This window comes from Mustela nigripes, chromosome 2, assembly GCF_022355385.1.
Source record: "Mustela nigripes isolate SB6536 chromosome 2, MUSNIG.SB6536, whole genome shotgun sequence".
Taxonomy (NCBI): Eukaryota; Metazoa; Chordata; class Mammalia; order Carnivora; family Mustelidae; genus Mustela; species Mustela nigripes.
Window position 1 is genome coordinate 121,697,758 of NC_081558.1, and position 72,089 is coordinate 121,769,846.

The 72,089-nt window shown below is 36.6% G+C and overlaps 1 pseudogene; it reads right to left on the reverse strand.

The window, feature by feature from the left end:
- Positions 1 to 31,313: 31,313 nt before the first annotated feature.
- LOC132010079 (nucleosome assembly protein 1-like 1) lies at positions 31,314 to 32,799 on the reverse strand (annotated as a pseudogene).
- Positions 32,800 to 72,089: the final 39,290 nt, after the last annotated feature.

Below are 72,089 nucleotides of genomic sequence, written 5' to 3' on the forward strand. Positions count from 1 at the left end.
AGGCTTTAAAGGGTTGTAATATGTAGCCTGGAAAATTATGTCTTTAATTGGCGTGGCTTTCCCCATGCCGCGAAAGCCTGTAGGCAATGGGCGATAACATCTCTGGATTCCCCTCCCCCCATGCACTGAGGTGAAAATTATTCCAGAGCAGGTATCTACAGAGACATGAACATATTTTAACTTTCCAAATTATGAAACATGTGTGACATCCATATGCCATATATGATTAGGTAACAAACCCTTAGGATTAACCCCCAAGGTCGGTGCAGGTAATAAGATCACGCAATTTCTGCAGGAGACTACTGTGTCCCGTGCCAGTGCTTTTGTTATGTTAAATTTGAGGCGAAGAGTTAAAGCATTCACATGGAACAGCTTGTGATAATGTCTCGCCTGTTGCACCGGGTCCTCAATGGCAAAGACAAATTCTCCTCTTTCACTTCCTCCAATGCCTCTGCTCCCTCTTGTAGAGCTGATTCACATTTGGGTTTAGGCCCCACCAGGCATCCCCGGACTAAGGTCCATATTGCCAGGGTTCCGGGTAGCAAAGGCGTTTTATTGTCCTGTTTCTTCAAATCCTCCCCTAAGTGGTCCCATTGAGGTATGTTTAGAAAGCCTTCATCTGGAACCATGGAGCCGCCTTTTCCACTGTATTCAAAAAGGCCCGAGCAGTTTTTGCTTTTAGTGGAGTTCCATTGGCTTTCAGCAGGTCTTCTAAAGACCCTTCCAACCGCACTTTAGATACTTCAGATCCCATTATGAACACACAGACAACAGACGTGGACGTTAAAGACTCGCCGCTAAATTCCGGCTCTAAGGCCGCCCCGCTTCTTATTGCGGACTTGTACAAGATTCCCACCACTTTGATCGTGGTCCCTTCCCCGTTTACCTGTGGTTTCGATAAGAAAATCCCGGCTCTATGGCTGCCCCGCTTCTTGTTGCGGTCTTGTACAAGTTTCCCACCACCTTTGTCGTGGTTTTACCCCACATACCTGCGGACTTCTCCCTTGCAAGGTTTTTCTATTTTTACTCCCCGCTTTACCACGGAATTCCCACTTTTGAACATGGCTAATGTCCCCGCTTACCTGCGGACCTTTACTCCCCGCTTTCCTGCGGATTACCTTGCAAGATTCCTTTTTTTAGTTCCCGGGTGCCGGCGCCATTTATCGCCCTCGCCCCGCAAGGACGACAAGACGCCCTGGTTCGGATGCATCTTCTCTCTCTCTCTTTATTTCTGCAAGTCTACACACTTATATACGCTTACATGACCAATCAGCGAGCAGGGTACAAGAGGGAGCAAATCAGGCTGTGCACCTAAACGAACAACTTCGCTAGCAACCAATGCTGTTTACTTCCTCTTTGGGCATTCTGCTTAGTCTCACGAGGCAATCCTAACCTGGCAACTAGCCAGGCGCCATCTTTTAATGGCGGAGGCCGCCGTGGCCAGGGGCCTGCCTCTGACACTTCCTGAAGGACCATGCCCTGAACAATAAAGGACCTCTTCATTATATTGCCATTTGTCTCAAAAGCAGGGAAACATAATAGGCTTTACTAACACATAGAAGATAGAAACCTAGACAAAATGGCAAGATGGAAGGATTCACCCCAAAAGAAAGAGAAAGAAGTCATGGTCAGGGATCTAATCAAAACAGGTAGAGGGCGCCTGGGTGGCTCAGTGGGTTAAAGCCTCTGCCTTTGGCTCAGGTCATGATCCCAGGGTCCTGGGATTGAGCCCCACATTGGGCTCTCTGCTCAGCAGGGAGCCTGCTTCCCTTCCTCTATTTCTGCCTCTCTCTCTGCCTATTTGTGATCTCTGTATGTCAAATAAATGGATAAAATCTTAAAAAAAAAAACAGGTATAGGTAAAAATGCCTGAAATGGAATTTAAAACAACAATCATAAGGATACTAGCTGGGCTTGAGAAAAGCATAGAAAACATCAAGGAGTTCCTTACCACAGAGATAAAACACCTAAAACCAGTGAGACCAAAATAAAAAGTGCTAAAACTGAGATACAAAACTGAATGGATGTAATGATCACAAGAATTGAAAAAGCAGAGGAACAAATAAGTGATATGGAAGATAAAATTATGGAAAATAAGCTAAAAGAAGAGGAGAAGAAAAATACTGGATCATGAATGTAGACTTAGGAAACTCAGTGACCCCATAAAGTGTAATAACATTCATATCATAGAAGTCCCAGAAGGAGAAGAAAGATGAGAGGGAGCATAAGGTTTATTGAACAAATTATACATGAAAACTTTTCTAATCTGGGGAAGGAAATACACATCCAAATGTAGAAGACACAGAGAAATCCCACCAAAATCAATAAAAACAGGCCAACACCAAAACATAGTGTAGTAAAATTTGCAAAATAGATAAGAATCCTGAAAACAAAAGGGAAAAGAAATTCCTAACCTGCAAAGGAAGACAAATTAAGTAGCAGCAGATCTGTCCACAGAAACGTGCATGGCATGATATAATCAATGGGAAAAGTATGAATAGGAAAAGTATGCATCCACTAATTCTTTATCCAGCAAGGCTGTCATTCAAAATAGGAGAGATAAAGAGTTACCCAGACAAACAATAGCTAAAGGAGTTTGTTACCACTAAACCAGCCCTGCAAGAAATTATGAAGGGACTCTTTGAATGGGAAAGAAAGACCAAAAGCAACAAAGACTGAAAGAAACATAGAAAATCCCCAGAAATACCAACTTTACTGGTAACACAGTTGTACTAAATTCATATCAATTACCACTATGAACGAAAATGGACTAAAAGCTCCAACCAAAAGAAATAGGGTATCAGAATGGAAAAACAAGACGCATCTATACGCTCTTACAAGAGACTCATTTTAGACCTAAGGGCACCTGAAGTTGAAAGGGAGAGGGTGGAGAACCATTTTTCATGCTAATGGACATCAAAGGAAAGCCAGAGTAGCCATACTTTATTATTCATAGTAAAGAGGTCTATCTAACAAGAACATCTAAAAATTGTAAATATTTATGCTCCCAACTTGGGGCACCCAAATATATAAATCAATTAATAATAAACACAAAGAAATTCACTGATAACAATATAATAATAGTAGGGGACTGTAACACCCCAATTCAGCAATGGACAGATCATCTAAGCAACAAATCAACAAGGAAACAATGGCTTTAAATGACATACTGGATCAGATGGATTTAACAGATATGTTCAGAACATTTCACCTTAAAACACCAGAATACACGTTGTTTTTGAGTGCACATGGAACATTCTCCAGAATAGATCACATACTGTGTCACAAATCAAACTTCAACAAGTACAAAAAGATTGAGATCCTACTAAGCATATTTTCAGACCACAGTGTTATGAAACACCTGAAGTCAACCACAAGAAAAAAATGGAAAGATGACAAATATATGGAAGTTGAAGAACATCCTACTAAGGAATGAATGGGTTAACCAGGAAATTAAAGAAGAAATAAAAAATATATGGAAGCAAATGAAATGAAAACACAATAGTCCAAAACCTCTGGAATGCTGTAAAAGTGGCCATAAGAGGGAAGTATAGCAATACGAACTTACGTCAAGAAGCTGAAAAATTCTCAAATACACAACCTAATCTTACATCTAAAGGAGCTAGAAAAGCAATAGCAAAAAAAGCCTAAAGCCAGCTGAAGAAGAGAAATAATAAAGATTAGAACAGAAATAAGTGATTCAATAACAATAACAACAACAACAAAACAGTAGAACAGATCAATGAAACTAGGAGCTGGTTCTTTGAAAGAATTAATAAATTGATAAACACCTAGCCAGACTTATCAAAAGAAAAGCAAAGCACCCAAGTAAATAAAATCATGAATGAAAGAGGAGAGATCACAACCAACAGTAAAGAAATATGAACAATTGAAAAGAAATATTATGAAAAATCATATACCAATAAATTGGGCAATCTGGAAGAAAGGGAAAAATTCCTAGAAACATATAAACTATGAAAACTGACACAGGAAGAAACAGAAAATCAGAACAGCCCCATAATCTGCAAAGACTTTGAATCAATAATCAAAAATCTCCCAACAAAGCCCAGCACCAGATGGTTTCCTAAAGGAATTCTACTAGACATTTAAAGAAGAGTTAATACCTAGTCCTCTCAGAGTGTCCTAAAAAATATAAATGTAAGGAAAACTTCCAAATTCATTCCATCAGGCCAGAATTACCTTAATTGCGAAACCAGATAAAGACCCTACTAAAAAGGAGAACTACAGGCCAATATCCCTGATGAACATGGGTACAAAATTCTCAACATGATACTTACAAATTGAATCCAACAGTACATTAAAAGAATTACTCACAAAATCAAGTAGGACTTATTCCTGGGCTGTAGGGGTGGTTCAATATTCACAAATCAATATGATATACAACATTAATGATAAAAAGGGTAAGAACTGTAAGATCCTCTCAAAAGATGCTGAAAAAGCATTTGACAAAGTATAGGATTCATTTTTTTATAAAGACCTTCAACAAAGTAGGAGTAGTAGGAACATACCTCAACATCATAAAGGCTGTATATGAAAAAACCACTGCTAATCATCTACAATGGGGAAAACAGAGCTTTTCTCCAAAGGTCAGGAACATGACAGGGATGTTCACTCTCACCACTGCTGTTCAGCATAGTACTAGAAGTCCTAGACTCACTAATAAGACAACAAAAAGAAATAAAAGGCATCCAGACAACAAAAGGAAATAAAAGGCATCCAAACTGGCAAAGAAAAAGTCAAACTTTTACTCTTCATAGACCACATGATACTCTATGTAGAAAACCTGAAGGATCCACTAAAAATTTCTGAAATGACACAAATTCAGTAGTCACAGGATAAAAAAATCAACCCACAGAAATTTGTTGCATTTCTATACACCAACAATGAAGAGCTTATCAAACCCATACCCACAAAATAATCCAGTTAAGAAATGGGCAGAAGACACGAATATACATTTTTCCAAAGAAGACACCCAGATAGCTAATGGGCACATGAAAAATACTCAACATCACTTATCATCAGGGAAATACAAATCAAAACCAGGATAATCTATCACCTGTCAGAATGGCTAAAATTAACAACTCAGGAAAAATTATTTGTTGGTGAAGTTGTGAAGAAAGGGGAACCCTCTTACACTGTTGCTGGGAATGCAAACTAATGCAGCCATTCTGGAAAACAGTATGGAGATTCCTCAAAAATTTAAAAATAGAACTACCCTATGACCCAGCGATTGCACTATTAGGTATTTACCCAAAAGATACAAAAATAAAGATTCAAAGGGCTGCATTCACCCCAATGTTTATAGCAGCATTATCAACAATAGCCAAATTATGGAAAGAGCCCAAATGTCCATTAACTGATGAATGGATATAGAAAAGGTGGCATATATATATATATAAAATGGCATATTATTCAGCCACTGAAAAGAGTTGTTGCCATTTGCAATGACATGGATGGAGCTAGACTGTATTATGCTAAGCGAAATAAGTCTTCCAAAGACAAATACCGTAAGATTTCACTCCTAAGTGTTTTTTTTTTTAAGATTTATTTATTTATTTATTTGACAGACGAAGATCACAAGTAGGCAGAGAGACAGACAGAGAGAGAGGAGGAAGCAGGCTCCCCACCGAGCAGAGACTCTGATGTGGGGCTCGATCCCAGGACCCTGAGACCATGACCTGAGCCGAAGGCAGAGGCTTAACCCACTGAGCCACCAAGGTGCCCCTCCTAAGTGGAATTTAAGAAACAAAAGAGATAGGGCACCTGGGTGGCTCAATGGGTTAAGCCTCTCTGTTCAGCTTGAGTCATGATCCAGCCCCACATTGAGCTCCCTGCTTTCCCCGCTCTCTCTCAGCCTGCCTTTCTGCCTACTTGTGATCTCTCTCTCTCTCTCTGTGTCAAATAAATAAATAAAATTTTTAAAAAAGATGAATATTAGGGAATGGTTGAGGGGGGTGAGAGGGAAGCAAAGCATAAGAAACTCTTACCTATAGAGAACAAATGAGGGTTGTTGATGGGGTGGTGGGCAGGTAATATGCTAAAATGGTGAAAGGTAACTCTTTTGTTAAAGAGAAAAGTTGGGAAGTTGGGAAGGTTTTCACAACGATTACTCTTTCTCTTGCCCTGGCAATTTCATGTAGGTGCTCTCTTGGAATTCTTCCTGTGAAAACCTCGCAGGGCTCCTAAGGAAAACCCTGCAAGTGTGTGGGGTCTTCCTATGACAATAATTTTTGGAAGCCTTTCACTCTCCTGCTAGCATGCACTAATCCTCCAGCAATTTCTCAAAGATATGGTTGAAATGTTCTTACCAGCTTATGGACTACATTGGTTTCTACTCCAGCAAAACAAACCTTTGCTAATTTATCTTTCTGGATATATCTGACTATAGTTTACATGGTGGAATGAAAGTAATGGTGGATGAAGTAATACATGAAAAGTATTCTGAAGGTTTCCATAGAGGGAATGCTATATATTATAGCTATTTTGTATCAATAATATTAGTAGTACTGATATTACATTAGGTTGAATTATGGTTCCTAGATATTCATTTTCACATCTTTATAGGAAGACTGTATAGTCCTACAATTGCTACAATTACAGTTATGAGCTGTGGAGTGCCTCCATGGGAACAGTATACATCGCTACCCCATTCATGCTATGCTTGATCATGTGACATGTGATATGTGCCACATCCAAGCAGAAGCTTTGAGAACCATATGAAAACAGCTTATTCTAAATAGGCACTCAGACTCACATCCAACTCATAATGACCCACAGTTGACATGAAATCCAAGTGACTAGTAAACCTCTGTTGTTTGTTTTAAGCTATGGAAATTGTGGGATCATCTCTCACCCTAAGGCAAAGCTGAAAAATATGAATGTTCTGGAGCTCTAGAATGTATAGGGAAGGGTGAGGTAGAAATAGTGTAGAATAAGATAGTGAGTTGAGAAACAGTATAGAATATGAAGAGAAGAGCACCAAAGATCATGAATATGTAAGGAATGCAGAAAGATAATGAATACTGCAAACAAGACAGAGAATGAAAGGGCTAAAACATAGAAGGACAATCAGAATGTACACCAAAACACTTTTCATAGGAGCTAACTAGTCAGCCTCTTGTCACAATGACATAACCATCCTACAATAAGGGAGAGATTTGTTAGGAGGACTTTGGTGCATATAAAGCTATTCAAAGTGATAGAGTCAGAGAGCCTCCCACCTCAAGGAAGCAGGAAGTTTTCGCGGCTGCTTGGGTTGGAACTTCTGGAATTGCTGCTAATAACCACAGCTATCTACATGTTTGCAGAAGCCTTTTCATTTACCCACTGATTTCACAGGAAGAATCATTGATTTTTTTTTTAAGATTTTATTTATTTATCAGAGAGAGAAAGGGGGAGAGAGCGAGCACAGGCAGACAGAATGGCAGGCAGAGGCAGAGGGAGAAGCAGGCTCCCTGCTGAGCAAGGAGCCCGATGTGGGACTCGATCCCAGGACGCTGGGATCATGATCATGACCCGAGCCGAAGGCAGCCGCTTAACCAACTGAGCCACCCAGGCGTCCCAAGAATCATTGATTTTTGCTTCTTTTCTGTATTCCAAATCTTGAGCAAATTCTCTTTATCAGAATGTAAATTACTTCAGAACTCTGGTGGAAAGGGAATTTGGGAAACACAGGTCCTGGAGTTTCTGGTTGCAACACTAGAAGGAAAAGAATAAAAAGGAGAGGTGATGAATATTTGTTGAGAAAATCTGAAAACAACAAAATAAAGCAATTTCTAGCACAAAAACCAATGGATAACAGGCTTGAGGAAAAGAAAAGTGTCACTGTAGCCAAATAATCTGAAGAAATGAAATATGACATGAAATGGAAGGCAACCATTAGAATTAATGTCCTTCCTTGACAAACGAAGTAATTGAAATTTTTTCCAAAATAATTGTAATGAGAAGTTACACATAGAAATCTTATTTCAGTGACTCAATTATACTTTTTTAAAAAACTTTGGATAAGGCAGAAAAAAGGAGGTGGCAAGTTCTAGGTAATGCAGATCAAGAAAAAAATAATTTTAAGATGATAGAAACTCACTCATGTTTCAGGCATAAAGGAAGTAATAACCAAAGAAGGAAGAATTGAAGTTACCAGTGAGAGAGCAAAACTAATATAGCAAGTTTCAGAAGAAAATGTATGGGCATAGGAATCAGATCATAAGTAGTAAGTTAATGTGGAAGGGAAGGAGGGATGCCAACAACTTCTAAAGCTTAAGGGGAGGAGATAAAGGAAGGTATAATTATAGATAGTCTTAAAGCAAAGAAAAAGAGAGCTTACGGAATTTATGCACAACAGATGTCTCTTTTCTCAATAAAAAGGAGGATATGGTTATATGCCTATCAAGTGAACAAAGTTGAAAAATGGGTAATTCACAGTGCCGGTGAGAGCATTTAAAAACTGGAATCGTAACACATTATTGGTAGAGGAATGTAAATAATATATTTTCCCAGTAATAATATGGCAATTTGGATGAAGATCCTTATATAACTTGGCCTCTTTGTCAATCTCAGCTCTTACCCTGAATCTACACAAGAGGACCGTCAAGCAGTCTTCTTACAAAACTAAGAGAGTCAACAAACTAATTCTAAAAGCACTAATTTAAAAAAATGGGATGTACTAATGAAGACTGCATCACATTCACACTGAAAAAATCCTACCAAATTTTCTGTCTTGGGAAAGGCCAAGGGAGTTCTTAGACTCATCGTTTAATGCCACTTAGATTTATCACAAGTCTTGCAGATTTATAAATATAAAGGAAAGGAAAGTCACACAGTGTTGACTGCTACTTCTTACCATGCTGGAGTCCTCCATTGTCTCAAATTCAAGAGACGGTATTTCATTCTCAGATGTCCAAGACAACATCTTCTCTCTGTGTTAATAAGCAGATTGTCCATCGGCTATGGGCTCTAGAACTTGATGGGCAGCATAGCTTGTGGATGCAGATTGATTTGAGAATTTTCCTTTTATCATGGGACAAGTTCACAGCTCTATTTCAAGGGTTGTGTGGGACAGACTTTTAAAAAACAACAATCATAACACAGTGCTTACTCTGTCAGAAACTATCCCAAACACTTTACATGTGTTTAACTCAGGCATTTCTCAAAATAGCCCATTGGGATATTACTACTATGACATGCATTCTATAGATGAGGAAACTGCTCCACAGAAATGTTAAGTAAACTCCCCAAAATTGTACAGATAGGAAATGCTGGAGACTGACTTAAAAAGAAAATAAGAAAACTTTCATTATTGAAATTTTAAATAACATTAAAAAAAAATAGCATAGTGAACCCCTATGTACCATTCACTTTACTTCAAGAATTGCAAAATTTCGACTGCTCTTGTTCTATTTATCCTTACCATTAGCCTTCCCCTTCTCTCTCCTCTGTCTCCCTTCTGTCTCCCCCCTTCCCTTCCCTTCCCTTCTCTTCCCTTCCCTTCCTCTCTTTCCTTTACCTCCCTCCCTCTTTCGATCCCTCCTTCATCTTTTCCTTCCTTCTTTTTCTTTACCAGAGTATTGTAAAGCCAGTCTTAGATATCACATGTTTTCCCTATTGGACTTCCATACAGATACCTTCACTAGCTGGTGCACCCATCTTAGGTTCTGTGAGTGTTGGCTAATAACTTACAGCCTTTTCCCTTCACTGGAGAATTGCATTTGACAAAATGGGAGTTAATCTTTCCAAGGAAATTGTGCCTCCCATCATCACCCACCCTCTCTGCCCACCCACCACACACACACCCAAGTAAGGGAAAAACCTTGGCTGACCCAACAACTGCCTGGCACATGGGTTCAAAATGCTCACCAGAAGTACCTTGGGCATCAGGTGGAAGCTAGTCTCCAGATAAGACCACATTCTTACTTAGCTGTTTTACACTGGCCTCATTCTCCTGTAGGTACTCTTCCTTTTTTTGAAAAATCACTTGAACATAACCCACTCTTTTAGGCTCTGCTTCTAATTGGAACTAAAATAGTTAATACCAGGTGTTGTGCTGGGAAACAGACTCCAAGTCTGGGATCTAGGGTTGGCTCACTCACAGGTAGGTGGCAAAGAGGACCCAAAGATGGATGGGAGGTAGATTACTCTATAGCAATGCGATCACTAACACTTTCACCTATGGCTAACTGGGAGGTTGGAAGGAGATGCATTAGCTGTTATGCTGTCTTGGGAATTTTAGAGGTATGGGATAAATGGCAGCTCTAGACACTGTGGAATTGGTTGCTATTGCTAAATGCCATTGACATACTGAGAAAAGATAGATGTTGATGAATTGAAAAGGAAAGTGTCAAGTTCAGATCTATTAATCAACAACTTAAAACTAATTGTGAGAATCAAGGGGCCTTCTTGAAAGCATATAAAGAAACCACTCATCTGCAGCTAGACACAGACAAAGCTGAAAATCAAGTATAAGACTTAATTTTTAAAACTTCAGAAAAGCTGAATTCACAATATATGAGTCTCCTATGCCCAGGTAAGGGTTTTGATAGAGAAGTGGAACTCTGATACTTGTGACAGGAATGTCTGGCTAGATATGATCGAAAATTTTGAATGCTCAGATCCCTTAAACCTCTGTTTGCTGAATTGGCCCATTATCTCTCTTGGATGATAGAGACTCCCATTCCCAGCTTCAAATGAAGCAGAAGGAGACTGGTACCTTCTAAGACTACTTACCCTCAGCTGAGGATAATTGGCCAATGCTTAGCATAACCCAATTGGAGAAGTGCTGGACCTGCTCAGTTAGAAAGGAATTTTACACCGAAATAGTTGAGAGATGTGGCTAACATGTATAGACAAGTGTGGGGAAAATATGTCTGGATGTGGTTCCCAGGTTCCCAGGAATGATGAATGATTGGGAGTCAGGGGACAGAAGGTGGATGGGGTGGTGAGTAGCAGAATATAAAACTGAGCAAGTGAGATTTTGTTAATATTAAGGGACATCCCCATGTTGTAGGATCTAATATTCTGGTAAGATTCCCTATGAAGGTTCTAGTTCCCTGGTGGGACACCTTTTTCAAAGCTTGGAAAAATCAGAGTCACAAAAAATCTGAAGGCTTAAGAAGAGGACATGTTAGAGCATATCCACTATATAAAGCTAAAAATTATCTACCAGGTGACCATGTTCCTCAGGAGGGCCTGGGGGACACTGTGCATCAAGTAGAAAAAATAATACATGCATGAAGGGTCACTAGCAATACTAAGTAAGAGACATGGGGCTTTCTAGTAGCAATGGAAGTGGGGAAGGTGATAGGTATTGGATAGCTATCAAAAGCAAAGTAGATGTAATTATTTTAATGAACAGCAAAGTCAGAATATTATAATTTTAGCTAGTGGGTCTGATCTAAAGGACTTTATGAAAATGGTTCAGGAAACATGGTTCCTAAGGGCAATATTGATAGGCAGCCAATATAAAGTTACAGCTTAATATATATAATCAATATATAAATATATAATCAAAGAGATCAAGAAAGAATGAGCAAAAGGCCAAGATTAGCTGATCTGACAGAAAGTTCTAATTTCATTTCTAGTTTTCAGACTTTAGCCAGTTCTCAGACCCACAATTCACTTACCTAATAAGAGGCCTCTTACGAGGAATAACTCAACAATATTACCACAGATGTATGCAGTCATAATTCTTCAATCATTATCCAAAGTGACCCATGGCTATTTACTCACATAAACATACACTAGGAAAAGAGGAATGCCTATATGTTTTAGGGGCTTGTGGCTACAGGATCTGAATTTATGCTGGACCCTGAGCCCTATCCTGGCCCCCGATTAGAACAGAAGATCTGGTTAAGGTCCATCTTGTAGCTGATTCAAGAACCCAAATGGTGGTAATTCCCCTAATCCTAAAGATAAAATTAGATCAGTTGTACTCAGCAATTTGAAGATCCCACACATTGGTTCACTGAACTTAAACAAAAAGCTATTGTAATAAATTCTCATGATACCCTTGTTTAATTTACTGGGTTGCCTGCTGCAAAAACTGGATGGGTCATGGTGAATGGCAGTGAACTGCTTCAAATTTAGTCTGGTGGTAGTCCTAATTGCATTTGCTGCACCCACTGTGGTATCTTCCTAGGGTGGATTAACAGAGCCTCTAGCACATGGAATGAGTTCTCTATTCCCATCAGGAAGAAGAGTCACATGCAATATGCATTCATTGAATGGACAACAGTATACATTGGTGGTCTTGCTTCAAGCCCATGATAACTCACACGCCCCCTGTCATGTATAGTCAAGTGACCTGGATCTTGTGAACATATCACAAAACAAAACATCGGTACACTACATTTATGATGTCACAATGCTGGGGCATCTCTTCCAAAGTAAAGAGCAACTTATTGCACCCCCTACCAACAAGAAATAAGTATAGTGCTTGGTAAACTCATTTGTATTTTAGAAGCAGTATATTCCGCACCTGCAATATTATCCCAATTTATTGGATGACATGGAAGCCTACTAGCTTTGAAACGTAGACTCAGAACAACAAATGCCCTTAGAACATATTCTGGCTGTGGTGTAAGTAGATCTACTTGGACCAGATAACCCCACATATCCAAGGGTATTAGAGCAAACTCTGGCAGAAAAAGATGCTCTGTGGAACTTCTGGTAAGTATGAAAAGCAGAGTCAACATGTAGACCCCTACATTCTGGATAATGATCATATTATCTTGATTGTCAGTCTATCTACTCTCTGTTCGAAATTCATACATCTGCCTGCTCTGTTAAAATAGAGCTAAGGCCTTTAAATAAGTCCTTTAAATGAGTCTTTTGTTTTGGAAGCTGGCACTGAAGCCTTGTTAGTTGAGGGCACTGAAGGGACACTGTAAAGACAAAAGGAGTGCGCTCCCCATGTCCATCATCCCTGGTAGGCAGGCTCTCCGCAGTGCGCGTAGTGTCCCAGGGCTCTAGCAGCAGGCTCCTGCAACACTTTCAGCTTCTCCAGCTCCTGCCTCCTTCAATGCACACTTCCTATCATCACCCAGTGGCCAGCATCTTCCTCCAGTATCCCTCTTTGGGGATTGAGAGAGGGGGCTTGTGGTAAATTGCCTCCAATTAGGAATTTTCCCATTCTGTGCTTTGAGTAATGAAGTCCTATGTCTTCACTGCAGAATCTGGTGTTTTTCTCTAGTGTCTACAAATTTGTGACAGGCTAATCTCTCAGCCTGCAAGGAAAAAATATTAAAACTTTCTCAGTTCCTGACGTAAGGCCGGGATCTCATCTCTGGGGTGGAGTGGTGAGACTCCTCCCTAGGTTCTTGATCTCAGTCCCAGGCTATACTGGATACTCTCTACATTTGCTAAGTTTTCCTACTTTTTACTAACCAATTCCTCATTCTTCTAATCCTTATAGTTGATAATTCTTTGTATTAAACTTTTCCTGTTCCAGTTATGCAGTCATTTCTCTCTTTTAATGAGACTAAATAGATACACAATTTGCAAAAGAAAGCTATGTGATGCTTAAGAACATTTCCTGGCATACTACTGGACTCAGAACCTGAGCTTCTGACCCAAGGACATCAAATGACCATGTAGTAAGAATGATCTATCTTGAGTCAGACCCATCAGGTCATATCATTGGGCAAGCCTGACAGCAATCTGTGTAAGACGGAAGTGGTATATGGAGGTTTAGGCCCAAATTGGTCCAGAGAGTCCAAGTAATCTGCAGGCACAGATGGCTCAGCACCCCCCGCCCCATGCCAGCTGCAATGGTTGCATTAACAACTGTTTTTCAGCCTTGTGGGAGGGGTTCTCCATTGTCAGCTGTTGGAGGAAGAAAATGTAGACTTGATTCATGAATGGGTTGTCTTTGTATATGGTTGCAAGTTGAAAATAAACTTTTTAAGACTATCCCTTACTCAGGCATGGCTCTGAAAGACTGTAGTAAATGGATATCCTCTCAATGGGCAGAACCCCGGCAGTTCATCTGGTCATTCACTTTGTGTAGAGACAGAAGTGGTCCACGGTAAAGGTATACCTGGAACCTGAAGCAGTGGTGAGGGCTTCACCTGTTTGGTAAGAAGTCTGGAGGGAACATGTTTGGAAGACTGGAGTCTGGGAGGTTGGGAGCCTGGGAATGAGGCATGTGTTTAGGCCTCTGAGAGGGGGTGTGCGGTATGGTCACCTCTGTACTGCATGCTGACCACTCTCTCACCCTCTTTCATGCCATTTGTCATTAAAAGTACCAGATTATGTGACACTTCAGAATTTCTCACATTGTTCACTGGACTCATTATAGTGGGGTATTAATTGACATGATCCTCCACACCCATGTTTTTGCAGTAATCTGGCAATGGATCCAGACTTCATGAGATCAGCTTTGCTTTTCTCTTGCCCCTCTTTCCTTCATCAATATAAAACCACAGAGAGGTGACATGGTGTGTAATTCCTATTGCATCTCATCCAGACCATGATATAATTGTTCCACTTTTACTTAGCTTAAGACGGCTCGAATGTCATCCATCCATTTAAAAAAAGGCCCATAAATCCTAGAAAGCTATTCTTAAATAGCTTTGACATTTATTTTTTTATAAGTTACAAAATGATGATGTTCCAATTCTAATATTCTCCTGAATATATTGTTTTTTATTCTTCTTAAAGAACTTCCATCATTTTTTGGGGGGGGGGATATTCTTAAATAGAAAAGACAAAATAAATAAATGTTTGTTTTCTTCTTTTTTTGAGTTCCTGTCTTAGCAACCATCAAAGCTGCCAATGAATTTCTTTTTTAATATAATTATGAAGTTAGGGATTTATATGTATAAATAATATGTATAATAATATATAAATATATATACATCAGAGACATTTTTTGATCTAGTGCAGTCATTATCATTTTATTGCTGGTTTTGTTCCATCTTTTGTAAATGGTGCTGGGAAATAAATATTTTTTAAAAAATAAATAAAGCATAAGTTTATGGTTTATTATATAAATATATTTGATTTTATATCTATATCTCTTTTCTGCTGCTTTGAAAAGCCTTGTTTCTTAATGATATAAATATAATTACTCATTTGTTTTACTGTTATGTGTATATTATATACATAGGTTTTAAAATAATAATTCCGGTATGCCAAATATCAAAATAATGATACCAACATACTAACAAGAACACTAAAAACAATTTCAGTGTTTTTTTGTTTTGTTTTGTTTGTTTGTTTTCCTTAGGATATATCCAGTAGTGATGCAGAGACAAAATATTGTTTTAAAGTTATTTGGGGGGCACCTGGGTGACTCAGTCGGTTGAGTGTCTCCCTTCGGCTCAGGTCATGGTCTCGGGGTCCTGGGATTGAGCCCCGCCGGGGTCACACTCCCTTGTTGGTGGGGAGTCTGCTTCTTCTCCCTCTGCCTGCTGCTCCCCCTGCTTGTGTTCTCTTTCTCTCTGACAAATAAATAAATAAAATCTTAAAAAAAAATAAAATTATTTAGAATAATTCTTGTTCATAGTTATGGTATCTACCAGATATACACTTAGGTTGATTTGTTTCAATTTGTTTTTGAATGTCGGGCATGGATTTTCTGGCTAGATAAACACAACACCATGCAAAGTGGGTGCAAGGCAAGATTTATTAAAAACACTCCGGCGAAGTTTCAGGGCTCAGGAGAATGGGAGCCAAGAAAGTTGCGCCGGGAGGAGGTGGGCACCCTGGGGCGAGGTTCCGCGACTCTGGACAGCAGAGTGGTGGAAGTCGCGCCCAAGGCAGGGAGAAGGGGGCTTTTAAGGGGTCTCGAGGGGAGCTCAGGGGTCTTTTGGCAAGTTTCCCTTATTCAGATATCTCGCCTGCTCATCGGGGTCCCATTGGTCCACAGGAGCCCGGGGCGGGGGTCTCAGATTCCTGCTTGGGTCTTTGTTCTGCTGTCCGAATTCAGGTCTTGTGGCGGGAACTTTCGCCATCTTAAGTAGCCCTTTCCACCAGCCCAACAATTTGATTTATTATTTTTTCAAAAAATATGTATGACATTTACGTGATTCTGAATTTAAAACTAGCTTCTCTCCTAGGCAGTCTCTCTCCTGTTCTCTTTTTCCTTGTTTTGGGAAACTTTTAAATTTACTTTTGGCATTTCCTTGTTTTGGATTTTGGGTTTGAACCCAAGTAATCTGGTTCTTCAGTCCCTGATTTTAAACAAAATGCTAGATTGAAACTGCCCCATCAGAAATTATCAAATCCCTTTTTAATGGGGATGGGGGTGAGGAGTGGGTAGCCATGCAGTTGAAAATTACATGTTTGCAGCTAGTTCTTAAAATGTAAAGTTAGGGAATCTCATTCCTGGGCTCTCCATAAGCCCCACTCCCACCTGCACCTTCCAATTCAAAACGACCAGGCAGCTGCTAAAAGCCTCTTTTATGGTTTTTTGTGTTCTAGAAGCTTACAGCCTTAACCCAGATACCTACTTTATAGATTCATAGCATGCAAGCTTTGCAGATATTCTTTTGAAGTTTGCATTTACAAGCCTTTGTGTATCAGGCCCTGTAAATTTCCATGTGACCTGCCTGAACTTCTTGAAGACAGAGTGTGAACAAACATTACAAGCTTTTTGTGAAAGAGAATGTAGGCTCCATATAAAAAGATTTTTCCTAAATCCCATTATATCTTCTTTAACCATTCCTGTTCATTCTCACAAAGTTTCACTACTCTTGGTTACTCTCACATCTTTCTCTTCTACTTTTTCTTCACTCTTCCCTAGGTCTCCAAAACTCTGGGTTTCTCAAAAAGTCCATTCAAGTTCACCAAGCACACTCAGCATAATAAAAGGCTGCTAGCTGGTGGAATAGCTTTAGACAACAAAAGCCTCAAAGGCAGGGTTGTTAGCCACTTTCTTTGCTCTTTATGAATGGCCCTAGGGAGTCCTCAGTTTATCCTGTTACCCTTCAAATTATTTTAAGACCTTCATGACCTTTGGCATAGAAGCTCCTCTTCTGGGAATCAAGCCCAATGCAGTAATTCAGACTGATACAACGATGTTCATTGGAAAAATTATATAATAATTAAAGTTTATTACTATTTAAGTTTCCAACAATAGGTGGATGATTAAATGACGGCACTTATTTATACTAGGCAATTAAGGATTAGTCATATTATACTGTAAAGACAGACAACCTTAATAACATAAAAGCTCTTAAGATGTACTGTCAAATGATTAAGTATAAACAAAGTAATATCCGTAATAATCTGAAGAAAATACGACAAACTATTAACAATGTTTAAAAAACATTAACAATGATAAACAGAATTAATTTCTGTATCTTCCAAATTTTCACAAATGGGGATATAATACTTTTTTTAATAATTCACAAACACAGATATACAGACTAACCACAGGAGTGTAAGCCTGTGAGCTTATTGCTCAAGCTTTTTATGTTTATAAGAGAAAAGATGGGGCTTAGAGGGTGCTATAGTTCGAACATGTGAACTTCAAAGGAGGACAGTTTCCAGATGAAGTCAAACAAAGTCAAGATCTGGAAAACATAATGAGAGAATGCAACTGACATCTCCTGGCCTAATGGTAGCTGGGATATAAGAGAACGCACAGCACACAATGGAGAAAGTGACACTGAAATTGAAGTTTTCAATGGAAAATGAAGGTAGCACTTCTTAAACTGCAGTCATTTGGGATTTTTGCCATTTCTTACTTTCTATATAAACTATTGTTTTTTCAGTATTTTTATTTAAATCAACTTACCATCTCCTTTTTTTAAAATTAAAAGTCTTCCTTTAATTTTGACCTAAGTAATAACATGCATGCAAAGAAGACTCTGATATATATTTTTCTAATACAAAATTAAAAAGTATAATTACTATAACTGAAATATTTAAACAATAAACAGCCTGAAATCATCTTTGAGGCATTACTTTAGAGCAAGGAGATGAGGAGAGCTTTCTCTGAATAGACTGAATAAGTAGAAAAAAATAGTTGACAATGAAATAAGACTTCAGAGAGCAAAGTGAAAGGTTTTGGATGATAATCAACAATAAGAAAGTGGGAAAGAGGTTGGGATTGTTGGGTTCCCAATGTTGGGTCCCCCAATAAGGGGTCCATGGTCAAAGGAGCGAGACTGATACAAAGTGAAGTTCAAGCAAAGCTTTATTTTGCGCCAAGCATCAAGAATCAGACAGACCGTCAAACAAACCAGTCGGGGCCACCCCTTACAGAGAGGACCCCCTCCCTGCTTTCCAGGCTAACTTTTATAGAGCAAAGGCCATGTAGTTGGGCCTGGCCACACACAGGTGGCTAATTGAATTACAATTCACCCTATAGTAGCCATGGAAACTAGCCCATCATCTTGGTAGCTAGGAGACAGTATGCACCCCCACTGATTGAATGTCTCCACCTGGCCTGACCCGCCCTTGTATTTGGACTTTGTTACATGGGACTGGTTTCCGGGACTTGTTTTTAAGTAAGTTCCCCTGGTGGTGGGGGGGGGGGGCAAAGTCAATTTAAGTTTTTACAACAAAATGGCAATTCAAACGGGGTGGGGATGCTCTGGCTGAATAAGCCCTTATAGGATGGGCAGTGTAAATCCTCAGATGAGAGAACAGAGTAATACACCAGAAGAATCTACATTTTGAATGGGACTTGAGTATTAAGATGAGAAGCAAGAGTGACATTATCTGATCTATAAGCATTCACCTTTGGCTAAAATTTTTTAAAAAGATAGGGGGAGACATGGAAAGAAAGGAAAATATGATCTCGAACAATAGGACCAAATGGGGTACCAACAGTGGACCATTTATAAACAGAGAGTATGTTGGCCAACATAGGCAACACTAGGACCTGCAGAGTTGGTTGCCACACAGAGAGGTGACAAGCAGAGAAAGAGCTTACGAGCACTGAATCCAGAGTAACTTTGGGGGAGAAGACTTTTAGTTACAAAGAAAAGTGCCACTACTCAGATGCAAGATGGTGAAGAAAAACCTGATCCTACATGTGGGCAAAGTAAAAAAAAAAAAGTCCAGTCTCAGATATTTGGGTCTATTTATACAATTATTGAAATGAATATTAACTTCATTACATCTAGGAATCAAATAGATATAGCAACGAAATAATTATGATAATAGAAGCTTTATTAAACATTGACAGGCACTATTCTGTTTTTTCTTTCATTTCACTGCATGTGATTTTGTTAATTTCCATGAGATTAGAGAATTCTTATGTTTTGTTTCCTGCTATATTTTCAATGCCTAAAAAAGGAACTGACACAGAATACAGGCTCAATAAGTAAACATTTCTTATATGACAGACTGATGGAATAAAGGAAGGAAGGAATGAGAGACAAGTATTCCAAGGACTTGTCTTGAGCTTTGGTGGGGCAGGGGGAAGGTGGAGTAAAACAGAGATATCAGAAATGAGAGGAAAGTATTCAAGATTCATGATGGGACATATGAATCACAAAGATTCAGAATTCATGATAAAGACTCCTCAGGCAAATCTCTAATAACAGGGTTCATATTTTCCATATCTTCCAGGGATTTATTGGTGAGCAGAGGTAAAGGAGAAGCTTAATTAGTTCAGTGAACATGTTCAGCTTTCTCCTTTCTGAGTGTCTTTTGACATGCTGTTCTCTTGATTACAATGCTGTTCCTTTGCCCCACGTTATAAACATTGTGAACTACTCCCTGACTTTAGTCTTTGATTGAGGGAAATTCCTTGACTACCACCATCGTCATCTCTTCCTATACCCAGTCTGCTTCACACCATTATCAGCATTTGAAATTGTAGATTTATTTGTTTATTGGGTTATCATCTCTCTCCCACTAGATTTAAGATCCTTAAGGCAGTTTCTCTCCTTTTTGTTCCTTTCTCTTTTTAAAAAAATTTTTATTTTATCTTCAGTGTTCCAAAATTCATTGTTTATGCACCACACTCAGTGCTCCATGCAATATGTGCCCTCCATAATATCCACCATCAGGCTCACCCAACTCTCCACCCTTCTCCCCTCCAAAACCCTCAGTTTGTTTCTCAGAGTCCACAGTCTCTCATGGCTTGTCTCTACAGTGCTTAGCAAGGTGCCAGGTGCTCTGCAGATGTTCTGTAACTTTGTTGATGGTGGCAAAATGAGACACAATGAGTAGTTCTAGCTATTGCATTCACATGAGTTCATACTACATCTATCCATTTTTCTTAAATCAAGGGGAGAAAAGACTACTTTTGCAATTTATTCTAATACACTATCATCAAAGTTAAGAAAATAGACAAGTTACACAAGGAAGAATAGGGTGACAGATGGGATTTGGGAAGTTCTTCGTGAAACTGCAGTTGAGCAGATATAAAAGGCAATGTTTTCCCCACACAAAATATAATCATTGAGCTTTTATAGCTTTTGTAGGGATAGTGCCTAAGCTTAAAGAAAAATAAAGTTATAGTGAAATAGCTGAAAAGTTAATATAATTGTACAGAAAGAATTTTTTAAGAATTTTACTTTGTGTGAACTTGAGTATCTGGTAGAATGTCTAATGTAACAGTGTTTTCATATTTTAATACACATATACATTGGTATAATAATTGTTTCTCACTAATTTTTCCTTGATATTTTAATTGCAAAATGGGGATGAGGAGGCTGGTAGTAGATGAGGATAAAAGAAAAAAATTAGGCCACAGAGGGAAAATTTGCCAAGCTTTTGTGTTCTCAGCCTTTATAACTCTTAGAATACTTTGTGCTCTTGACTTTTATGAACAAATACAAAATCCCTAATATGAGGAAGTGGCGATGCAACATGGGGGCTTAAGTGGGTAGGAGAAGAATAAATGATTTTGCTAAACAAATCAACAGTTGATTATCTAGTGATAAGTAGACTTATCAGAGACAGTATTAATAGGTCCTAAATGTCCTCATATTTTTTTCCTTAATTTATCAAATTCCTGATAATTATAACATACAAGATATTGCCCAAAATTCCCAACTGAGATTGTTAGAGAACAAGAGAGAAAATATTCAACACATGGGTCATATTTAAAGAGAGGCTTCTTTTCCTTTTTGTATACTCTAGGGGGGAACAAAAGACTGAGGAGTAGCTGTAGTTCAGGTCACATCGGTAACAGCTCCTTATGACTCATATTGTACAGTGGCAACACTGTAGACATGGCCCTAAAAGGGTAGAGAGGTGAAGCACTCTGAGTTTGTGTTCAGATGTCAAAGATACATACCTCTGTCCTTTGCTGAACAATGTGAAATTTTCCTGAAAACTGTCATGCAAAAGTTCTTAAAGTAAACCAATTTTCCATTAGTTTAAATGGGCAGTTTTATGATGTGTTCTATTTCATTCCAAGGTCACCAGAGAATGTTCATAAATAGGAAACACTTCAATTAAACAACAAAACAAGCTGATGTAGAAGTAATAATAAAACACTGAAAGTAAATATAGTTAGTGTTTAAAACGTACCTATGGTTTATTTCAGCTGCTGATAAAGGGAGAGAAGAGTTGATAAAGGATGGTGAAGAGGAGAGTGAGAGGAAGGGGTATAAGGGAATCATTCTTTCGTAAGTGTATTGTGTTTTTTTTTATTCCACTTTAAACTTTTTTTTTTTTACTCCTTCTGAGGCTCATGGTTATTTTATATAAAATCCACTTAAATTATAGCTCAAACAATTTTAGGACAAAATAGAGCCAAAATGTTGAGTGCTATAAAACATGTAGTAATAACCCACATTCACAATAGAGTGAAAAAAATCAAAGAAGATTCTACCTCTTCATTCCTTTTGAGTATATGTAGACATAGTGCACAATTCAAATTTGTTCATATGATATTCTCAATAGAAAATATTGTGATAAATAAGTTGGTGTGTCTTTGCCTGAAACCATAGCATCAAGATTATCCTTTCATGTAGAAAATTTATTTAAAATAGTTTTGGATTTTTTAAAAAGGTGGTAATACTGAGAAAAAGTGGTTGTCTGAAAGCAGTATAAGTTTTCAAAAATCTTAATGATGGAAGTAGTTAACTGAATAGTCATCCTGTGTGGTTAAGGCTGTAGTTTTTTACTAAGCTCATTTCTGGATTCCCATCTGGAGATGAAAGAGAAAAAGACTTTCTGAAGCCATTCCCAGGGCTACTGAAGCTCCTCTGCTCAGATTCTTTGCATCTGGAAATGGATGCTTATACTATGAGACATCCTTTCATCCTGGCTGTTAAACAGAAATTCCGCAAAGAAAAAAAATCAACAAGCAAAAACAGAAACTGGATTTGAAAATGCCAAGGACATCTTATGCTCCCATTTAATTTAATAGGAGACTTTGCCACATTTGATACCGACCTGTAATTTAGATAGTCTCATTCTACCCACATTTATTGTTTGTGTTAGATGTCTACGTAATGTTGACTTTCATAGTAAGAATTTCCCTAGACATAAACAGGACAATGTTTTCATGAAAAAAAAAAATCTCTGGTTCTGCACAAGATACCTAACTTCTCAGTATCTAAATTTCCTCATCTGTAAAATGAATATGATAATTTGTATTTCCCTCATAACAGGGATAAACTAAGGGAATACATCAAAGTTTTAGACCTGTGCCTTGAACTGATTATTGTCACACAACTACCACTATTAAGAACAATTTCATTTTATCTATTTATCCATGGCAAACTTGTCTCCTTTTCTTAGCAGTTGGATCATTTAAATACCCAAGTTAGACTGAGTTTAGTCTCTATAAAAGCATGATTTTGGGTGGTAGGAAAGACACACAGCAAGAGATAAAAATGATTGGGATTATTGCAAATACTCCCTTTAGGACACAGCTCAGGTACTAGACAAGCCAACATAATTAGGGCTACTGAAGAAACTAAGCTTTGAAATCAGAATTTATGAGTAAGAAAGTCTCCGCTAAGCCCATCATTATGGAATATTTGTGAAACTAGAAGATAGTAGTGGTCAGCCAGGGAGAACTACTGGGCCTTCACCAAGCAGAAAGTGGTTGCTCTATAAATTATACCAATGGTTCTCAACTTCTATCCAGTGAGTCCTTTTTCAAATAAATATTTTGTTAATACTTTCTTTATCATACAAAAGTTAAATTACAGTTAATATAACCTATCTATACAATAATAAAAATCAATATATTTAATGTAATATAAAGGAGGAATGAAAGGAATTCCCTAACTAGTATGTACTTCAATATGTAAATGTCCCATCACTTTAATTACTAGAATAGATAATAAAGTATACAAATATTTTCACCTGTGTGTATCAGTGTGAATGCTGTAACTATAAATATGGACTGATGAAACACGTTTTAATACCAAATCAAGGGTTATACCTAGTAATATCATTGTGAATTTCTGCAATAGTTCACACTCTTAGCAAGGTCTTCCTTCAATGTAATTGCTTTGTTGGAAAATTCAGTGTTTGTTAAACTTGCAAGAAGTATATTTTTCAAATATATAAAATGAAGTCTGGTTTCAGGTTAGATTGTTATAAAGAGATTTTCTATCTATGGAAACATTTGGTAGGATATTATAGAGTCTAATGGAATGTGGGACGTTTTGTTTTGCAGAACATCTAACAGCCCTTTTCCACGCTATGAATACCAGTATCATCTACTGATCAATGTTGCAAACAACGCTGATTTTCTCCCTTCCCCACATATTTCCAAAACATCCCTTAGAGGGTTGTACTATCTTCATGGAAAACCACTGATTTTTTTTTCCTTTTTTTCTTATTATGTTCAATTAGCCAGCATATACTACATCATTAGGTTTTGATATAGTGTTCAACAATTCATTAGTTGCATATAATGCCCAGTGTTCATCACCAAAGTGCCTTCCTTAATACCCATCATCCTGTTACCCACTGATTTATATCCTGCAGATTTCAACCACAAATGTTGTTAGAAGAGTAGTAATCACAGACAAGAAATATTCTTAGAAAAAGAGATAGTGCCAAAATAACACAAGTACATTAAAGGGATTAAAGGAGCTCCATTTATCCTCACTGCCAAGAAGAAACAATAAGGGACTCCTTATTCTGTACCTAGGTGTCATCTTGGAGTGGTTTCTGGAATAGCAATAGGTATCTGAGAAACCAGGACTTTTTAGCTAAAGAAAATGAGGCCTAAGAATGTAGCTTAACTTACTACGTAAGGCTAAAAATTCTCCTCTATTTCCTATTAGGTGAGAACTTTGAAGTTCCAGACAGCTTAGTTCTACCCAAGAAATAATTATCAGTAATGTGAAATGCCTTAGAGGATAACACAAAGGCTAATTACTCACAATATCAAGAATTCTTGTGAACAGAGGAAGAACAATTTTCATGAAGTTATGTGTTGCCATAAGAGATATGCTTAGGAGATGAGGATATGAAGCCAAGAAAGACTAGAAAAAGGGGAAAATAGGTCTTTTCTCTTGTTGATCTTTTGTCAGTTTAAATAATTTACAGCCCCTAATACTGAACATAAGAGGGTAGAGAATAAGTATTTTTCTACTCTGACAATAGGTATACTAACTATAGGAAGCTAAGAAGCAAGAGGATTTTTTTGTTTGTTTGCTTGTTTTTGAAGATGGAAGAAATATAAACAGGTTTATATGCTGAAGGATAAGGGTCAATATAAAGGCAATTGTTGAGATAATGAAAAATGGAGCTGATTAATAAGGGTGCATTCCTTGGATATACAGCAGGATGAAATAGGAATCCATGGTAAAGGAATTTCTCTTGAATTACAGGAAGAAACTGCCATGGGAGTAGAACCAAAGTGTTTAGGGATTTGAAATCAACTGAAAGGAAAAGCTTGGGAATTCTTAAGTTTTACCTAAAATATGTAATAATTAAATTTGAATTGTATTCTGAATAGGTCTTCAGGAGGGTATAACTTATTAACTAGTTTCAATTAATTCTTTATACTTGAGTATTTTATTGAACTTTGAAATAAAGTTTAGCACATATTAATAAAATCATATGAATCATAAAATTGTAGCTCAAAAAATTATCACAAACTGAGTAAACCCCTATGACCACTCTCCAAGTCAAGAGACAAACTGTTACTGGCACCCCAGAAACTATCCCTTTTCCTTTTGCAGTCATAATTTTCCCCAAGGGTAACTGCTAATCCAACTTCTAAATCATAGATTAGTTTTGAATGTTTTTAAACTTAATAAAATATATAGACTCTTACAGTATAGACTTTTTAAAATCTGACTCCTCCTGCTAAATGTATTTTTGAGATTTGTTGTGTGTGGTTGTAGTTTTTTATTCTCATGGCTGTATAGTATTCCATCGTGTGTGTGTGTGTGTGTGTGTGTGTGTGTGTGTGTGTGTGTGTACACTCCCAGTGCATTTATCCATTCCACTCTTGATTGACGTTTGGGTAGTTTCTTGTTTGAAATGTTAATAATACCACTATGAACATTTGTGTTCTTATTTTTTGGTTTATACACTTACACATTTCTGTTGGTATATACTTAAGAATAGAAATCTAAAGTAAGTTGGGTATTTTTAACTGCCAAAATTTGTTGGTCCATTTTACTAGCATGGAGAAACAGTGACATCTGGTGCATGAAACAATGAATTTCAGGTCTTGGTGTCTATTTGGAATTTTTAAAGGACTCTGGTCTTATGAGTAGTATAAAGTCTTATAAGAATTCATATGTACTGTGAGCTTATAATTCTTGTTTCTAATATTAAAATTAATCTAAAATATATTTACTTTGAGCACTTAAAGAATTTGAGAGTAAAATTCTTAAACTCTTTTAAATAAGCAGTAAAACCAAGTAATTAAAACTTTTAAATAAATTTTAGAAGAAATGTTATTTTGACATATACTAATGACAGTATTTTTAAATGCAAATTACTTCCCTTAAAGTTGCCACACAGTGAAAGATTTTTATGGTTTGCAAAGTACAAAATTTCTTTTCTAATCTAAACCAGTGAAACCTGAAAAAAAAATCACACAGATAATATGTTTATAGGGTATTAAGAAAGAAAACTAATCTATATATTGGAATTCTTTAAAATTCAAATAAGGGATCTCGTTCCCCTTTTTTTTCTCTGCCAGAAAAGCTGTGGGTTTTTTTATTAATTACATTATGTGATTAAGAAACATACACATGCATACATTTTATTTTTAGTTTGTGATTTTGCTATCACACAAAATAGGTAAGGGGTTTGATATGTCATTTAAGGTATTATTTTGATTGATCTCTATAGTTCTAGAAGGATAGTACAGTTTTCTTTCTTGACACTGTAAAGCTCATGAGCAGTTTTATCACACTGAAACCTAATGCTTTTCAACACTTATTCCACAAATATTTATCACAGCCTTTTATATGCTAAGCATATTAGCTATTGGAGTCCTGGATGAAATTCTCTTTCTCCCTCTGCCCTTTTGAAGTCCTTCCTTTTCTTCTTTTCTTCCTTCCCTCCTTCTTTCCCCTATCTCTTTCTAATATGAGAGAAACCTGAGTAAATTTAAATTCTGACAAAATTCTTGATCATTGGAGGTACAGAAGATACAGGAGAGAGTTGGCATGATTAATGGAGCAGAGAAAGTACAAAGGCAAGGATGGAGGTCATAAACTCTAGTTAGGAGAAAGAATCACTTTCTAATTGTGTCAGGGAAGAAGGAAAAAAAGAAACGGGAGTATAAAATAAAAATGGAGCGGCAGGAAGTTGAGAAAGATCTGGCTGCTGTTTTTTATGAGGTAATCTTTATTGAGCCTATGTTCTAAAAATAGCATTAGAAGAGGTATTTTGGTAGTTGAAGAAAATGAAGAAAGGTTGTGGTAGTTATTGTTGACAACTGGAGGAAGTGGATGTAATTAGAGGAAATACACAGGACTCCTTAGGAACTCTGAAGGTTCCCCTAAGGAAATCTTGAATTTGTAATGGTGTCAGTGATCTGTAGTGTTCATCAAGGAAAACTTAGAGAGAAGGAGGATGGATGAATTGAACTGGGTTGAGTGTTTTGAAGAAAATATACAATAGAAGACAAATGGGCTAAAGAGATGGATTGGGAGGGAGACAAACCATAAGTGACTCTTAATCTCACAAAACAAACTGAGGGTTGCTGGGGGAAGGGGGTTTGGGAGAAGGGGGTGGGATTATGGACATTGGGGAGGGTATGTGCTTTGGTGAGTGCTGTGAAGTGTGTAAACCTGGTGATTCACAGACCTGTACCCCTGGGGATAAAAATATATGTTTATAAAAAATAAAAAATTAATTAAAAAAAAAGAGATGGGGTCTACAGGAGAATTATGGAAATACTTCATGGAGTTGATGCAGATCTGAAGATAAGGGGTATTTTATGGATAGATTACAGATAGATTTTGATGAACAGAAAAAATGTTGATGATCCCTAAGTACTTAGAAATTAGATGAAGACAATATTATGGTAATAATGAAGAAAGAAAGTTGAAAGGATGAGAGAGGCTAAGGTTAGAAAAAATTGTGAATTTATTACTTTATGAAGCATTTGCAATGATAAGTGAGTCAGGAGAGTATGGCAAATGTGAAGTGGGGATGGAAGTCATTGGAAGTAAGGAAGTTGATAAAATGAGAGACAAAGATATTAGATAGATATTGATAGATAAACCAGAATAATTGCAGAACTTAAGAAAGTTTGAGCAATTTTACGAAGCCTTTAATAAATGAGAGACAGAAAAAATGAGGGACAATGATTAGGATGTTAGTAGATTATGTGTAATAGAGGTACTAGTATTGGTAAGGATCAAAAATAACTGAAAGACATTAATAATTTTCAATAGAAGAAAACCAATTAATAAACCTATGAAATTAGCAGAGATTTACAAAATTATTTTCAAGGCTGTAATGGAATAGATAATTTAAAAATATGAGTGCAAACCGTTAAAAATATTAGAAATAATTTAGCAATATTTACTAAGTAGATATCAATAAATTTTAACTTAGTACTTCCATTTCTGGGAGATTATTATAAACAAACAGTGCAAAGTCATTACAGTGTTATTTAAAATAAACAAAATTGAAAGGCATCTGTGTATTTAACAAGGGAGGAAATGCTTTTTGTATAATGTTAGTGGAAAAATATCTTACAATGTTTTATACACAGTATGATTAAATTGTTTAAAACCAAAACCTGTGCATATGAAAAAAGATTGGAAGAAAATGTCCTAAGAAGAAAGAAAATGAATGCTTTATCCCTTCCTTTAAAAACATTTTCTTCTGTGTTTTTCAAAAATTCCCTAGTGTTTTATTCATTTATACTGGAAACATAAGACCATGTTCATTAATAGTAGAGTTAACCACGAATGGCACCACCAACAAGAATAATTCTTATGGGCTAAAAATATAAGAGAAAAATAAGATGAATGTAAAACACATAAATAAAATAAGGAAATAATTTATTTTTTTAATTTTTTTAAAAGATTTTATTTATTTATTTGACAGACAGAGGTTACAAGTAGGCAGAGAGGCAGGCAGAGAGAGGGAGGAGGAAGCAGGCTCCCCACAGAGCAGAGAGCCTGATGTGGGGCTCGATCCCAGAACCCTGGGATCATGACCCGAGCTGAAGGCAGAGGCTTTAACCCACTGAGCCACCCAGGCGCCCAGGAAATAATTTAAATTTACATTCTAATGGTATTTAAAGTAGAACTTGATAAGTTGATTCTCAAGTTATTTTTGAGGAGTAAATGAAACAGGAAAATATATATTGTAAAGTTTAATTTGGTAAAGTCTATTTTAAAAATTTTAAATGTTTAGGCCTTTTGACACAGGAATTCTACTTCTGACTCTTTAACCTACAAAATTGTTAGAACAAGTGCAAAAGATACATTTGTAAGTCTATTCATTGTAATATTATTTCTAATAGCAAACTCCGATAGTTACTTAATTGTCTTTCTATGAAGAATGGTTAAATAAATTGTGCTACATTTGTGTTATGGAATGCTAGCAGGCCCTAAAATGAATGAGATATGGTCTGGGACACTGATGAAAAAAGATCTCTAAGACATATTATAGGTAAAAAACAAAACTATTTGAGTCCTGGATTCTATTAACAAAGGAATATCAGACCCATTCTCTTGCTGATAATAATTATAAATCTGGGGAAAACATTTGAAATAACATTTTTCAAAGGCTACCAAAATCATAGAATCTGGAGGGGGTTTGAACCTTGGAGAAGGGGACTCAAGTAGATTGACAAATATTTCTCTGTGAAACTTTTTGTTTTGAAAATTCTAGCCGCATTGGTCTCCAATCTGTCTCCTCAATTCAGTAAGAATATTGTACCCTCTAGGGGTTTGCTTTCCCTGTGCCAAAATCTAGCAAGAACTTCCAGCCAGATAGCCAAAGCAACAATAGGACTCATTTGTTTTCCTTTTCTTATGAGTCATAGTCCTGTACTACCAATTGCCCACTATCTGAAAATACTTGTTTTCCATAATTTTTCCATTTTCTAGTTGACAGCAAGAGATAATCTGGACCATCATGGCTCTAAGTCGAAGTTTCACCTAGAATTTTAGATCCAGCAAAAATATCTTTTGAAAATGAAAGAAAAAATCATATACTTTCAGAGAAGTGGAGGCTGAGAGAACCTGTTGCCAGCAGAATATGCCATTGTACAAGAGATGTTAAAGGGATGTCTTCAGGCCAAGAAAATTGATACCCAAGAGGGATTCAGATATACGAGAAGGAGTAAGAAAGTTGGAAATATAATATACATAGGTGAATATAAAATACTTTCTCTTATTCATTTTCTTAAATTATTTAAGTCATAAACCACTTAAAACAAAAGTAAAAAAATACTTTGTGGAGTTTATAACACATGTAGAAGTAAATATAAGAAACAATATTGGAGAAGACAGGAGCAGTACATATTAAATTTTACCACTGTTTCTTACATAATCTTTGAAGTGACATAATAATAACTCAAGAAGATTTTGATCAATTAAGAATGAATATTGTAGCCTGTAGAGAAAACATGACAGAAATTCAAAACCAAAATAAACAAAACAAAACAAAACAAAAAAAAGACGTTCCACAAAGCTATATTAGCTAAATAGCTGATAGAAAAGATAATATGGGATATAAAAATTTTATTAACACAGAGACAGAAAGGAAGAACAAAGAAACAAAGAGCAAATAGAGAGTAAGTATCATGATAGAGACAGTCTCAGTTGTATCAATAATTTGAATTCAGAGTTTATCAGACTGCATAAAAAAGAGAACCCAGCTATTTGCTGGCAACAAGAGATCCACAGTACACACAAAAGACAGAACACAGAAGATGGAAAAGATACACCACGCAAACACTAAACTTATGAAAGCTGGTATGCTATATTAATACCAGACGACACTGAACTTAAGACAAGAAGCATCATCAGACATAAAAGGACCATTTTATAATCATGAAAGAGTCAATTCATTGAGAAGAGACATAACAATCTTTAAGTGAATACACTTAATAATAATAATTTAAAATACATCAAGCAAGGGGCACCTGGCTTGCTCAAGTTGGTAGAGGATATCACTCTTGACCTAAGGGTTGTGAGTTCAAGCCCCACACTGAGTGTAGAGATTACTTAAAAATAAAGTCCTTAAAAATATATATACCAAGCAAAAATAGGTAGAATTAAAGGAAGAAACAGTTAAATCCCCTAAGTGGGAGAATTCAATACTTCTCTGAGTAATGATACAGTAAGTAGATCAAATATCATTATAGACCACCATGGAAGATTTGAATAAGGCTATCAATCAACTTGATGCAAGTTACATTTATAAAACACTATATTCAAAAACTACAGAATGTACTTTTCTCTGAAGAGCACATGGCACATACATTAAGATAAATCAAGTTGAGTCATAAAACAAATCTTAACAACTTTCAAAATCTTGAAATCATGTTCCCTGTCCACAACCAAATTAAATTTTAAAAAGTAGAACAATATGAACAGTATAATCCGATTTATGTTAAGCAATATTGATCACACAAATCAATATACTGTAAATCTACAAAATACGCATGTGCATGTATTAAAAACAAAACAGAACCAAACCCTGTCAGAATATAGATCAAAGACTGCTTCTTAGGAGTATGAGAATGGAAAGGAATTTGAAGGGGAACATTGAAGCTTTATTGATATATATTTCTTAGATTACTTTCATTCATATGTCACTTGTGTGTTTAGGTTTGATAAAATAAGTCTTATAAAGAATAAATATGTGTGAATAACAGGTAAAAGTTTTTTATTTATATTAGACATTTTTATTTTAGGCTGCAAAAACAAAAACAAGCAAACAAACAATAACAACAAAAAACTTGAAATAGACTTGCCAAATGATGTAAATTCATTCTTTCCAGGGAAGCAGAAGGCAGACCAATGCAGGTTATCCTCAAGGCCACATACATCCTACTTCACTGCTGCTTGCACTCTGCTGGGTTTTGTTCCTTCTTTGAGTCATGGTCTGGATCATTTTCCTTATCTCCTTCTTCCCCTTCCTCATCTGCTTCTTCACCTTCATCATCATCATCATCATCATCACCTATGATAGCTTCTCCAGTAAAGTATAACACTGATCTTGGGATTATACGCGCATGTAAAAAGTGACCAATTTGGGGGCACCTGGGTGGCTCAGTGGGTTAAGCCTCTGCCTTCAGCTCGGGTCATGATCCCAGGGTCCTGGGATCCATCTCCGCATCCGGCTCTCCGCTCAGCAGGGAGCCTGCTTCCCCCTTCTTTCTCTGCCTACTTGTGATCTCTATCTGTCTAAAAAATAAAAAATTAAAAAAAATTTTTTTTTAAAGGTGACCAATTTCAAAGTCTGGAGCAAGGATAGCTTCAGCATCATCATCCAGATCTCCACCCTCAGGAACTCCAGGAGGGGCAAAAAAATTAAAGAGTCATTGGAAACTGTTTTGGTCACAGTATAAACTATTCCACATCCCTTGTGTTTCTGCTGCTTCTTAATGGTTTTCAAAGGGATATTCTTTCCTTTTTTCCAATCTATCTGGCACCCTGTACAACCCATAATTTCTGATTCCATCAAAAGAAAAGGGATCAGAATCATCTGGTCTGACTTCATCCTATATATCTTTGTCAACACTTCAGTTGTGAAATATTCTTTGGGTTCAAAGTGAAATTCTAAGACAAAACACGGGCTGGCCAACATCTGAGAACTTCACTTTAATATCTTTCAAGAGCTTCAAAATAGGTTCATCATGTTCTTGAACCATTATCACTGAGCAAGTCAACGTTCTTAAAAAACAGTTAACCAGAATCCAGGAATGCCCTTGGGGTCTTCTTTTTCTTCATCCTTTTTCTTGTCTTCAATCTTGGCTTTTTCTTTCAGCTCCAAAACTTTATCCTCCTCATCTGGTTTCAATTCACATTCTTCTTCCGTAGGTTCATAAATTGCATTAATGATCTCAAATCGTTTATCAAATAGAGGCTGATAGAGAACAACATAGTTTCTCTCACGATCATGAACCTCCTCATAGAATTTGGCTTCTATCTGTGCACACGTAACTTGAAGATTTTTGAGAGCATTCACTTGTGTTTTAACTACCATAGGCAAGCTTTCAATGTATCTTGGTGTTTTCTACCAGATCGTCAAGTCTTTCTCGAAGGGCTGCAGGAATCTGAGGATTTTGCATCATTTGAACAGTCAGCTGCCGTGCTTTGATTTTTTTTCTTCACCAGTTTGTTCTTCTACTTCTTCAACATCATCCAAATCTTGATCAAGTTCAGACTGTTCTTTGTTGTCAATGTCTGCCATGTTGTTAAGAACTCCAAATATTGGTGGCTAACACAGGGAGCCAGGCGGTCGGAGCTGGCAGACAGTGGCTCAGGGAGGCAGTGGGAGGCAGGTAAAAGTTTTGAAATAGAAGTAGAAGAATAGTGACGAGGAACCTGCCCTACCACTATTAAAAGGTTTTGAATAGCTATGGTACTTGAGGTACAGTAACAGGAGGCAAAAAGGTGCTAAATGGAATAGAGTCCAGTAACAGAATTATTACGTATGAGAATTTAGTAGATAATAAAGGTAGCATGTAAATTTGCTGGGCAAAGGATGTAATCTTTAATAAATGGTGTCAGAAAAATTGGCTAAATGCTAGGGGGAAAATTAGGCCCTGTTATAGCTATTAGTACTGTCCTTCACACACTTTTAGCTCTCTATTTTGGGGCACATTATAAGGCTGTATTTCATCACCATCTTTGAAGTTAGATGTGGCCTTGTGACTTATTTTGACCAAAGAGAAGTAAGCATATGTAGCAGGTGTAATTTCCAGGTGGAAGTAATGTGGACATGCAATTCACCATTTCCTTTCCTGCTTTTGCAGTGATAACTGAAGTGCACCTTGAGATAACAGTCTTTAAGACCTGCTCTCTGAGTGACATATGAGCAGAAATTCCCCTACTTGCCTCCTCTGGACAGGATGAAGGAGGGAAAAGTAAAGTTTTATTGTGTTAAGTCACTACATTTTTTGGTGAGTTTGCCACCACAACATAAACGGATTCATGTAAAAAATTATTATCTAGAATTTCAAAGATACTTTAAAAAAACTCCCAAATTCCTCACACTGGCATGGAGGCCAGGAAGCATGCGGGAAGAAAATTATTACTGGAGTTGGAATATTTCTTTGTGTTCTGCAGTAGCAAAACTTCTCATAAAACTGATGCTCGTAAGGATGTGGATGACTGATTATATATCTAATGAACTTTTTGTCCTGGGGGAAGAGATTAGAAAACAGAATGATAGTAGCAAGCTTTGGTTGACATAACCTGAGTCTGCCAAGGTACTACGAGAAAGTTAGTACAGATAGAAATTGCCACTTGGCAAGCAGAAATAAAGGAGATTATAATAGAATCTATGAATGCATAGATTTGTAGGGATGGAAGAGGGAACTGCTTCTCAATCTCAAATAGCTGAATATAAAAATAACAAATATTTTGAACAACAAGAACAGCTTAAAACTCAACCTTGGTTATTTATAATTGCCCCAAACTGGAAATAAGTCAAATCCCTTTCAAATGTAGAATGGAGAACACACACAACTAGAGAATACACTGAGTGTATTGATTCAGTGGAATAAACTTAAGAGTCACAGATGACTGATACATGCTGCCATGCGAATGGACCTCAAATGTATTATGTTCAACGAAAGAAGTTAGGTTATATGACATATGTGCAAAGGCAAACCTATTAGACCAGAAAACAGATCAGTGGTTGCCCTTTTCTGAGGGTGAGGGGAGGACACAGAGGATGTTAGAGGGTAATCGAACTTTATTTTTATTACAATGGTGGTTTCACGACCGTATACATTTGTCAAAACTCAAAGTCATACCCTAAAGAAGGTACATTTAAACACATTTGTAAGCCCAAGAGGAACCCTGCTTTAGTCATTAAAAAGCCAAGCAAGAGTGGGGGACATTTAAAGATAAAGAAATTAGACTCGCCACGGAGGAAAGACACTTTGCAATAATCATCTATTGAGTATACATGATGTGCCAACTAGAGCCAATCTACTAAGCACACTTATATAGAGGAATATACCGTATGTCCAATCCTGACAGCATCCTATGGGAGAAATACTGTTATTCCCATTTCAAGGAAACTGAGGATCAGAGTTTAAATAACTTGTGCAAGATTGCTTAGCTAGTAAGGAATAGGCCCAAGCAGAGCCCTCTGTTAAACTCTAGCCGCTTCCTTTATAATGTAGACAATAAAATGAGTGATGATAGAAATTTTCAGGGAGGAAAAAGGGAGGAAGCTGAGGAAATTACAGTCTGGAAATGTTATTATAGCAACATTTTAAGATGGGGCCATCTGTTGGCAGTGAGGGGATTAATGGGGATAAAGTAAAGTTGAAGCCTTGAGTATTACAGTGGGGAAAACTGAAGGAGGTTGCGATGATTTTGACATTGTTCCTTGTACTCTTTGTCCTTGTACCATGGGGAGGAGATACCATTTCCTTCTTAGTTACATTAGCAGAAGAAATCCTGCTGCAGGATGCTAGAGACCCACAATGGTATTCATAGAGTGCAGATTATCATAAGAATGTGCAACTTGAGAGCCTCTTATTTTGCAAAGACCAATTCTTATCCATTCCCCAAGTCCCATTCATTTCTGTCTTCTGTTTATAAAGAATATGTCATTGAAATTATAGTGTATTCCTGAGGGTGGGAAAGGAACTTTGAAGCATAAAAAAGAATCATAATTTATAGATGACTGTCATACTAATCTCTGATGGATTGATTAACCTTGATTTCTCCCATATTCTTTAGGATCTCAAAAAAGAACTGGAAGACATAAAGTGAGAGATCATAACTGCAAACCCACATCTATACCATTAATGAAACCTAGGCTAGTTTCAGAGAGATCCTTACAAGAAATTGTAAAGTTCATGTTAGTTTCCTTTTCTAAAGGTACATATCATGAAGTTCTGGGCATTTTCGTGGTGGATATGATGGATGACATTTAGTGTTGAAAGTATTAGGAAAACTTTCATAAAATAAGAGTAAATTGATTTAAATAGTGTTAAAATGGCAAAGAGTCTTAGAAACCATCTAGTTCGATATCTTCATTTTGCTTGTGGGTAAATTGTCTGGATTAATCCATTTTTTTTTTTAACTCACAAGAATTTGTTAGCCGATCACAGAATACCTTTTTAAAAATTTTTGTTACGTTTATATGTTTCTTTTCCAACCTCTTCTTATATTGTTCCCACAGGTGATAGAATTTAGGATATAAACATTGAAAGACAAAATCATTCTGAACAGTAATGGATGAAGGTATTTTAAAATATTATTGCATGTGTAGAGAAGGTAAAATAAATTTCTCTCTACCCTTCTAGGTTCTTGGCTGAGGACCCTCCCTTCCCTCCCTTCCTCCCTGTGCCCCCATCCCCAAGACCTAGCACTGTAATAAAAAGATAAAGTAGCAAGAGGAAAACAAACAAAACTCTAATAACATGAACACCTACTGAATACACAAGTGATCCCAGGAAAACTGAGTAACACCCTGAAATAGCCCACACCACCACTTTAAATACCATCTCCAACTAGAGACAAAAGAAAGATGTTGGGTTGGGAGGTGGAGAGTCCATTATTGGAGGTTACTAGGAAAAGCACAGTAAACAAGGTTAATGTTGTTATGCAGATTGAAATTGTTGTCTTCCCCATTGCTAAGAGTTTTAGATTTGGTCATCCTTTTCTTCCTAACTAGCACATAGAGGGAGACATTTTTAATAAACAAGTATTCTCCTTAACTCTTACAGAAGGTTAACTTCTACTAGGTTTTCAGAGCTTCTCCTGTGTTTGCAGTTTCTTAGAAATAATCAGCTCAAGATAATCCTTATGCCAAAGAGACTTCTTGAGTTGGTGGGGGGCAAATTCTGCCTTTCCTCATATGCATTATATTTTTTGTCCACTTTTAAGGTGACATAATATAGTGAAAAGAATGTTGGCTTAACAGTCAGAAGACAGAGTTCTAATTCTGATCACTCTCTTCAGGACTCTGTTCCCTCATTTTATGTCTCTGGTTACTGTAGGATAAAAATCCTACAGGTCTTAATATATATATATAAATATATATATATATATATATGATTTTAGATGGGTAAATAGAAGCCCTTCTTATAAGTTGGGTGATTTAAAGAACTTAAAAGTGATGGAGTATCTGTCCTGGAATATGTTTATGAACAAAACAAACAACCATCTGTTCTGAATGGTATTGAGATATTTGGAAAGAAATGGATAAACCTGAGTCTCTAGAGGTTTCTTCTAGATCCATAGTCTTAGGATTATGTTCCCAGTGTAGTAGGTGAAATATAGCTTAACACATGAATTCTGATCATTGTAGAGTTTATTATCTATAGGTTCATGAAATTTTACCACATTGCTACTGGTTCACACATGTGCCATAGCATCCCAGAGCTGGCATCAAGGCTGTAAATAGATGATCTTTCAACTTTTATAAGAAAATAATTTAAGTAGAGCATCATTGAGTAGCTGAAGTTGAGTATTTACTGTATTAGACCTGTTGTATTGGTTAGAAGCAGAGTCCTAAAATCATATTTAAAAGTTTTCAAACAGAGACACCTTATCAAATGAAACACACACACACACACACACACACACACACACACACACACCCCTTTAGAAGTAAAAGATTTTTCCTTTACACAGGAATGATAATGACAACACCACTGCTCTTTTATAGTCTCTCTGGGAGTTTTCCTCACCACAGCAGATACAGAAGAATGAAAGCTTCGTGCCTTGGGAAGGCGGTGTTTTTATGTCTGGAGCTCTTCCATTAGGTCACACTGTTAAAGGAGCAGTTCTTCCTAAGGGAGACCTTCCCTGCTTCATAGCAGCCGCATTTATTCTGCCTACAGCTGCTCTGTTCCCTTGTACTCCATGCAGACCAGCCTTATTAAAACAGGGTGGAATTGATTCTTCTGGAAAGTGCATCACTGTTGGCTTAACCAGCTATTATAAATAGAAAAAAATATATAGCTTGAGTTTTGGGGAAAAAAAAGAAAATACCTTACAAGTTGTATTGGGACATCTCCAAGAATGAAGAGGTATAAAAACAAAGTAAGACTACTAAATTTTGCACAGCATGTATTTTGGCTCTCTCTTTTATGGTACAAAGGAAAGGTATAAAAAGATGATGCCACACTTCCTAGATGATATGGAGGGGAAAACCCAATGTACAAACTTCATTCTCATTTACCTATATGGCCAATGATGTCAGGATCCCCCTCAGCCTACTCCCTCAAGTAAAGAGTGACTAGAGAATATGGTGATTCTGCACTCTTTTCAATTTTCAATTACCTACATTTTTCTTATTTTTGTTTTTAGTTCCTCAGGAGCCCAAGGTATAAAATACCATCTTGACTTTCTTGAGTGGAATGTCAGAGGGAGTCTCTAACAGAATGCTAGCTCTTTCTCCTTGGAGCTCGGTGATGTAATTTCATCTGATTTTCCCCTTCTTTCTGCTTAACATCTGGGCTCTTTATAAAAGACTAGATCAGACTCACAAATATTAAACTTTAAAAATATGTATATATTCCTTACTATCATGAAAACAACTTCCTGGCTTAAAGAAATATAGTGGAGTCCTTTTTTTGTTTTTTGGTTTTTTTTAATATTTCATTTATTTATTTGAGAGAGAGAGACACAGTGAGAGAGAGCATGAGAGTGGAGGTCCCCATGGAGCTGGGAGCCTGATGGAGGACTCAGGACTCCAGGATTATGACCTGAGCCGAAGACAGTTGCTAAATAGACTGAGCCACCCAGGTGTCCTGAGTTCTTTTTTTATATATATGAAGATGGCAACTTGAACATGTGCTCCAAATCCAAATCAGTAGGATGAATATTTCCTGAGGCAAACAGCTGTTGAACCAATGGAGTGGGGACCTGCAGAGTATGAGCCAGGTCTTAGCTCTTCCAGAATTGATGAAAAGGAATGGAAGAACTTTTGACTCTTCTGGTTTTAGGATGCCTATGGAGACCAATGATGTAGAGGTATGAAATGCTGATCAAAATTATTTGAATTCTGCAGAGAGTTTATTCTGTAGAGGCCTACAAATCCCCAGGAGATTTCCCCAGGGGGAAAGATGAATATTCCTGGGAAAACCAGTTGGTCTCCTATATCCCACAAGGAAGTCAAGCAGATGGTATGGGTCTTTCCTAACACTAAAGCCTGCAAAACACTGGCTTTTGCACAGAAGGGGGCTGCAAGAAGAAGAGTTTTCTTGTGATGTTTCCATTTGGGACTGACAAAGAGCTGGCTGGTATGTGCTAGTCTCTTGCTGTGTATACTGTGGTCCTTGAACCCCAGCAACAATGGCATCACCTGGCTGCTTAATAATAATGCAGAATCTCAGCCCCAACCCAGATCTATTGAATCAGAACAAGGATTTTAACATTCCCAGATGACCTATGGACACATTAAAGTTTGAGAAGTCTATAGATTCAGAGACAACCATATCTCCCCTCACTTATGGTATCATCACCACTAAGTTAGATTAGCAACTATACCCACATCTAACTGAGAAAATTAAAACCCCACCAATTACGGTTCTTAGCTGAGTAGTGCTGGGGGCGGCAAGGCTGATGAGTACTTCAGGAGATATATAATGTGCTTTCTCTCTCTCTCTCTATCTCTATATATTAATATGAGAGAAACTTTATATTTGAACTAAAAAGTGAGTAGATAATTTGAAAGAGAAAATGGTCACCGGGTTAAGACTCAAATCAGTGGTCTTGAAGATGAAGTGAAAAAAAAAAGTCTCAAAACAAAACAAAAAATTTTAAAAAATTCAGGTTAAAAAATGTAAATAATGAGAAAATCATAAAAGATAAAAATCTAAGAATCCCAAAATTCAAATAATATGGGATCTATAAGAACAAAAAACAATAGATAGAGGAGAAATTGTGTAATTACACAAGCAGTAGAAGAAAATTCTGAAACTAGATTGAAGGGGTTTAGCAAATTCCACACCAGACTGAGGGGGAAAGAAAGATCAGACATTTTATGCTAAAATCCATGGATCCTAAGAATAAGGAGAGCATTTTCCAAAGTATAGATGAAAAGAAAACAGTTGCTTGCGAAATAAAAAAAAAAAAATCAGATTGACATTAAACTCATTCATCAGCAGGAAACTGGTGGAGTTACCACCATAGATGCCTGAAAATAGAGTATGCAGTCCAGCCTAGAATGCTGGCTTGCCAACAGTACCCAAACCATCTCAGTTAAAAAGTGGGGATTGGCTGGCCAGGGAGGTGTGGTCAGAAGTAAAGGCATGCTAAATTCTCATCTTACGGGATGGGAGGAAGAAGTAGTTGGGGAATATGGCATCTTTGTTGAGGAGAATAATTGGTATCTTGTTTTCATATTTTGGGGGGATATATGATTATGGATGTCATTAAAAATACAACAATAAGGGCACCTGGGTGGCTCAGTGAGTTGAGCCTCTGCCTTCGGCTCAGGTCATGATCCCAGGGTCCTGGGATTGAGCCCCGCATCTGGCCCTCTGCTCTGCAGGGAGCCTGCTTCCTCCTCTCTCTCTCTGTCAAATAAATAAATAAATAAAATCTTAAAAAAAATATGAAACTAGTTGGTATATAACTATAGGTAAATGAAACAAAACTTTAAATTAGGGGAAAAAACAAGAAAGAAAATAATAGTAGCTTAAAAAACAAAAAATAAGTAGAAAGATGGGGAAAAAGAGAAAATAGGACTATGGACTCTGAGTAACAAACTGAGGGTTTTGGAGGGGAGGGGGATGGGGGGCTAGGTGAGCCTGGTGATGGGTTTTAAGAAGAGCACATATTGCATGGAGCACAGGGTATGGTGCATAAACAATGAATCTTAGAACATGAAAAAATAAAATTAAATTAAAAAGAAAAGAAAATAGGAAAGTAGACAGGAAACAAGGTAAGATGAAAGGAGTAATATCAATTATATAAGTTATTACTTAATTATGAATGTATTGACTTTTAAAGATAAAAATGACACAAAGAGATATAAGTTGCAGTTAAAAATCCCACAAAACTAGGTACGTGTTGTTTATAAGCAACAATGATAAAAAAAAAAAGGTGAAATGTGATAAAGAAAAGGTTAGTTGAAGAGAAATCAGGCAAAAAACCAAAACAAAAAAACACAACCCTAAAAACAAGCAAGAGGTATGATAATAATATCAATCTAGAACTTAAAAGGATAAAGAAAGGCATATTTTAGTGAATGATTATACAGTATATCTCTATGTATCGAATAATGAAATGTAGCAGCAAAATAAATGAAGTAAAATACTAAAAAATGTAATGAAGGCCCAACAAAACAATTAGAGTGGAAAAATTTTGATTTTTTAAAAATGTATTTATTTGAGAGAGAGAGCATGAAAAAGAGCTAGCACAAGCAGGGGAAGGAGCAGAAGGAGAAGGAGTAGGAGACTCCCTGCTGAGCAGAGCAAGGGGGCCTGATGTGGAGCTCAATCCCAGTACTCCTGGATCATGATCTGAGCTGAAGGCAGATGTTTAACTGACTGAGCCACCCAGGTGCCCCACAGTGGAAAATTTTAATATATATTTTTTCAGAAGTTTAACTAAAAAGAAAATGCATGGCCATAGAAAAAGCAGGTAAGCAACAAACTTGATTATAAATACATATATGTATATACATATCTGTAAACTTTAGATCCTTTATAAGAAAAAATTTCATAAGTCCAAACAAATTGCAAAAACAAATCCCTCCTTGACCACAAAGGGAACTTGAACGCACTTTTATGTATAGAGATTTTTACCATGCATTCTATAATTATGATCCAATAAAATTAGAAATAAATAATAAAAGTTTACCTTGAAGCCCTAATTGCTTGAAAATGAAGGAATATATCTCAAATAATTTTTAGCTCAAGGATAAAATAAAAGCTTAATTACAAACTATTCAAAAATAAATTAAAACTTTCAAAACCTATAGAACACTGCAAAAATACTCGAGAGAATGTACTTAGACTTTAATGTTACCATAGTTAAAAATATTAATAAAGGGACTTAGTATCCATCTCCAGGCATTTTTAAAAACAGCCACAAAATCAAAAGAAAATAGGTGAAGGGAATGCTTAAAGCTAAAAGTTGAGCTAATAAAATGGAAAAAGAAACACCCCAATTATAAATAGGTTGCATAAAACAAGTAAATCCTTTAGAAGCTTGATTAATACATTCCTGATAGAATAGTTCATTTTTTTTATTTTAAAGATTAAATAATACAGGACATCTGGGTGGCTCAGTCAGTGTTTAACTGTCTGCTTTTATGTAAGTAAAACTGAGTCTTCGGCTCAGGTCATGATTCCAGGGTCTCTGGATTGAGCCCCCTACTGGACTCTCTGCTCAGTGGGGAGTCTGCTTCTTCTTCTCCCTTAGTTCCTCCCCTGCATGCTCTCTTTCTTAAATAAATAAATAAAATATTTTTTAAAAAAAGATGAAATAATACAAATTTGGAAGAAAATTTTGAGGCCTATATGTGTAACAGGCTTTGGAGAGAATATTTTAGGCAAGATGGGAAACCCAAAATATATTAAGGGAAAGATAGATATATTTAGCTACATATACATTAAGATATATTGCCCAGAAAAACATACCATCAACAAAGTTTATAGGCAAATTATAGAGAATAAAACATATTTGAAACACACATGATAAATAAAAAGTTAACGTCTATTGCACAAACTCATAAATTGGTAACCAAGAAAACAAATATCCCAATAGAAAAATTATAAGAATATTAAAATGTAATTCACAAAGGAGTACATTTAAATAACAGTTAATCATTAAAAACGGGCTGAACATCCCTAGTTGTAAGGAAAATGCAAATTAAAAAACAATGAGCTATGTTACTTTATACCCATCAGATGGTAAACTTTAAAAGTAGTGTTAATCTCAAATGTTAGTAGCCATGACAGGATAAAGCTATATACCTTGTTGATGGAAATGTAAAAAGGTATAATCTTTTTAAGGAGAAATATGGCAATAGATTTTAAGTTTAAAAAATGTATATACATCTTTGATCTAGCAATCTTACTCTTTGAAATCTATTCTGTAGAGCTAAAAGAAAGCATTAATATGTAACACTGTATATATACGCAAGTATATTACAGATACTACTTAATGTTAAGAACCAGAAGCAAGTAAATATCCCTTGATATAAGTATGTTTGAATATATTTTTAAAGAGAAAGACTCTTATTATAAAAATTTGAACTTACATAAAAGCAGACAGTATAATAATATAATGAATCCCTACAAATTCATCAAATCATGTTAAAAATTATCAACTTTTTTTCCCAATTTTATTTTATGTATCCCTTTACTTTTTTCTTCCTGGAATATGAAAACATACCCAATATTATATAATTTCACCCATAATTATTCCAAGTGAGAATTCTTTTTAAAAAGTAACTATTACAACATCACTATATCTAGGAAAATTTATAGTAATTATTTAATATCTAATATCCACTTGATGTTCAAATCTCCTCTTTAATTCAAAAAAGATTTTTTACAATTGATTTATTTGAATCAGAATCCAAACAAGATCTACACATTGCATTTAGTCGGTGTATTTCTCAAGGTTCTTTTACTCTTCAAGCGTTCCACTTCCTCTTGTTTCTTCATACAATATATTTGTTGAAGAAACTTGGTTATGTCATAGCATTTTCTACATTCTTGATTTAGCTCTTTGTTTCCTTGTTTTATTTAACATACTGTTTGATTCTTCCCTTTTGAAAACCACTCAGTCTAATTAGATACTGAGGGTCTACAGGTTTTAGTTAAATTGTTTGGATAGAAATGTGTCATAGATGGTGCTAAATACTTCCTTTGCATCACATTTGCAGGCATATAATATCTAGTTATCCCACTTTCAACTTTAATGTGATTGATTAATTGCATTCAGTTAGTGTCTGATGCCCTACCTACTCTTTATCAAAAGTATCAGCATCCCTTGATAATCATTGACTAGATCCATTATTTCATTAGAAGTTTTCTGATTGAATACATTTTGATACAACTATGCCATGAAGTAAAATTTTGCAACTACTGCAAATAATAGTAGCTAAGGCTTTTATAAAATTTACTAATGTAGTTTTCTAAATACTCTGTATATATTTATTGTACCTAATAACAATCCAATGACTTAGAGACTATAAATATCCCCATTTTACAGGCAAGAACTCAGAAATGGAATGATTTGCCTAAAGCCACAGCTACTAAGTGACTGGGTTGGGATTCAAGAGAATAAATGAGCTCTATACCTGTTGCAAAGAGAAAGATGCAAAAGAGTTGTGCGTAAGATGATGATCTTTTTGTAAAAGAAACAAAGGTAGGCTAATGTACATGCTCTTATGAGAAGGCTAAATATTACATTATGGTTACATAGTGGAGTAGAAATGTAGTACCAGGGACGCAGAGATAGAATGGGGAAGTAGAAGGGAAGAAGAGAGACAAGCAAAAAAAAGCCCCACAAAGGTAGTTTTATGAAAAGTTGAAAATAAAACAACATATATGATAGTATATCTTTTATATAAAATGTTGTATGTATGTATACAAACATATACAACACTACATATACATATATGTATGGGTTTATAATCATAAAGAAATGCAAAAATACACAGTTGCTAAATGACTAACAGCTTTACCTTTTTAGGTGATGCTTAATTTTTTATTTAGCCTTTTATATACTACTCAACTATTTTATAATGATCATGTATTTATATAACAACAAAAAAAACAATAAATCTATTTTCTCTGTGGAACAACATTTTAGGACAGTTGGGAATGAATATTACCTTTTAAGCTACTAATATATCAGTTATATAAATCACAAATTCACATCCTTTGAAATTATAATCATTAAATACTTAAGGTAATAAATAGTTAACACAGAATTTGGGTCAATAGTAAAACTTCACTAATTAATGTCATTTGTTAAGATTTATCCAAATTAATAAAAGCTCTGAATTACAGAGTGACAAAGAAAAGAAGTGTCATTTTATTAGCTCCAAGCTATTTACAGTAGAGATAGCATCAGTCCAAGTAAAACAATCACATTTATCATTCACTAGAGTTTGCTAAAGGAGAATGAGACTTACCTTTATGCTAGTGTCTCTCAAAATGCAAACTTCTGCATGTTACCTAAGACTTTATCAGCTGGACAAACTTTTTAGGAGATTCTTACGTTAATAAAAGTTTGAGAGTTACTGTTTTTGTTGTTGTTTGCTTTTTACATTTTTTAAGATTGTGTAGCACCTGTATTTTAATTGTCGTAGTCATAGTAATATATCCTGAAGAGAGATATAACTGGTTTGTATCATCATTTAAGTGATACTATACTTTTTTATTTGTAATTAGATTTTTCACATTGGTAGTTCAAAAGACTAAGCATTCAGAGATAATGTTTCTGAGGGTCTGAAAAGGTTTCTTCAAATAGTAAGTACTTCTGCAATACCAGGTGCTATTTAAGCATGCTTAGTGCATTCTTTTTTTTTTTTTTTTTTTCCTTTTTCTGAGAATGAGAGAGAGAGAAAACACAGGCACACAACTGGGGGATGGGCAGACCTGCTGCTGAGGGAAAGAGAGAATCCCAAGCAGGCTCCAGGAAGAGAGCAGAGCCTTACGTGGGTCTCCATCTCAACCCTAACTCATGACGTGAACCAACTGAGCCACAGGTGCCCTTAATGCATTATCTCTTACAATGCACATGATGCAATGTTAAGATATTCTTTCCTCCACTTAACAGAGGAGAAAATGGAGCTTTATAGTGGTTAAGTAACTGTTAGAGGAGGTTATTGAGAGGATGTGAGTGATGTGACCACCAGTTGACCTGGGAGCTGAACCCTTTTGGGCAGTTGGGGGCTCCTCACTGCGCCTGTTCTTGGACTGCTGTTCCCACAGCCTGAGTGGTTTTCAAGGGTGCCACTTTGAGAGAGCAATGTGCTGCTGAAACCACCTGGATGGTATTGGTGACTGAACCCAGTTAAAGCCTCTGTAAACTAAGATTCTGGCTGGCAGGCATGGAGACTGACACGACTTATGGCCACCCAAGACAAGCCTGTATCTAAGTTCCCTTGCTTTGCTTATGAAATCTGCCACCTACTAATCTGTAGTGGTGATCTCTTTGATTTCTTTCTCTGAGCTCTTCCTGCCCTCTGTGCACTTTCAGAGGCCAATTTCAAATTCGGGGGCCAATTTCAGATTTCATCCAGGGACTCCCAATGTTTCAAATCAAGTTTCAAGGTAGAGAATGGCTCATACCTCTCCATCATTTGCCTGAAAAGGGACCTTAGATTCTGCCTGTCTGTAGGAAAATGCTCCTGATGCACTGTGTCTAGGCCCTCACCTACACTGGGCAGCATTTTTAATGATTACTTGAATCTTATGGATTGAAATGGTTGGCTTACTCTGGTTTGCATCTAATTTCTGTAATCTTGTTATTGTGTGTGTGTGGTGTGTGTGTGCATGAATGTGTGTGTGTGTATGTATATATATATATATATATATATATAGTGTGTGTGTGTGCATGAATGTGTGTATGTATATATATGTATAGTGTGTGTGTGTGTGCATGAATGTGTGTGTGTATGTATATATATGTATAGTGTGTGTGTGCATGAATGTGTGTGTGTATGTATATATATATAGTGTGTGTGTGTGCATGAATGTGTGTGTGTATGTATATATATATATAGAGAGAGAGAGAGAGTGTGTGTGTGTGTGTGTTCCCCCTCTCTAGGTCGTTTTTGATTCTTGACTCCCTGCTCAAGGGAATTACCTGCTCCATGATTCTTCCACTTAATCAGTCTTGCCTCCCCAAACTTTTTATTGAGTTGGTTACTAATTACATATTCTTGGAGCCAGTGATGATGAGTCTTGTAGTATTGAAACTACTCAACTGGGGAGAGACTGTACAATTCAGAACCTGGCAACCCTGGTTAGCGTGTGTAGTAGCAGTGTCCTATAAACTGGGATATTGGAACTGTGGACCCAACACTGGTCATGGAAGGTCTTAACAAAGCCAATAGTCTTATCAGAAACTTCCTTAGGTAAAAAAGCAGAAAGGGAGGCTTATGCTCTTTCTCCTCTGCATGAGCGTTATCTTCTTTTTAAAGTAGTAATGATTAGCAACCTCAAAAAACTTGGCCTTTGAATTACTTCATATTTTCGCAAAAGCAGAGGGGTTACAACCATTGGCTCTGGAGCAAGACAAACCTTGATTTGAATCTGGGTTTTACCACTGGCTAGCTAGATATTAAAAACTGCTGTACCCTTTTTCATCTGTAGAATGAAACCTCATTGTTCCTGCATAACAAATTTCTTGTAGACTTAAAAAATAATAATGCCACAAGGATCTGAATAGCCAAAGCAATTCTGAAAAAGAAAAGCAAAGCTGGAGGCATCACAATTCAGGACTTCAAGCTCTATTACAAAGCTGTACTCATTAAGATAGTACAGTATTGGCACAAAAACAGGCACACAGATCAGTGGAACAGAATAGAAAACCCAGAAATGGACCCACAACTCTATGGTCAACTGATCTTTGACAAAGCAGGAAAAAATATCCAATGGGAAAAAGATGTCTCTTCAACAAAGGGTGTTGGGAAAACTGGACAGCCACACACAGAAACATGAAACTGCACCACTTTCTTATACCACCCACAAAAATAAATCCAAAATGGATGAAAGACCTAAATGTGGACTTGAAACCATAAAAATCCTTGAGAAGAACACAGGTGACAAACTCTCTGACCTCGGCCATAGCAATTTCTTATTAGACACATCACCAGAGGCAAGGGAAACAAAAGCAAAAATGAACTATTGGGACTTCATCAAGATAAAAAGCTTCTGCACAGCAAAGGAAACAATCAACAAAACTAAAAAGCAACTGATGGAATGGGAGAAGATATTTGCAAATGACATATCTGATAAAGGGTTAGTATCCAAAATCTATAAAGAGCTTATCAAACTTACCCCCCCCCAATAATCCAGTTAAGAAATGGGCAGAAGACATGAATAGACATTTTTCAAAGAAGACATCTGGATAACTAATGGACACATGAAAACATGCTCAACATCACTCATCATCAGGGAAATACAAATCAAAACCATGGTAAGATACTACCTCACACCTTTCAAAATGGCTAAAATTAACAACACGTGAAACAACAGATGTTGGTAAGGATGTGGAGGGAAATGGGTAGGGGATGGGTTAAATGGGTGATGGGTATTAAGGAGTACACTTGTTATGATGAGCCCTGGGTGTTATATGTAAGTGATGCATCGGTACATTCTACTTCTGAAACCAATATTATACTAAGTGTTAACTTACTAGAAGTTAAATGAAAATTTGGGGAAAAAAACAAAATAACAGTGCATGTACTGTATAAAGCAAAAATCCTAGAATATGTTTAGAACTCAATTCATGACAGTTATTATTAAAATTAAGATTATTATTTCAGGCTTCTCATTGTCTATGTCATATATAAGTAAGTCATTGTATTTTCTCATAATTTCAATAATCTTAACAGTAAAACATTTTTATGTCAGATGGCAGAATTTTTTTTTTTTTTTGAGATGGCAGAGATTTTAATTTTCCTCTTCTGTTTTTAACCTATAGGGAATCCTATGTGAAAAATGGAAATACTTCCAGATTTTCTTCTTGAGATAGAATGAGTTATAACTGAGAGAAGATGGACAAATCTTAAAACACACACAAATCATTCATTTTGAAGAAAGATTCCTGGTAAGTATACAAAAAAAGAAGACCCAGGAAAAAATGGTTTCAATGCTTCAGTGACGTTCTCGCGAAGTCATTGTGAATATTAGTGCCTTTCCAGGTTATATTAGACTTTCCATTTATAACTAAAAAGAATCATTTATTATTAATACTTTAAAATATTAGAAAAATATTAGTAATATTATTTATTAGTATATAATACTGTTAGCATTTATTAATATACATTTATTAATTACAGACATAATACCTGGTAGTAGTAAGAGTTTTGAGAAGATAATGTATAACTAAGAAAATAAATATCACTATCTTCTAACCACCCAAAGAGACAGAATACATATTGACACTTCAAAATATTCATTTGTATGCCAGATACAAATGTATTCAGGAAACCATATGCTTAGCTTTTGAGAACAACTTTGACTCTTCATAATATATATTGGTGAACTTTCTAAGTTAATACATATGGGTAAACTTTATTTTAGTAGTTACACAGCATTTCATCACATAGGTGTAATTTATCTATTTCTATGTTATAGAAAATTAAGACTGTTTTCACAGTTTTACATGTTTTAAATAAGGCAAGAATGTAATATCAATGAGGGCAGTTACTTTTTCTATTCTGTAAGCCAGCTAAAAATAACACTTGAAGCTTACTTAGTAGGCAAAAAAGAAATTTAATGAATGTTGAATGAATGATGTCTTACTGAGTATCTTTCTATAAAACTCTATCTGTATTTCTGATTATTTCCTTAAATTATTTCCTGAAAGTAGAACTTTTTGACCAAATAGTAGGGGTTTCGTATCCATTCCTCACTATGCACTTCCCAGTCTTTATGACTTTTAAAACATTTATTTGAAAAAAAAAGAAAAATAATGATTCACATGGTAAACATGTACAGAACAAGGGGTGCTTGAATGGTTCAGTTGGTTGTGTTCAACTGTTGATTTCAGCTCAGGTCATGATTTCAAAGTCATGATATCGAGCCCCATGTAGAGCTCTACACTCAGAGTAGAATCCACTTGTCCCTCTCCCTCTGCTCCTCCCACCATCAAATCAACCAAGCAACCAATTAATAAAATCTTTTAAAAAGTAGGTGCACAATAGTGCATCATTATATTCTTAAATATAACCATTTTCTGTTAATTTATTTATTTGACAGATAGATCACAAGTAGGCAGAGAGGCAGGTAGAGAGAGAGGATGAAGCAGGCTCCCTGCTGAGTAGAGAGTCCAATGTGGGGCTTGATCCCAGGACCCTGAGATCATGACCTGAGCCGAAGGCAGAGGCTTTAACCCACTGAGCCACCCCGGTACCCTAAATACAACCATTTAAGATTCCTGTTCATACATGAAACTTTAAAAAGTTACATACAGAAAAGTATTATAAGAAAATGGTGGAGGGGCACCTGGGTGGCTACACTTTAAGGCTATTTGTTCCAGTAATAAATAGCATTTCCTCCTTTAAAGTTTGTATTACATTCAGTTCATCCCTATGTCACTGCATAGGTTTGTATCTTAACAACCTGCCCAATAATTCCCGAGAGTCTTTCTCCTTTCACTTTTTTTCTCCTATTCCTGTGCCCTCTGAGAACTGTGTTTTCCATCTCCCAGTTTCAGCCACTCTTTACCTTAACTGGAGACTGATAAGCAGATTCAACTCAAGGGTGAGTTCAATTCGTTATTCTTCAGGATTTTGTCAACTGGAAGACATCTTCTCCCAATGCTACCTAAAAAAACATTTCAAAGACCTTACAATGGCTTTTTGCCCCATTCCAAGGATATCTGCTTTGATCTACAGCCATAGTTTCTGATTATTTTATCTTCTTTACTTAACAGTTGCTATCCCTGGTTTCTAGAATATATATACTGAAGACCTAGCCTAAGCAAAAGTCAGGATTGAACAACAGAGTATACAATTTAACTGATGGTTCCCAAATTTATATCTCTGGCCTGAACTCTTTACTTAAACCCCAAACTCAAATATTTAGCTGCCAACTGTCTATTAGGTATCTTGAACTTCACAGGTTCAGAAATTGCAAACAAAGTTGTAGATATCTCTTTACCCTTTGGCCTCTTTTTTTTTTTTTTTTTTTTTAACCATTCTCTCTCTCTCTTTTTTCTTTCTTTACCATTCTTTTCCTGATTCATCACATTCCTGCCACACTGCCTTTTACTTATTTCTAGAAAACACCAATTTTGTATCAAACTCAGGAGCTTTCCACATCTGTTCTCTCTGTCCTGAAGACTCTTCCTTTAGACCTGTATACCTCTGGCTTTTTCACATATCATTCAGGTCTCTGCTATAATGTCATGTCCTCAGAGGACTCTTCCCTAAGTTAAATAAGGCAGCCCCTTCTTATTTTTTCTCATTATTCTCTATCCCACTATGATTCAATTTATTCATAGCACTTTCACTACTTGAATTTTTATCTTATTTGTTAACTGTCTGTCTCTCTCCATTATTTACATGCTCTGTCAGAGTAGGGATATGATCTGTCTTCTTCACCATGTATCTCTAGGCAACAGGAAAATACAGTGTGGTGTGTAGTAGCTGAACAGTAAGAATCATTCGTTTAGGTAAATGATTGAATCATACAATTTTTCGATAAGCCAAATACAAGTTTTTTTATTTTTTAGTAGACTCATATTGCTATTTCTTGGTTTGAACATTAAAGGAAGTAGTTGGTTAGTTTAAAGGCCACATTGCACAGATAGTATGTATCTTTAATCTAAATTGAGGGTGATAAAATGTGGCACAGGGGATCTGAGACCTATAAAGGAAAAAAGCAGATTCATATCTTCTGTTTCACTCTCACTCTATGGTTTTTCCAATTATAGCTTTAGCATCACTTTAGTCTGTCCTCTCTATAGATAAGATTTATTGAGATACCCAATTATAGAATTATCCTTTCTTTCTGACAACATGCAATTCACAGAAATGCCCTACTTTCTTGGACCCTGTCCAAAATCACTCAACCAAAATCCAAATCCTTTAATAATTCCTTTTTGACACCCTCTTACTGAGACACCCCAGGATTCCTCATGATGTGTGTTCTCTCTTCAGGCAACCAATAATAAACCCAACTTGTTCAATTATTTATGTTCTTGAGTCTTTGGCCAGAGGGCATTGTTACACCTGACAGCTTGTTACACCTGCTGGCAACTGGTAAAATCTCATGTACACCTAGGTAATTCCTTATAAAGGGAAATTGTAGGACTCCTTTTTGGGTTATCTGATGTAGTGGTAATACACTATACAACTAAGCAGAGACCTACAGCTGCTAAGATCTGCTGATGGAAGTACTGTTGCCTCTTTCTTAAAAGACCCCAATCCTGAGTCTGAAGGCAGTGACAAACTATATTAATATGAATCATATGGAGATCTTGTTTAAAAAAAGATCTGGGGGATGCCTGGGTGGCTCAGTTGGTTGGACGACTGCCTTTGCTCAGGTCATGGTCCCGGAGTCCCGGGATCGAGTCCCACATCGGGCTCCCAGCTCCATGGGGAGTCTGCTTCGCTCTCTGACTCGCTCATGCTCTCTCTCACTGTCTCTCTCTCAAATAAATAAATAAAATCTTCAAAAAAAAAAAAAAAAAGATCTGGTAGGTCTGGGTGGGATCTGACATTTTGTTTTTGTAGCAAGGTCCAGAGTAATACTGAGGACTGAATGTTGAGTAGCAAGTTTTTAAAGGAACTAGAGGCTGTCGACTTGAGCTCCTATTCCCCATTTCCCTCAGTTAGGATGCTCAGATGACCAGATAGGTAAGATGTGAGTTGTGTCCTGAAATTCTAGATTTTTCCTGACCTTCCTTCCTATTTTCGGCTAAGGGGTAGAAACAGATGGAAGTCTTTGTGTTAAATTAGAAATATATATACATATATATTTTTTTTCCCTGAATCTTTAGGTACAACTGAGATCAAAAAGATTTTGAGATTGGTTTGTTACCTAAGTGTCTTTGTTTAGATTCCCCCAGCAGCAAACACTGAGACAAAGATTGGAGATCCAATAGGAATGTGGTCCTAGGAAACACGAGGAAGGGAGTAGAGAAGTGAGGCAGGAAAGAGGAGGCCATCAGAGAGTAAATTATCAACCAAATTATAACTTTTGGCAACTGGAGCTTAATTTCATTGGGGAACTATGTGTAGAGCATACCTTAGAATTATCTCAAGAAAGGGATGAGTATTCTTTATTGGAAACTTTCTAAGGAAATTAATTCTTTATCACTTTTGTCCTGCCTGGATAGCTGGCCTATTGTGCTACTCAGCCAGGAGTGGTGGTGGAAAGAAGTTCTCCAGTAAGGAGTTGTACTTATTCATAGTAAGCAGCCTTTAGCTTAGAGGTGAACACTGAGCATATATATAGGTGAGACATGGACAGCAACCACTCCCTGAGTTGGGGACTTTGCTAATACAAGGTGAGAAGTAATTCACCTCTTATCCTCAAGAAACATAGATGTTTCTGATGAAGGGAAGAACATGCCTGAAGCTAGTTCTTGTCACTAACAACCTTTTCCATGAAGGGTTGACAGCAGGGCCTCCTGAGAGACCTTGAGGCATCACTGAGATGGATGAAACCTTTCTCTGCTGATAAAAAGCACTCCTCTCTTTATCCTCATCAGCTGGAACTGCTATCAGGTGATACCCATTCTGCAAATCTAACAAGGTGAACTCTAGGTGTTCTTTCCAAGTAGACTATTGATCACTCTTAGCTCAGCTATTAACGGTATGATAATTCACACACTCAATTTTTTCCAGACTCCTTTCTCACTACCAAAATTGGAGAGGCATATGGGCTATGATTCAGTAATGATCCTGTTAGCCAACAGTCCTTTAACATGATCCCTCAGGTAATTAATCTTTCACAAGGCAATCTTCCCAGATTGTTCCGGAAATGCCCTCGAGTCATTTAACATGATCGTGTGCTGCTCCCCTTGGGCATATCCCACAACCAGATTTTCAGGGGTTGACTTTAATTTTTACCTTAACCTATCCTTATGCTCAAATACTGGATACCACAAAATGCACAAAGAATGGGCTCAAGTCTCAGGTGTTTCTAGGATCATGCTAAGGAGGAAGGAGCAAGAGATTGTTTTCTTTTCTGGTCCACATGCAATTAAGGCATTGTACATTAGACATCTTAGTGTGCTTAAGTATCTCCTAGGACTTGGGGCTGGCCATGTGTTCTACAAGCTCTCTTATAGTTATCCCTCAACAGATCCTCTATTATCAAACTTGGTGAAGCAGGACACACCACAGAGCTACTTACTACTTCTTTAACAGTCTCTTCAGGAAGAAGAGACTTTCTTACATTATAGAGCTGGCTCATTCTGTTCCCTTTACTTGGGAAATTTGCCTAACCAATCTGCATCAGTTAAGACCCATTGCTGTGGGGCACCTGGGTGGCTCAGTGGGTTAAAGCTTCTGCCTTTGGCTCAGGTCATGATCCCAGGGTCCTGGGATCGAGCGCCACACTGGGCTCTCTGCTCAGCGGGGAGCCTACTTCCTCCTCTCTCTCTCTCTCTCTCTGCCTACTTGTGATCTCTGTCAAATGAATGGATAAAATCTTAAAAAAAAAAAGAAGAAGCTTTAAAAATTTTTTTAAAAAGACCCATTGCTGTGTCTTTACGAACATCTATATTTCAATTATAGCTTCCTTTATTCTTTGTAATAGACACCAATTCATGTCCTTCTGTGACTTAAGATATTGAAACTTAAGATAGAACTAGTAGGAAAAATGTTAACAAACATTTAATGCAACCTATCCTTTTGTAGATGAGGATACTGAGGCCTGGAAAAGTTGTGAGTAAGCAAACAGGCAACAACTAGTTAGTGGCTGTGCTAGGACCTGAATCCAGCATACCAGAGTAGCATCAAATGTTGTTTCCTCAAAAATAGAAACCCAGTAGGATGTAAGCACCTGACTTTTTGTCAGCATATGACACTTTTCATATCCTGCCAGTTACTTATCATTATTTGCTTTGTTATCTTATGTCATTGATGAGATTAAGAACTTTTTACAGGTGGAGCTTGTGTCTCACTCATCTCTGTGTTTCCTTTATTATTAAGCACAGTGCTTTGTCCTGGGAAACAGCCGATACTCACTAACTGCTTAACTAGTAAACAATGCATGAACAAATGAGTGACTGCTCTTTTGCTAACAGTTATAAGGCAATACAATTTAATTGGAAGAAGTAATGGGTGGTTTGGAATGCCAGTTGTTTTGTACCATGTTACTTAGACAGCTGGTTAATTCAAAAGTAATAGGAGTCAAACCAATGTTTTGTCAACACAGAGACAGAAATTCGCTCATTAACTGGATTGTTCACATTCCAGTTTTTTGCTATTAGTTCATGTAGATAGAAATTCATAGTGTTTTGGCTTTTTCCTAGATAAAGCAATGTTTAAATGGGTAATCTTGACCAAGTAAATTAAAATCTCTCTGGGTCTTCTCTTTCTCCATCTGCTTAGTAGTATAGTCAACTCTGCCTGATAATTGCCTCCTAAGGACATTGTCATGCTGACATTTTTATAAAAGAGGATTTTATAGAGAGAAAAAGAAGACCAAATGGCTTCGTTCTTATCTCTTCTCAAGGAAGATTTTGTAAATGACTACTTGAATTCATCAGTCCAGCATTGTGTTAGAATTATGGCAGTTTGTGAGCCATGAACTCCTTGGCTCATCATTCTTTTCCAATCCTCATTCTTTGGGTTGACTCACTAAGTAGTGTGATTACAAATAAAGACACTTGATGGATATTCTTGGGTTCTTTGATTTGTATGGTTTCTTGGACTATATCACACACACACAGAGAACGAGAAGGAGAGATTTGCTTTAAATATCTTTAAGCTCTCTGGTTATTGAATTTTATTTTATTTTTTAGCCAGAAAAAAAAAAGAAAGAAAAAGGAAAAAAAAATAATCATTGATTTAAACTGACACATAATCTTTTCTTGTCCATTTTCTTTTTTCTTTTCTTTCTTTCTTTCTTTTTTTTTTTTTTTTAAGATTCTATTTATTTATTTGACAGAAAACCTGATGGGGGGCTTGATCCTAGGATCCTGAGATCATGACCTGAGCCAAAGGCAGAGGCTTAACCCACTAAGCCACCCAGGTGCCCTTGTGCATTTTCAAAAGGTTAAGTTTTAAGTTTGAATTCTAAAGGAGACCAACTTATGATTTAAAATCCTGACATATTGGGGCACCTGGGTGGCTCAGTCGGTTAAGTGTCTGCCTTCAGCTCATGTCATGATCTCAGAGTTCCACATTCTCCCTCTCCCTCTACCTGCCACTCCTCCTGCTTATGCTTTCTATCTGTGAAACAAATAAATAAAATCTTAAAAAAAAAAAAACCCTGACGTATTCATACTTGATGTACATTGGTCCTTTCTCTTCATGTTTTGTATCAAACCTGCTAAATCTTAGTTTTCTCAAGGTTTCTCTGCCTCTATTTTCTCTCTTCTCCAAATTTGAGTATACATTCTTACCAAATCTATCTTCAAAAAACACATTTTTGATCAGCTCCTCCTCAAGCACCTTTAATCACATACACAATTTGACTATAGCAAGAATTGGAAAATAATGGCGTGAGGACCTAATCCAACTTATTGTCTGTTTTCATAAATGGAAATTACTGTAACACAGACATGCTTATTCATTTACATATCACCTATGGCTGCTTTTCTGCTGTAGTAGCTAAGTACTCACCATAGAGGTGGTATGCCCCACAAAGCCTAAAAAATCCACTATCTTGCCCCTTACAGAAAAAAAGTTAGCTGACCTCTGGACTGCAGCTTAAAATAAAAGCTCTACAGTCTGGCCTTTCATAAATAGTAGTTGGTACATAGCAGGTGATCAACAAAAGCATAATCTAGGTAAAAATTTACGCTAGAAATACACCCTGCACTATTAATTTCTAGCATAGTCTCTTAGCTCTAGCAATCTTCTGTCCTATTGGGAGACATTGTGCAGCAAATTGTCAGGATGTTTGCACAACCTCTGCTGTCAGACATGCCTGGGTTCAAGTTGCAACTTGTACATTTACTAGTTGCGTGATTTGAGCGAGTTAGTCTTCTGACTCTTGGTTTTCTCATTTGGAAAATGATTTCACGGGGTTCTAAGAATAAAATGAAGTACATTTAAAGTCCCTACTATAGTGTCTGAAATACAATAATTCATACTCGAGAAAGGCTATTATGTTTTTTCTTGTCTAGTTTAAGGATTAAGAATCAGTCAGCTTGGGCTGCCATTACAAAGTACTCAGACTGGGTGGCTTCCATAACAGAAATTTATTTTCTCACAATCCTGGAGGCTAGGAAGTATGAGCTCAAGGCGCTGGACAATTTAGTTTCTGGCGAAGGCTCTCTTCCTGGATTGTGTATGGCCACTTTCTCACTGTGACATCATATAGTGGAGAGAGAGAGAGCAAGCTCCCTGGTGTCTCTTCTTAAAAAGACACTAATTCTATGGAGTTAGGAGCTTGCCCTTATGATTTCATTTAACCTAATTACCTCCTTGTAGGTCCTTTCTGCAAGCACAGTCACATTGAGGTTAAGATGTTAATGTGTGAGGGTTTTTTTTTGCGTGTGGGGGGAGCACAGTTCAATGTATAGTACATGGCATACAAAGGGTGGTTATTCCATGTATCTTTACTTGGTGGATTGGTCATTGTATTTCTTCTTTAAGCGAGGTGAGCATTTGGTTTTCAAATTTTAAAACTGTGTCATCTTATTGGCATAATGTTAGTAAGCTGCAAAAATGTATTATATGACTATGTATATAGTATGAGTACATTTTTGTTTATAAAAATACACAGGAAAGAGATTAATAATAAATATGGCCAAAAAGTAACTGAAGTTATTGCTAGGTGGTAGAATAATGGACAATTAAAAAGGTTTATCTTTTTTATTTCCTGCTTTTTATATAATGAATGTAAATTGCATATATAAAAATAAATAAATGAATAGGGCAATCATAAAACAAACTTAAAAACTACATTAAAAACCCCACATATTTTGACAGTGTCCATAACTTTTTAGTTATTTAGTTTAGTTTTTATATAGTAAAATTCTCATAACCTAAAGTTAACCATTTAGAAGTGTACAATTCAGTGACATTTAGTACATTCAAATGCTGTGCAGCCATCACCTCTATCTAGTTACTGTCCACAACTTTTTAAAACAACTTTATTGAGGTACAATTTATGTATCATAAAACTTCTTCATTTAAAATGCAACATTCAAGGAGTTCCTTATACTTATATAGTTATACAACCATTACCACCATCCAGTTTCAGAACATTTCCATCGCCCCAATAAGATTCGTTGTGTCCATTTAGATTTTACTTCCACTCTCACTTCTAGTTCCAGGCAAATACTAATCCACTTTTTGTCTCCTTAGATTTGCCTTTTCTAGACATTTCACATATATGGAATCATGTGATTTATTGTCTTTTGTTTTTATCTTCTATTTTGCATAATATTTATGAGGTTCATCCACATTCTCTCATATGTCAGTATTTCTTTTTTTTTTTTTCTGAATAGATTTCACTGTGGGGTAAACCACATTTTGTTAATCCATCCACTCATGGACACTTGAGTTGTTTCTATATTTTGCCTATTATGAATAATTCTGGTCTGAACATTCACATGTCAGTCTCTGGACATGTGGTTTAATTTCCATTGGGTAGGATCTAAAAAGTGGAATTCCTAGTTTGTATGGTAAACTTATATTTAACTTTTTATAAACTGCCACATTGTTTTCTTCATAACTTGGTTTTTCATTTATACAAACATTAACAACAGCTATATCTTTAGTTCCATAAATTGTGTAGCCTGAGAACGTTTCTTATGACTTCTTCTGTTTCCTCATCTATAAAATGGAGATACAAGGGCACCTGGGTGGCTCAGTGGGTTAAGCCTCTGCCTTTGGCTTAGGTCATGATCTCAGGATCTAGGGATCGAGTACCAAATTGAGCTCTCTGCTCAGCAGAAAGCCTGCTTCCCCTCTCTCTCTGCCTATCTCTCAGCCTACTTGTGATCTCTCTCATTCTGTCAAATAAATAAATAAAATCTTTTAAAAAAGTGGAAATACAAATGGAACTTATATCATAGTGTTTTTGTAAGACTTAATGTACAAAACACTTAGAACTGTGCTTAAGATATATGAGTCTTAATTAAGTGCTGGCTGTCATTTATAGACTATGTTCGGATATTGGGATTTCAAGTTGAATTTCTTACATAGACATGATGTAAAGCCATTGCAAAGAAGTAATTTTATTTTATTTTTATTTGAGATTTTATTTATTTATATTTTATATAAATATTTTACATATTATATATATATTTTAAGATTTTATTTATTTATTTGACAGGCAGAGATCACAAGTAGGCAGAGAGGCAGGCAGAGAGGGAGAGGTGGAAGCAGGCTCCTTGCTGAGCAGAGAGCCCAATGCGGGCTCTAGGATCCCAGGACCCTAGGATCATGACCTGAGCGGAAGGCAGAGACTTTAACCCACTGAGCCACCCAGGTGCCCCTCAAAGAAGTAATTTTAAAGACATAAAATAAATAATATAAATTATTAATTACTTTCTATGTGCTATAGTTTTCATCAGTAAAATGGACTTGCAAACTCTTCTAGATTTGGGGGATTTTATTTTTTTTTTTGGCCAAATCTTTCCATTCCATAGTTCACTCCTTATTTAATGATCGTAATTTAGTTCTTTCCAAAGTATTCAACTTAGTTTTTATGTAAATGAATCTTCATAGAGACATATTCTTATATCATATTCATGCTTCATTTTTTTCGCAGTTATATACCTCAGTGGTTAGAACTGGACATGAAGGTTTATATACTGGGAATATTAGTAAGTTTTACAAAGTGAATGAATATTCATAATAAATCTGGTAACTGATTGAATAGAACTTGGTAAAGATCTTCTGCTTTCTATGGAAACGTATGTAGGAATTTCTACCAGTTGCAAAGTTAAAGAAGAGGAAATAATAATACATGCTTGGTTCCACATCCTGCAAAACATGAAGCAGAACTTGGCATAGCCATTACGTAAGATAAAATGCAGCAATATTTGTGGGTGATTTTTTAAAACATGGGGAAATATTATATCAAGATTAAAAAGTTGAATACAAATAAGTCTTGAGGAAACTGTGGCTTTAAGTAACAGAATTATGGGTTAATTTTCCTCTTGGATCTCTATACTTTTCTCTGTTAGAACATACAAAATGAATAGCTTTGATAAATGGATAAAAAGTAAATGGAACTTATGGTTTCAGCTCCAACATTTAAAGAGCTTGGAAATTTGCCCTCTTATCCTTATTTGAAAAAGTTAAAGAAATCGAAAAGCAACTACTTTTCTTGAACCCATTGCAGGGCAAACTGTCACCCAGAACCTCTGTAGAGATGGGTAAATCCAGACAATCACAACCGAGGCCTGCTCACCTAAAGCAGAAGCAACTGGAGCCATAAAGGGTAGAAACACTTAACTGGGAATGTTAATGAATCCTGGAGGTTAAGTATAGACACATAAAACCTACACATGGATACTTATAGTAGCTTTATTCAGAATCACCAAAACTAGAAAAAATAATAGATGATGAGAAAAAAAGGATGAAGGGATAAAAAGTGGGTGGTACATCCATGTAATGGAATATTAGTCAGCAAGAAATAAAAGGACAGGAATCATCAAGCCACGAAAAAGACATGGGTGAATCTTAATTGCATATTGCTCAGTTAAAGAAGTCCACATGAAAAAGCTTACATTCTGTAGGAATCTAATTAATTGCATTTGGAAAGAGTAAAACTGCAGTGACAGTAAAATATCAGTGGCAGAAGGAAAAAGGTGAATCGCAGAGGATACATTTATGGTGGCGGTGAAATTATTTGGTATAAAACTGTAATGGTAGATATATGACACAATGTACCTGTCAAACCGATACATAGAACTTTATAGCATAAAAAAGTGAAACTTAGTGTATATAAATTTAATTTTAAAAATTTTAGGAGGTTATAGTTTCCCAGGAAGGATTGCACACTGTGACGAGACTTTAACCATATTACAAATGTATGAAATAACCTCACTGAAGGGCATGGGAGGGAAAGGCACCAACCTGAGTACTTTGGGAAATGAGTGGAGTCTGTATGACTAACAGCAAAAGGAAATGCACATAGCACTGTACTCTGATAATTTTTTTTTTCCCAAAAGAGGATGGGTTGGTAACTCTGAAATTTCTTTATGTGTTTACTGGAATTGAACAAATAAGTAAATGAATGATGGATGGAGGGAACCAGACGTCTCACTATCAGAGTATGAATATACAGATAAGCACGTGATGGAAGCTAGAGTGACCCATGTAGTAACTGATTAGAGATATAAGTATAAACCTTATTTAGTTAAAAGAGATAGAGATGATTACACATAGAAATATGTGTGCATGTATAGATTCATATACACACACATACTTCCTTGCTCTGTCAGCTGTGAGGACCTAGAAGAAATGACCTACTTAGTGCCCAGATCCTGTTTTTAATATCATTCTCCAGGAAAAGGATCCAGGACTTGGAGAAGTGGCTGATTCTAGTACCAGAGCTGGAAATATATGAGACAATCCTGGAAAATCCAGTAGTGACAAACTTTTTTTTTTAAGTGTTTAAAAACTAAAATCAAAATCTACAATAATAAGGGTATGTTAGTGGAACACAGGAGCTAATTGAGAGAGCTCTCAAAGGTCAAAACTGAGGAAAATTTGAGCATCAAAATAAGCAACATAGTACTGGATTATAACCCACAGTATAAAATAAATATTCATAAGAATATACTGATATAAATGTTAAAAAGATGAAGAATTTGGAAGGAAAGTATAGATAAAGCTATAGTAAAATTAGTACAAAAATTTCCTACTATTCTCTTATGCTCTCTCATGCAGTAGGACTACATATTTCTTCTGAGTTTCCTAGCAGTCAAAGCAGAGAATGAAGCAAGTTATAGGACTTCTACTATACATAAGCATATATTAAAAAAACAAATTACTTGTTCAGGAGAACACCAGCTCCTTTTTTTTTTTTTTAATTTTATTTATTTATTTGACAGAGAGAGATCACAAGTAGGCCGAGAGGCAGGCAAAGAGAGAGTCAGGCAGAGAGAGAGGAGGAAGCAGGCTCCCTGCTGATCAGAGAGCCCCTATGCAGGGCTCGATCCCAGGACCCGGGGATCATGACCTGAGCTGAAGGCAGAGGCTTAACCCACTGAGCCATCCAGGCGCCCCAACACCAGCTTCTCTTGACCACAAGATTCAAGAGGGTTTTCACAACATCCTTATGATAAATAAGGAATTTTAATAGTATCAGTATAGACAAGTTAATAGAAAATTTGTTTAATTAATTTCTTAAGGCACGTGTATGATAATGTTTAAAGATATTGTCATCTATACCTCCATAATATCTAAAATCATCACTTGTTCCTAAAAGAGGAGGTTTTAATTTATTTGAATTCTTGAAGTCATAGATGGGAGAAACAGGCAAAAATTAAAATATTTAAACGTGACTTCAAATTTTATTTTTATGATTTTGACTTTCTCCTGATAATAAAGAAATTGACTTGTTAAAATTCTAATTTCCAGTTTTAATCCTGAGTTTTTATAAACCTGTATTTAGGAAGTAAGACCCCCCCACACACACACCCCGCTACTGACATTAATCCTTCCTTTTAATTTTATTACATCTATTGTGATCACAAACCTCTGCCTAGCTCCAGTTACTGCCATTGCTTCATCTAGAAACCAAAATGGTTCCAGGTTTATTTAGGTTGTTTATGGATTGAAAGGCAAGCGTTTTCATCAGCTCTGAACTTTTTTTTTGAGACTGGTTTGACTTTCTAATCTATTAGAGTTGCAGAACAAAGCTGTGAGATTGCACCAGAAGTGGTCAGTTGGTGTCCTGCTGTGCTTGCTTCCCCAAGAAAAGCTAAGAGCCACTGGTGGGGTGGCTTGGGCAGCATTAGGTCTAAAGCAAAACAAAACAAAACAAAAACAAACAAACGAACAAAAAAACCCAGTCTATACTCACCCCCACTGAGGATTGAAACTGGGAGGCCTAATTTGTTCTCAGTGAGGAAGAAACATTGTAGACTCCCTGCTCTAGGCCCTGTGGGTTCTTACCATTTAAGTCACTTATCATGGGGTGTCCCACAGAGGATCACCTGGAACTGTTTTGGAGGGAGACTACAAAGACAGATGTTTGTGATGGTACTCTGTATAATGGTTTCCATCAGATGTCACATTTAAATTACCTGTATTTCAATAGTCATTCAAATATTATTTGTGTAAATGGCTGCTGCTTAATTTGCAACACTTTTATTACTTATAACATTTTATCCAACATGGGAGTCTACATCTAAGTAAATGATTGGCAAGTTGACTGAGACTACTCTTCCTTGTGTTAAAAGACCAAGACCTATACACTCTTCACTGTGTAATTTAGCAGCTTATGATTTTAATTATTGTCTTTGATCCAATCATTTTGTCAGGTATCAAACTGCAATAAAACCCAACATTATCCTCTTGGTATTTGTCAGTAGGATATTACTTAATTTAAGATAGCTTTAGCCAGCTTTCAAAGCTTCAGCAGATACTTTAACAGAGAAATGAATTCTTCAAAGTATGTCCTTCCCTTCATCAAATCTCTGTTATGGTGTGTTTTATTTCCATGGGAATACATTTCTTCTAATATAATTGTGCTTTTTAAAGTGTATTATCACTCGGGGACATATTTTCTTATTTATTTCCTAGGAATCTGAAGAGAACAAGATAAAAATACCAGCTTAATCAGCAGAATACTTATACAAAAACCAATTATTTATATTTAAAGCAGATCCTTTTAAAATATTTATTGATGTATAATCAGCAGTATGATAGACTAGCACACTAAAATGGTAAAGAGCATTATACTTAGGTATGGACTACGCAAAACAGAACATCGAATACAGAAGGGGTCATTAAGTAACTAGAATGGAAGGAAAACAACTGTTGTATCACTTTGAATAGAAAACTGGGGGGGGGGGGGAAGTCTCCTGTATTGTGAGGACTTAACTTACATCACAACTGAATTGCAGATTTCATTCTCTCTTTCCACTTTAGCAAGTTTGCCTCCCCTCGTTCTTATACCTTCTACCTCTTCCTCTGTGTTAGTTACTTCTATAACTTTCCTAAATAATGTTAATTCAAAAAACTTCTTGTGAACCTTTCCCTTCTTCTTCTTCTTCTTTTTCTTTTTTTAAAGATTTTATTTATTTATTTGACAGACAGAGATCACAGGTAGGCAGAGAGAGACAGGCAGGGAGAGAGGAAGGGAAGCAGGTTTCCTGCCAAGCAGAGATCCCGATGTGAGGCTCGATCCCAGGACCCTGGGATCACCTGAGCCGAAGGCAGAGGCTTTAACCGACTGAGCCACCAAGGCTCCCCCCTTCCCTTATTACGGAATTTGCAACTCTTTTTTCATTCACCTATAGATGCGGTGAAACTTTGTTCAGCTACTATGCATGTTCAAACCCTTTGCAATCTGCTGTTTGCAACTGTTTCTGATTCATTATTATCTTCATATTGTCAGATCTCTTTATTTAAAAAAAAATTTTTTTTTTTAAATAATCCTTTTTATGGAGCACCTGGGTGACTCAGTCTGTTAAGTGTCTCACTTCGGCTCAGGTCGTGGTCTTAGGCTCCTGGGATTGAGCCCCACGTCAGGATCCCTGCCCAGTGAGGAGCTTGCTTCTCCCTCTACTCCCTGCTCCTGCTCTTTCTCACTATCTCTGACTGCCTCTCTCAAATATATAAATAAAATCTTTAAAATAATCTCTTCATTTTTTTTAAGTCAACTCTACTCTCGATGTGGGGCTCAAACTCATACCCCCAAGATCAAGAGTCACATGCTCTACTGAATGAACCAGCCAGGTGCCCTGTCAGATTTGTTTAAATTATCCTTTGACATGAACTCTATTACCTGTACATACCCATCCCCGCTGCCCACATGAAATATCTCCTCTTTCTTGGCCTCCTGGTAAATGCTCTAATTTTTTTCCCCTTACTAAACTGTCTTTGTTTTGTTTTTATTCTTAATAAAGACTCTTGATCTCTTCAGTGTGTCCTCTGTCGCCTGTTGGTTTACTCTCCTTAGCCTTCTCAATCTGTGCTTGTAAGGACCTATTTTATATTTTATTTTAACCAGAGGCTTCCATTGAGGTTAAACAATAACTTTGTTGTTTAACCCTTAAACTGTCCCTGCTCCCCTTCCCCCAAGGTACTTAAAAAACAAGTCCCGGAAACCAGCTCCAGGTGTGAAGGCCAAGAAAAACAAGGCTGTACCACCTCAAGTCTAGCCCTGACATAAGTACAGCCATCTTGGCAAAGCAAAAGCCAGCGTGGGTTAGCATAAGAATGGCCATCCTGAAGACTGGGAAGCCATTTTACTGAGCATCCCTAACCAGCCCACAGGGAGCATATAACTTGAGATAAGAGAAAGTAGCTAAAACCTAAGAAACAACTTAATCATATACCACCAGGGCGCTTAGGCGATGGCGCCACAGGGACCAGATGTTAAAGAAAAACAAATAGTTAACTTGTAGAGATCACAATCCTGCAAGACAGGAGTCTCCCTTGGTTTGCAAATGTCCTGGTGATTTACAACAAAAAGGGCTATCTTGTCATTGGCCCAATTTCCAGAGACACAGGGCTCAGTTCCTCAAGGCCTAAGGTTTCCCTTCCCACCACAAAATTGAGGGAGGCGGAGGCAGAAGGACATGTAAATAAAGTTAAATTTCTTCTAAACCTAAATCTCACTTAACCGACAGGATGGCGCCTGGGTGATGAGGGCGTGGCAAAAGGTTAAACAAAGTTAAACTGTCAAAGTGGGGCACAAGATATGTATGTAGCTATGAAGAAGTGCCTTGAAAATGCCATATAAACCCTTGGCTTTGAGTGCTTGGGGTCCTTGTTGAAACCCGCTGCGCCGGGCAGATACTTGGACCCCAGCTAGCTGGAAATAAACCTCGCTGTGTGACTTGCATTATGGAGTGTTCTCTGTCTAATTGAGGGGTGGTGAACTCCATACCCTAACATGCTCATACACAGTGATCCCATGGATTAGGAGGGCTGAGGCCTCCATTCATGTGCTGATGATTCCAAAATCTAAATGGATCAGACACAGAAAAGTTGGATTATTTTGAGAAGAAAAAGTATACATTCTGAGTAATTAAAAGTGGAAAGGTAATTTTATATTATGAAAGAACATTCCACACATTCGATTACAAAGTAGGTTTACAGGCTCTAGCTATTAAAGAAAAATACATTAACTGAAGACACTAAATTCAGAGGCTATACAAGATAACAGGATTACTAAAATTAAGACCAAAAAGTCCTCATGGTATTTGAGAACTCAAAGATGCTGCTGCTTCTTCTCTGGATAGAGTTGGAACTCTTGTCCTATAACTTTCAGGTAGCTTATACTAAATAATGTCATGTTATAGAATTTTCTTACCTTATAAGGTTACTTGTAGAGTAGAGAGAGGAACTAACAAACTGTAACAAACAATAACGGACATTAGGATTTCTAAATATCTATTAAGCGTGCTTTAACCACATCTCAGAGTGGCAAAATGAGTTGAGTAGGCAGATGAGTTAAGATATTAAGGCAAAAAGGTCAAGACTTCATTGCGGATTCACTGGGAGATAGATCAGCTACACTGTTGAAAAAAAAGCCTGAAAAAAAAATCTCCTGAGTCAGAAGTGGGTTTGTGGGGTAGCAGTAACCTGTGGGACATGCATTGCAGTATAAGGAAATAGTCAATGTTGCACAAGGGGAGGCATACCGAATATAGTAATTTATATTTTAAAAAAAATAAAGGAGGGGCACTTGGATGGCTCAGTCAGTTAAGCTTCTGCTTACGGCTCAGGTCATGATTCCAGGGTCCTGCGATAGAGCCCTGCATCAGGCTCCCTGCTCAGTGAGGAGTCTGCTTCTCCCTCTCCCTTTGCCTGCTGCTCCTCCTTGTGCTCTCTCTCTCTCTCCCTCTCTGCCAAATAAATACATACAATACTAAAAAAAAAAAAAAAAAAAAAAAAAAAAAGGAAAAGTAGAAGTTCATTGATTCAGTAAAGTCACAGCAAGGGTTTGCTAACAGACATAGTATTGGAATTCAGACTTGTGTCTTGTGAGCCACCGTAACTGTCAGCCTCTAAAAAGTGAAGGGGCCTTAGAGAAATTTAAGGATACTCTTTGTTTGAAAACCGCTTTAACAATGCTTTGCCCCAACCAAGTGAACATCAACATTTATTAAACAAAATGTCTTAATTCACAGGGAAAATGGTAAGTTATCAGGGTCCCTGATGACTATTTTATTGCTCCTTCTACTGTTCTGCTCCCTGGAGCCTGCCCAGCATTGTTGGCTGCAGGGACAATTTACTCCTTTCAAAGTTCTCTAAATTTAGAGAGAAAATTGTTCATCACACATAAATAAACAGCCTTACTGCTATTTCCAAAACATTGAAAATCTTGGAAAAGAACAGGAACACAAAGTTTCTGCAGTGTCTTTGCTGTGTGGACCTCACCAGTTCAAGAGGCCACTTTGCTTCTGTTCTATTTTTTTCTTATTTCTTTAAAAAAATATATTTTTACTTATTTATTTGAGAGTGAGAGAGATCATGAGTGGGGGTGGGGGTGTGTAGAGGGAGAAGCAGTCTCCCTGCCAAGCAGGGATCCTGATGCAGGAGTTGATCCCAGGATCCTGAGACCATGACCTGAGCCGAAGACAGAAGCCCAACTGACCCAGGTGCCCTTGGCTTCTGTTTTAGATAGCTCAAAGCTCATAGCTTTTAACAAATCAAATACATTTTATTCTGTGACATTATCTTTTTGCAAATGTTTCTTTCTCATTTTGCTTGATTATTAGCAATTTAGAAATGTTTACAAATGTTGCAAATGACCCAATTTAATTAAAAATATAATATAGATGAGAGGTGTATACATTAAATGAGATTTTGTAATAAAGGAAGTTAATTTTTTTTTTCATAAAGGAAGTCAATCTTCAAATGAGAAAGGCCCACTTCATACACAGCCTCTGCATACATTCACTGCTATTTCTGCTGCTCCATCTTCCCAGCACAGGAAATCACTGCATGGGTGCTCTATGCAGACTTAGAGCTTTAAGGGATAGGCCATGTCAATTGGGTTCTGGTAGTTGCTTTTTATTTCATTTTGTTATATGACCTGAAATTCCTATAATTAGAATATTTGGACTAAAAAAATATTCCAATAAAATTGCAAACATTTCTGGGAATGGTAAACAGCTATAAGGCATTGACATGTAAATAAGAATTCATTTATCAAGTTACTTTCTTCCTGAACTCGGTGGGCCCTTAGCAGTATGAGTGTTTGGAGAAAGGAAAGCAAATCATTTGAAAATAGAACACTTGGGTTGTTGCAGACCAATCCTGCATGGGCAACATTGTGGGACAGGAAACATACTAAAGATAGATGTGGTTAATTACAAGAATAGAGTTTTTTTTTTTTTTTTTAAAGCACCATCTATTTTCTGTGCACATACAGACAGACAGGCACCACACACACACACACACACACACACACACACACACGCACAGGCTATTTTCGAGATCTCCATTTTGCCAGGAAATAGAACTCAGGAAATGCCAAAAACTATAAGGATTAGCTATACTGTGATTTACACAGCTTTTATGGACTGGCCTGGATAGAACATTTTTCTGAATTTCAAATTATAGATAAAAATAATAAGCATTTATAATATACAATGCACATATAATATACAAATATAATAAATGTGTACATATAAGTGGCTTATAAATTTTGGAATTAATAGTTAAATGTTGACATAAATAAGAGGAGATATTTAATCTCTTATTGGGTAATATTTAATATAATATCAATATAATATTTAATATAATTTTTAATATATTAAAATTTATGGGTGACATTTAATATAATATTTATATTAAATATTTAATATAATATTATAATATTTAATATAATAAAATTGGGTAATATTTAATATTATAAAATTGTTTTTGTAGTCTAGCACCCCATAAGAACTTCTCTCTGTTGAAGAACTAGAAAGTTTTCTTTAATCAGATAATAAGAATTTTGTCCCTCTTTTGTTCTGGTCTCTAATAAATTCAAATGCAAGGTCTAATCATATTATAAACCTGGCTCTTCTGTTGGTTTATTTGCCACTTACTTTTTTGGTTGTTATTTTGATTTTCATTTTCTAACTAAGCAACCTGAGTATAAGTGACCTTCAGTTTTTTTCATTTTAATATGGTAACCAAGAGAAAAATAAAAAGAAACAGAACTTTATTATAAATGATATATTACATGCTATATATGTATTACCTCACCAGTCCTCCCAACAGCCTATGACATAGGTCTTCTTATTCCATTTTTATAAATGAAGCTGGGTTCAAACAGATCTGGTGACAGTGCTAAGATTCAGAATTCTCTGTATATAACCACTTTATAGAAACAACAATATTCTGACAGGTTATAACCAGGATACAGCTTTTTTTTTTTTTCCTTCAATGTTTGTATTTGAAAAAAGTTTTTTTTTCTGTTTCCCCATTACTTGACCAGGAGATCACATAGCTTTTAAGTCACTTTCATCTTAAGGATGCTCTCGATTTTCAGGTGTTCTCCAGTCAAATTCTCCTAAAACCAAATTCCAAACATCCACCTAATTCAGAACTTTTCCCCTGCCTCCCCTAAGGCCTGAGATGGGCACGAGAGATTGGAAGTGATAAAGTTGCCATAGACTTTTTCATTCCTTCTCCCCACTTCCTCTGTAGTTGGCTTCTCCAGAGTTTAGGTGTGGGGGTGGAGGCCTGAGAAGAGGGATCTGGAGAGGGATGGGGGTAGAGGGAAAAAGCAATGTCTCTCTCACAGTAGGCTTTAGCAATCATCTTCCCTCCCCATATTCTCTTTTGATGGCAAACTTCCAAATGCTGGCTGACATAGGGGATTCACTTTCTGGCTGACTTCTTGAAACTTCACTTCGCCTACAGCAAGGCACATTTCCAGCTTCTTCCTGTGGGATGCCCTTTTGGCTGGAGTCCATCAATATGTTTTAAACCCAATCTTCTGAGATATCCATTTGGCATGAAGAAACTCAAAGCAACTTGCTTCACAAAGCAATATAAGTGCAGTTTTCTTCCCACGGCTGCCCTCTCTACTTGCCTTGCCATTCCAGTCCATTTACCATCTTCCCACCTTTAGCACCATCTGGGGGAGAGGCAGGGGCCAATCTCTATGTTTGTACAGACCCTAGGGAATATATATCAGGTTCTCCCAGGAGCCAGCTGGGGAGTGAGATTTCCAGTGTTCGCTTTGAGACACTCCTGATATATATGCCAATTCTCTTATTCATTCTGACTAGTCTTGATGTGTGTGAAAGGGAATACTTCAACAAGGCTGATAACTCTTTACCTTGATTAACCTCTTTAATAAACTTCATTGACAGTGCTCTTATATATAGTTAGAAAATAGAGGTCAAATGCTGCACTGAGATTGCTACCTTAAGTTGGTTCCTCCTAGATGTAGCTAACACCTTTCTTTAAAATATGAAGATGAAGAGTTTTTCTTTTTAACATTCCTTTGGCTATTCAAGGTATTTTCTTGTTCCATATAAATTTTGGGATTATTTTTTCCAGCTCTGTGAAAAATGATGGTAGTTTGACAGGGATTGCACTGCATATATAGATTGCTCTAGGCAGCGTAGACATTTTAGTAATATTTATTTTTCCAATCCATGAGCGTGGCACGCTTTTCCATTTCTTTGTGTCTCCCTCCGTTTCTTTCATGAGTGTTCTATGTTTTCTGAGTACAGATCCTTTGCCTCTTTGGTTAGATTTATTCCTAGGTATCTTATGGTTTTGGGTACAATTTTAAATGAGATGGACTCCTTAATTTCTCTTTCTTCTGTTTCATTATTAGTGTGTAGAAATGCAACTGGTTTCTGTGCATTGATTTTATATCCACTCTGCTGAATTCTTGTATGAGTTCTAGGAATTTTGGGGTGGTCGTTTACGTTTTCCACATAGAGTATCATGTCATCTGCGAAGAGTGAGAGTTTGACTTCTTCTTTGCCGACTCAGATGCCTTTTATTTCTTTTTGTTGTCTGATTGCTGAGGCTAGGACTTCTAGTACTATGTTGAACAACAGTGGTGAGAGTGGACATCCCTGTCATGTTGCTGACATGTGTTAAGTGGTTTTGTCGTATTGTCTCTGAATTTCAGCTGAAGCCCCAAGAAGGAGAATAATGGTTTTTTTCTGCATTGAGAATGATATTCATTATGGGCTTTTCGTATATGGCTTTTATGATATTGAGCTATGTTCCCTCTATCCCTATATTGTGGAGAGTTTTAATCAGGAAAGGATGCTGTATTTTGTCAAATGCATTTTCTGCATCTATTGAAAGCCAAAGCTGGAGACATCACAATTCCATACTTCAAGCTCTATTACAAAGCTGTAATTATAAAGGTAGTATGTACTGGAACAAAAATAGACACTAGATCAATGAAACAGAATAGAGAACCCAGAAACAGACTCTCAACTCTATGGTCAACTAATATTCAACAAAGCAAGAAAGAATATCCGATGGAACAAAAGACAGCATCTTCAACAAATGGTGTTGGGAAAACTGGACAGCCACATGCAGAGGAATGAAACTGGACCATTTTCTTACACCATTCACAAAAAAAACCAAACAAACCCTGAAAATGGATGAAAGGCCTACATATGAGACAGGAATCCATCAAAATCCTAGAGGAGAACACAGGCAGCAACATCTTCAACCTCAGCTGCAGCAACTTCTTCCTAGGAACATCTCCAAAGGCAAGGGAAGCAAGGAAAAAAATGAACTATTGGAACTTCATCAAGATAAAAAGCTTTTTCACAACAAAGGAAACAGTCAACAAAACCAAAAGACAACCAAGAGAATGGGAGAAGATATTTGGAAATGACATATCACATAAAGAGCTAGTATCTTATCAAACTCAACACCCAAAGAACAAATAATCCAATCAATAAATGGGCAGAAGACAGGAACAACTGTTTCTGCAAAGACATCCAAATGGTCCAAATGGCCAACGGACACTTGACAAAGGGCTCCACATTACTTGGCATCAGGGAAATACAAATCAAAACCACAATGAGATACCACCTCACATCAGTCAGAATGGCTAAAATTAACAAGTCAGGAAATGACAGATGTTGGCAAAGATGTGGAGAAAGGGGAACCCTCTTACACTGTTGGTGGGAATGCAAGCCAGTACAGCCACCTGGAAAACAGTATAGAAATTCCTTAAGATGTTAAAAATAGAGCTACTATATGACCCAGCAATGATACTCCTGGGTATTTACCCCAAAGATACAGATGTCGGGAAAAGAAGGGGCACATGCGCTCCAATATTTATAACAGCAATGTCCACAATAGCTAAACTATGGAAAGAGTCTAGATGTCCATCAACAGATGAATAGATAATGAAGATGTGGTATGTATGTACAATGGAATATTGCTCGGCCATCAAAAAAAATATGCTAAGCAAAATAGATCAATCAGAGAAAAACAATTATTATATGATCTCACTCATATATGGAATTTACAAAACAGAGGAGTATAGGGGAAAGGAGAAAAAAAATAAAACAAGATGAAATCCGAGAGGGGGACAAACCAGAAGAGATTCTTAATCATAGGAAACAAACCGAGGGTTGTTGGAAGGGAGGGGGTAGGGG